Source organism: Saimiri boliviensis, chromosome 7 (genome assembly GCF_048565385.1).
Source record: "Saimiri boliviensis isolate mSaiBol1 chromosome 7, mSaiBol1.pri, whole genome shotgun sequence".
Lineage (NCBI taxonomy): Eukaryota > Metazoa > Chordata > Mammalia > Primates > Cebidae > Saimiri > Saimiri boliviensis.
In genome coordinates, this window is record NC_133455.1 from 91,890,415 (window position 1) to 91,952,545 (window position 62,131).

Genomic DNA, 62,131 nt, shown 5'->3' on the forward strand with positions numbered 1-62,131 from the left:
TCTCTTACCTTCTCGTTGAAACAAAAGTAGTTACCAATCGACAGGCAAATGCTATACGGCATGTAGGCACATAACCTCAACCTACATAAGCACTAAGAAAACTGTAACACTTTGAGTTGGTCTAGCGGAATTATCTCCAGCCTGCTCCCCGGGTTGCAGCATAAATTCCCTTCCTTCCTAGTTTGTCTGCTTCTCCTTATTGGGCCTTGAGAAAACGCAGCTGGACCGGCTTGATTCTGGGAACAACCTCAGTTTGAACAGCTGGCCGTCTTTAACTGGCACAGGAGTACGCTATTACCTGTTTACACGACCAGTCAGGTTACAGTTCGCTAGGTCCTGAGAAACCTTTAGGTTGGACTTAAAATATGTAAGGAAGCAGTTTTAGGCTAAACTTAATTTAGCAAAAGTTACAACTGGAAAGGAAGAATCTGTTGTGATGTCCCATTACACACTAGGTTGACCAGTGCCAACAATAAACTATTGTATATCTCAAGACGGCTAGAAGAGAGGATTCAAATGTTCCTACCACAAAGAAAGGATACATTTTTGAGGTGACAGATATGGTAACTACCCTGATTTGATCACTGCACAATGTATACATGTATTGAAACATCATACTACATATTTATTCTCCATAAATATGTAGAATAATTATGTCAATTAAAAATGAATACAATTTTTTCAAAAATGGAAGGGCATACTTTGTACAGAGTGATGCTCAGTAGATGATTGCTGACTGTAAATAGCAAGCCCAGGTTGGCTGCTCTCCATAGTTCAGAGGGCTTCACTCCTCACTCCACTACATTCCAAAAACTGAGGAGGGGTCAGGCAGCGTTTGTGAAGTTCAGTTAGTAGCACAGTGGATCAATACCTGAACGCTTTGGCTATAAAGACATTAACGCCTGGATGGTGACCCGATGGCTCCATGTGGGTCCAGTAAGAGAATCTTCACCGAGAAAGTAATAACTTTGAGGCCCTGGGGTCCTTCTGAGCCAGCAGTCAAAGACAAAACCAGCTTTTTCAGGTACAAATACAATATTAGAATAGCTGATCTTTCTTTTCTGCTGAAGTTGCCCATGGCTCACAGTTTCATAAGCAGTGCATGAAATTCCTCTGTCTTTGATACATGGCCAGGCCTATCACTGGAGATGCTTGAGCCACCCTGGAGCACAGCCTGCAGTGGTGTAACTAGTACCTTAGAGTCCCAATCTTCCTCCAGATCATTGTGAAACCAGTTCCTGAGGCTCCCAGGCCACTGGTATTGCCCTGGAAGATGCTCTGCTGAAGATCAAGTGAAGGTCTTGTGAACAACTTGTAAAGTACTAAATAAATTCCCAAGCAGGAATGCAGTAGAAAAAAAATGACAGAATGACGGGCAGCCCCACTTAAATCTTAACATCCCTTTCCACTGAGGATTCAGAGGCAGCTCATCTGTCAGCACCTTGAGAAAGTCTGGTTTCATCAACTTTCAGTGAAAATCCATAGGAAATCTGTGCTAAAAAGCAAATGAGATTTTTTTAAGTTTGTTGTTCTCTCTAAATTGATATATACTTTTATTGATAGATAGATATAAACAAACAACAGATTCTTTGTGATGCGTATGCCACATAGAATGTCTTTAGAATCAAATCTACCACCTTCGCAACTGCCCTACAGCTTAAATCTAATGATATCTATCTAATGAATCAATTAGCCTATATCTAATGAATAATTTTATACAGCAGGTCAGTGACCTAACGGTACAATGTGCACTTAATTAATCATGGACAATTCATCAGGAAGTAAACAGATATTTCAGCGAGTTTTTCCACAGCTATGATGAATTAATCTAATGCACGTTAAAATAAATACTTAAATTAAAATAATACTGATTATGCTTTAAGATATAGACTATCGGTTTTCACCCACCTACTTGTCTTGTGTGCTGAAACAGACACTGGTTTTCTGAAGAAAATCTGGGCTCTATCCATCTATATCCCTTAGCCCACCCAGTCCTGAGCACTTTATTTTCATGAAAGGGTCCACCTGTTGACTTGTCCACCTGGTTGTCATGCACATTAAACTCCTGTTAACTTCCAACCAAGCATAGACCTCCTACCCATTCTCACCAGAGAATTTAAACCTAGAACTCTCTGCTGCCCCATTCTCACATGCTACTCTTTTAAGAGATAAAGAATATGAAAAATAGGTTATCCACCATTCCTACCTGTGTTCTAAATTTTACTCTTTTCTTTTCAAGACAGATCATTAGAGAACTGGACACAGAATCCTCTCTGCTTTGGCTATAATAGAGGAGCTTTTACTGGGCACAGGCCTTTATTGATTTTTTAGGTTTTCAGACTTATCTCCTAGCTAGGACTGAGTTTCCTTAAGAAAAGTGTTGTGGCCAGGTGCAGTGGCTCACACCTGTAATCCCAGCACTTTGGTAGTCCAACGTGGGTGGATCACAAGGTCAAGATATCGAGACCATCCTGGCCAACATGGTGAAACCCCATCTCTACTAAAAAAAATACAAAAATTAGCTGGGTGTGGTGGCATGTGCCTGTAGTCCCAGCTATTTGGGAGGCTGAGGCAGGAGAATTACTTGAACCGAGGAGGCGGAGATTGCAGTGAGCTGAGATTGCAGCACTGCACTCCAGCCTGGTGCCTGGTGACAAAGCAAGACTCTGTCTCAAAAACAAAGAAAAGTGTTGTGTCCTCTTTGTATACTCAGTCCTCTTACCAGGACTTAGTACAGTACCTTGTATAAACCAGGCACTCAGTGCAATATTCTTTGACTTAATTTACTGTGGCTTTCTGTTGTCCAGTGGCATCTGACCATGAACTAGGAGACCTGAGTTCTAGACCCCACCGTACAGCGACCCGCAGCACTGGCTTAGGCAAGAACTTGCCTGTCCTCTCATTGGCATGTTTCCAATTTTGAAAAATAAAACTAAATGATATTTAATGTTTCTTTTTGTTTAATATTTTTTAGTATCTCCAACATCAACTAACCACCAACCACTACTTTAAATCAATAAAGTTCCTAAGCGAGGCACACAGAGACAAATAAAATGTTTGTACGCCCCTGTGTGGACTAAACAAATTGATCTCGTGGAGGTGGTGAATAGAATGGTGATTACCAGAGGCTGGCAAGGGAAGAAGAGAAGGTGGTTAATTGGTACAAACACACAGCTAGATAGAAGGATTGGTTCTAGTGTTCACTAACATAATAGGGTGACTACAGTTAAACATAACTTATTGTGTATTTGAAAATAGCTAGAAGGGAACATTTGAGATGTTCCCAACAAAAAGAAATGATGAATGTTTGGGGTGAAAGATATCCCAACTACCCAGTTTTGATCATTATACATTATATGATTGGATCAAAATATGTGCACCTCATGTATATGTACAACTACTATGTATCCATAAATTCAAACTTCTGTTGAAATTAGTATTAGAAATTAGTACTAATACATTAATACTTTTTGAAAAAGCAGTTTATCTTTTTAATAATACTCTGAAGTTTTAACTTTTATTTGAAAGGGGTCAAAGCTGAATTTTAGCCTTGATATGATCAACAATTCAAAAGTAATGAGTTTCAAGTATATGAGAAGTCACTATTTGAAAAAAGGATTGAGATGTGTAATAACCTTGAAATTGAGTTTAGTCCATCTCTGTTGTGTTTTTACATTCATTCTTACTCTTGACATTTTTCAATTGGAGATGGAAGTTAAAATGGACTAAAAAATAGGTTTTCTACCTCATTTATCTTTGAGAAATGGCAGATGCCATATTTTTGAATCAATAATAAGATAGGTTTCAGCTAAATAAATCACAAGGGTAAATTGACAAGCAGTTTTGCATTTCACATAGCTGACATTATGAACAGTTTTTAAGAAAAACAGCACATTAGTAAGACTAAACCTTTTCCTAAATCCAAAGGTCACACATCCTTTCCCAATCTTTCATACCTTAAATTTGACTCTAAAATGCCATGAGATCTATGAATACAGTTGTAATATTGAAAAGTTCTTACTTTACTTCCTTGGGCTATTTATTTCAGGATGAACTGCACAGAGCGGCCTTCCCCTTCCCTGACTTCATGATCATGTCCTTTGCAGGGACATGGATGAAGCTGGAAGCAATCGTTCTCAGAAAACTAACACAGGAAAGAAAACAAACACTGCATGTTTCCACTCATAAGTGGGAGTTGAACAATGAGGACACATGGACACAGGGAGGGGAACATCATACACGGGGGTGGGGAGTAAAGGGAGGGAGAGCATTAGCACAAATACCTAATGTGCATGTGGGGCTTAAAACTTAGATGACGGGTTGATAGGTACAGCAAACCACCATGGCACATGCATAACTATGTAACAAACCTGCATGTTCTGCACGTTTCTCCCAGAACTTAAAGTAAAAAAAAATTTTTTAAAGCCCTCTTTATGTGTTAATTTCTGCAGAATCCTTTAGACACACATATCAGGCACAGAGAGGCTAGTAAGGAAAAGTTAATTTGACTCATTCACTGGCAGCAGAGAAATTCATTTCACGGTGACTCCACTTTGTGCAGCAGCTCAGCATTGCCGGCACGACAGCACAGGAAAGCATTGTTTGCAAACGCTGACTCCTCTGTTAGGCCTCCGTCCTCTTTCACGTGTGAGCCCGCTATGTATATGACCCCAGCTGTCACAACACATCTTGTAGGATCCCATTTTAAGCTAAACACCCCATTTTTTAACCTCTTCCTCATTTGTCCTGGTGTGCTTGTATTTTTCTTTCTGGTCGTATTGTTTGCATTACCTTTGTATTGACCATTTCCCTCATTAAAATAAGACACCTGGAATCAAACAGGTTTCCCAAGCTCTGGTTCAAGAAGTTGAGAGTAAGGTAAGGATATTTACTTCCTTTGCTCTGGACTCTATCATACTACCCCCAAATGACTTTTTCTGGTTTTTGCCTCCATATAACTGTATAACTCATATCGGAGATACAATCAATGAAAACCTCTGGCAATCTTTTTTGTTTACATTAACTGTGGTTAAACAAAGTCTCACCCACCCAAGAGTTGAGCAGCCAGTTTTTTAAATATGGGTTGAAGGAGTCCTATTTACCTGTACTTTATTTCATCGTCTTGATATTAGTCTAAAATTTTAGGCTTTGAAGGACTTTTTCTTCTTTTTCTGATATTCACTGTAAAAAAAAAAAATCCTTTCTAGCTATTTTAATTGGACACATTTGACAAGAATACCTTCTGATTATTTATTTAAGTGATTGACAAAAAATGCTAAAGAGATCAGCACCAGATAGATCATCAGTAGCCAGTGGTATGTCTGCAGAACCTTCTTTTCAAGTTGATCTATGTCTTAATCAAGATTCTTTGTGTTTTTCAACCAGCTATGAATTTACGCAAGTTATTATTATCCAGCTCACATTTCACGGTCTCATCTGCAAGGCTGTCAAAAATGCTTTGACAAATACTGTGCTCAAACCATTCCCCTGATCAAAGCTAACGAATTCTAGGAAATGACTCTGGAATGTCTTGGTCTCATTGCTTCTATTAACCACTGTTTCTTGCCTTCAGTGACAACAAATCCATGATTGTCATAATCCTTTCTAGTATTTTTTCTGAGACTGAGAGTCTGTTATTTCTAAATTCCATTTTCCAAATATTAAAAAATAATTTGAATGTTAGCCATTAACCATAACCTTTAAGGATTATGCCATAACATACAACCTAATGTTTCTGTAATACTTTCAAATACTTTATCACCTTTGACTTTCACTAGGATGCTGAGAACGTCTATGCGATAAGTATTGAGGATACATGAGGTGAAGCATCCCCAAACATGGATATGATAGTACAGAGAGGACCCAGGAAGATTAATGAGTACCAAGCATGGAACTGAAACCCAGCAGAGCCTTCTGGCAAGGGTAGAGGATCTGAGATGGAGATGTTTGTAAAAGGAGGTAAGAAGTTAACGAGATTATGCAGAAGATGCTAGCAGCCCAACACTGGAGTCCAAATTTAAAATTGGCAGATAATAGAGAGCAAAGGCAGGTATGCGTGAGAAGAGGAAACATGTAGGCTGTTTAGGGGATAGTAAGTATATGCTGTGTGGTGGCTGAAAGCTCAGATTTGGGCAGAGTGTGGTCACGAACAGAATCTGTTGTAGATGATTCCACTGCATTCTGGGATAGTTTGCAGCTGAGAGGTAAAAAGAGAAGAGAAATTAAAAATGACAAACTTTAGGGCACAGCACCTGGGACTGAAAAGAACTGTGGCCACTTCCAACCGTCAGGGCCAGGGAGAGGCAAAGCTTCCCCAAAAAAAAGGAAATGAGATCAGCTTTTGGCATTGACTCTTCTTCAGTTACGCAAGAGGTATAAAAAATACAAATGAGCCGGGCGCGGTGGCTCAAGCCTGTAATCCCAGCACTTTGGGAGGCCGAGGCGGGTGGATCACGAGGTCGAGAGATCGTAGACCATCCTGGTCAACATGATGAAACCCCGTCTCTACTAAAAACACAAAAAAGTAGCTGGGCATGGTGGTGCGTGCCTGTAATCCCAGCTACTCAGGAGGCTGAGGCAGGAGAATTGCCTGAACCCAGGAGGCGGAGGTTGCGGTGAGCCGAGATCGCGCCATTGCACTCCAGCCTGGGTAACAAGAGCGAAACTCCGTCTCAAAAAAAAAAAAAAAAAAAATACAAATGAGGAAGGTGGGAAGAGATAGCATGGGGAGAAATGACAGATACAGGCGAGAGGACGGAAGGCAGCAAACCACACTGCCACGTGTGTACCTGTGCAACAATCTTGCATGTTCTTCACATGTACCCCAAAACCGAAAATGCAATAAAAAAAATACAAATGAAAGCTTGGATAGAGAGAAAACAAAATAAAAACTAATGTATGATCTGACACCTGAACACACAATTATGGTGATTTTAGTATATTTTCTGCAAGAACTTTGTAGGAACTATAGTTAGTTCCCTCACATGCCATTATATTACATCATATTATATATAATATTGCACATATTTCCACATAGTCACATGGAGCTAAACCATTTTAAGAATGTTTTAGTATTTATTAAGTTAATATATCATACATTACCTAACTCTCTTTCTATTGGTCATTTATATTCCCTTCCACTTGCGGAAGGGGGCAATGAACATATTTATGCTTATGGTTTTCCAAAAATCTATTTTTTAATTATTATGACAGAGTCAAAGAAGCAGAATTCAAGTCGGAATACATTTCATGATTCTTAAGACATATTATTAACTTACTTCCAAAAGACAGTACCCATTTCTATCTACTCTCATTGGCAGTAGTCAACATCTAAGTCTTGAATATTAATGGAACATGTATATTGGAATGGCATCTGGATGGTTTAGAGTGAGAGAAATTGGGACTAGAAATAAAGTGTTAGGACTTTTTAATATATAGATCATAAACAAAACTAACAGGTGAATTCTCCAAGAGAATGGATAAAAATAGAGGATCATGTCGAAAGATGAACCTTAATGAAATCTTTTTAACTTTCTTATTTTACAGACCAAGTGTACAGTTTAGAGGGTTGTCCAAGGGCTTATAAGTAATAGGTAATGAGGCTGAGTGGAAAATAGGGAAGGGAAAGGAAAGTGGGTCATAAAGAAAACAATGGGAATGCAGTGCCGCAGAAGTTAAAGATAAAAACCTTGTCCAACAGAAGGTAACAGCCTCACTGTGTCAAGCAGCAAAGCCTTTTTTTTTTTTTTTTTTAACTGAGAAACAAAGAGAAATTCTTGGATTTGGAAAGGGGGTGGTCTCTGGCTTCTTGATTCCCTGATACTCTGGCACTGAGAACTGGCCATTACCCAGCTTTACAGATAGACTTTTAAACATTTACAAGCCCACAAACGTTATAAGCTGCCTAGTTCTGCCCCAGGTTATAGTCACAGGCAGTAAAAGAGATTTTAAAAATCAATATTCTTTTATGATTCTGACTGCCTATAAGTTATCACTAGCCTCCGGTTTGTGAACTATTGAAAAATATACACTAATTAATTTAACAGCACAACCAATAAAATATTTTCTTTTTAGGCATTTTGGTCTATGTCTTCACCCAGCACAAGAATAAAAAGAAAATTGGGTCAATAAAAGGTAAGTTCGCAGTACAGACCAAGACGGAAGAATCCAGGGTCAGTTTTTTTCTTTTTTCACAAGTACAATCTTTTGGGTATTTTCACTCATGCCACTACGTGAGTGGGCAGGTCAAAGTAAACTGTACCTTACCTTAAAGATTCTAGGAACAGAAAGGTCAGTTCCTGGAAGTGCAGAGAAGGAAAGCAAACATAGCTGAGAGCGAGTGTGGGGCAGAAAGACAGGAGCTACTATCGCCTCCCCTGAGGCCATTTTTATGTTCCCCTGGCAGTGCTATACCTGTCTCTGTAGCTCATGGTTCACATTATATTTTTCTTTAACTTTTACAATTCTTTGTATTTCCTCTTTCACTCTTCCATAAACTGTTACCACGTTATGTTGATCACACCCTGCTGGGTGCTGAGAAAACTCCAGATTAGAAAAACAAAACAAAATATTGGTTGGGTGCGTGGGTAGACAGAATGCCAGATGAAACTACACAAGCAGGAGGAATGAGAGAGCACAGGCTAAAAAGTGTTTCTTATAAATATCCACAAGGATGATGGGATGGATGAGTGGGAGAACTGTTTCATAGAGAGTGTAAAGGAAGAAGTATCTCTGCTCCGTTTTTTGAATTCGTGTGTTTTAGATTGCATGTTTCTTAGGAAAACAATTAGTGTAAGCCTACACTCCCATTGGTCCTCAACTTTCTAGAGGTGTCTGTCAGGAAGAAAACTCAAGACATGTCCTTACATGAGGGACAAGCGTGAAGGGACTTCCAGAAAGCAGCTCAGGCCCATGACAGTGACGTAAGAGCACTAGGCAAGTTCCCAGAGGTAGCAGGTCCGGGTCCACCTCCCCTTCCACATCTGCTTCACCTCTTAGTGTACCCCACCCCCTATCTCTTCTAGACAGTCAGGGTATACAGTATTACAGACCATCCATTAAGTTTGTGCCCATTTCTCCTCCAAGCCATTGCTACCCAAGTCACAAGGACAGTTTTCTAAATGTATTAGTCATGCCAAGAGAAACATATTCTTCAAGTGTCCTTCACGTTCCTCAGAAATCAACTTTTCACGTTTTCTTTCTCAAGATAAAAAGCATGCAAAAGCAGGTAATTCCCTTACGTAAGAAGGGGGTGTTTTGTGTGTTCTGTTCTCCCACTGTGACTCACTTGCATTTTCACGCCACTGCAAATGTTTGTAATCTGCAGAGAATACCCCACCATGAAAATGCTGCCCCTCAACTTGCTGCCTACAAGGCTGATGCATGGTAAGCTAGCGACTGGTTGGGAACTTGGGTATACAGCAGACAGTGTGGCAGGCAGCGCTGACCACCAGGAAGCGTGCTTTTTAAATGAAAGATTTCCTCTGTATGCTTTGTCTTCTTTTCCTCCTGAACTCATGAAGTCGATAGAGACCACGAATGATCAGGCTTAGTTCAGAACCTTATAACTTGATGAATTTGGTGAAAGATGAACTGCTTGAAACTGAGCTTCAATAATTAGACCACTTAAAAATAATGCACTGTCTTCCCAGAGAATACGAAAATAAGATTTTGCAAATTTGCCTTCTACAAGTGCTTCCCTTTCATATATTTTATAAGTAGAGCCGTAATCACTTGTCAAGCCATAAAGTAAAATAAAATTCTAAGCCCCCCACCAACTGAAGAGACCCCCCTCTTGGCCGAGAGGACCTCAGAAAAACCTTAAAAACATGACAGGAGGTCAGATGTGCCTTATTATACCCCTTTCTTTTGGAGTTGAGACACAGCTGACCAGCATTGATGTGAAAATAGAGATCATAAGGCTGACAGAACAGACTCTTTGTAGCAATAAGATGTGAAATTATAAACAGGACAGATGTGAAATTATAAAAAGGCCATGCCAGGCAAGGGTTAAGTCATCCACCCCTATACATAGAGAATAAACTATGTTCTAATGGCCACAAACTTTTTCTTTTTCTCTAGCACCTAAACAAGAACTGGCCTCAAGGAATATTAAAACAGTTACAACACATCCAGTTCCCAGACATTAACTAATGCCCTGTTTCATTAGCCAAAGCTACAGCTCTGATTTCAGTACAAGAGACTGATTTCAGTCACTTTCTCCTGATGAGAAGACCACCAACCACAGACTGCTGTTGGCCCGTTTACAGAGACTGTGCACTGGCCTGCCTTCACGTCCTGAAAAGACTTCTGATACGTAAGGCCTAACTATAACACATCTAAATGCTCAGTCACCACCCTAAAGTGAACATAGGTCATATGTTACATGCATGTTTTTTCAATATGCATGTGCCAAGATCACCTTCACGAATATTCATACCTCCTCCTGTAAACTGTGGAATATGTATATTTTGCCAACCAGTTCAACATAAAGCTCATATCCCTCCCCTCCTCCTTCGAAGTGCTTGTTTCTGGTCTTGGCCTGAGGCATATGCTTTCCAGCCCTCAGGATGACCACCTTGAAGGCTGAAACCCTTTATAAAAAATCATCTCTTTCTCTCCTTTCCAAACTTATAATTGTGTGATTTTTTTTTTTTTTTTAAGATGGAGTCTCACTCTGTTGCCAGGCTGAAGTGCAGTGGTGCAATCTTGGTTCACTGCAACCACCGCCTCCCAGGTTCAAGTGATTCTGCCTCAACCTCCCGAGTAGCTGGGACTATAGGCATACGTCACCAGACCCAGCTAATTTTTGCATTTTTTTTTGGAGAGATGAGTTTCACCATGTTGGCCAGGATGGTCTCAACCTCTCGACCTTGTGATCTGCCTGCTTTGACTTCCCAAAGTGCTGGGATTGCAGGCGTGACCCACTGCACCTGGCTGTGTGATTTTTTTTTTTAAGTTAGCAAAACCTAGAATCATTAGAGAAAGGGAAGGCCAGTTACTGAGAACGCTTTCCATTAAGCCAGATTTGTAAGGCTATTCTTGAGGCTGAAGTTGTTAAAGAGATGATTAGCTCTTGAAACACATGGTCATTTGGGATACCTTTTTGGACTTGGAATTGAAATCCAGCTCAGAAATGCAGAAATGGGAGTAAAATATTTTAGGCTAAAAAAAAAGATGTCTCATACTTACAAAAAAAAAAAAAAAAAAAAAAAAAAAAAAAAAAAAGATGTCTTTATTCATTGTAGGTGGCAAAAAAAGGGGGGGGGGGAGTTAAAAAGTTAGTAATTCCACTTTGGGAAAACTGTTTACAGTCGTATTTTACTTCTGAAACTTACAATGTGAGGGAATGGATTTTAATATATCTTTTCAGGAAAAATACTTTCAACCCACAGAGTCTGGTTAAAATGATGCTTTTGAAATCTATGGTATTCACAGACGGCTTTTTTTAAGCAACTCGTTAAGCAACAACGTGCTGCTGGAGCCAATGATAGCAGGTGTAGGATAGGATGACATTTGGATCTTGACAGCACCTGACGCCAATTTCTAACATTTTTATTCACAGGCTAAAGGTCTCTGAGAAATTGTTAATTACCACTACGTTTCTTTTTCATTTTTCTGGTTGAATACTCAGTAGTAGCAAGTTGGCAGACAGTTATGAAAAATGTCTATAGTCAGAACATCTTAAAGGATTGCTGTGAGATTTATGCTGGGTCACTTACTTGATCTTCATAGCTATGTTATGAAGTGAAAATATTTTATCAGGGCTGAATCTCTGTAGTTTACATTTATTAATTCAGTTCCAGCAGCTATAATGTAAAGGTAAAAATCTGATGAGATGATTTTAGTTGTGAAAATGTGTAGTTTGAAATCTAAAAGCTTATAAAGTAAGTGTTCTTATGGTGTATTCACCTAGTAGCTATGGGTACGGTCTGAATTACTGTGAGGAGTGGCACTCAACTTCTATAGGGCATAATTTTCTACTGAGGAATAATTCAAGCGGACTTCTCCAGGGCACCTGGCTTAATCCTGACTTCAGGTGTAGGTGCAAGTGGTGGTCTCAGGTGGCTTCAGGACAAGGCATGGAGCTGTGGCCTATTGACCCTGGTCTGTCTGTGAGCAGGTAACATGATCCTGCCACAAGTTAAGATGACAAGAGCACAGCAGCATAGACAAGCTCACCAGGCACATGTCTAAATCAGAGCTACTTAATTAAAATGCCTCATGTGAATGGACTCAAAACTTCCCCTCAAGAGTGAATTAATGAACAGAGACAGAAACCCTAAAAATGTTAAAAACAACTATGAAAGTTAATAGGCTGCTCTTGATCCCTGCTGGACCATGACCAGAAATGAAATAGGGGCAGGGGCAGGGGCAGGCTCTCAGTTTAACATGAGAGAATATGACATGCTACGCAAATGAATCAGATTAGGAGTGAAAGACACAATGTTGTCAACTGATTATTCAGGCTGTACCAAAGCCCTTAAGAATGGGAAGGTACCAGAAACAAGATAACTTGGTAAGTGAGAAGACACGCTTGCTTTGTTGGTTGTGTGGTTCATTCCACAATGAGTTTGGGCATCTTGTGCCAAGCACGGCCTAAAACTAGCAGTAGCACATTCAAATGCCTGCAGATGGGAATTCAAGTGAAATGAAGTGGGTGAGTCCTCATTCAATGAGGAGTAGGTTTCTGCTCATTTTATCTCTTAAACGAGTGTGAGTCTTGAGACGCCAGATCTTCCCATTTTCCAAGAGAAGCCAAAAGACTAGAGAGGTTTTTTTTGTAAAATTTCCCAATGTTTGCAACTGATTAAATAATCTTATTTTGTGGGGCAGGCTAAACAGAATCTGCTTAGTGGTATGCATTCTCTGGTTTTGGTAGTGTAAGCCTGATTGTGCTCTTCGTGCAGAAACACATCATCAGTATCTGTTATCCAAGGTAGAAAGCAACAATGCCTAGAGTCATGCAAATGCCAAAGACCTGAGGCAGAGGCGAAGAGAGGAGCAATGCACACAGGAAGTGGCATTGATCTAGACCCTGGAACACCAGTAGGATTTAGAGGTGGATCAGCGCCTCCTGCCCAGAGTGGAAAAATATAGGTTGGTTATTTTTATTTATTTATTTATTTACTTTTTGAGCTGGAGTCTCATTCTGTTGCCAGGCTGGAGTGCAGTTGTGTGATCTCGGCTCACTGCAACCTCTGTCTCCTGAGTTCAGGTGATTCTCCTGCCTCAGCTTCCTGTAGCTGGGACTACGGGCATGCACTACCACGCCCAGTTAATTTTTGTATTTTTCAGTAGAAAAAGAGTTTCACCATGTTGGCCAGGATGGTCTCGAACTCTTGAACTTGTGATCCGCCTGCCGCAGCCTCCCAAAGTGCTGGGATTACAGGCCTCAGCCACTGCGCCTGGCCCAGGTTGGTTATTTTGAGTAGCAAATAGTTCAGTGTGTTAGCAGCTGCAGGCTGTGGAGATCTTTCAAAGATGGAAAAAAATAAACAAAAGTCCTCCCCATAATCTGCATGAGCTCCCAGAAACACACAAAACCTTCCCAAATGAATTATGCAGGGTAGGTTTAAAAGAGAATATAAAAAAAAAATTTTCGCCGGGCGCGGTGGCTCAAGCCTGTAATCCCAGCACTTTGGGAGGCCGAGGCGGGTGGATCACGAGGTTGAGAGATCGAGACCATCCTGGTCAACGTGGTGAAACCCCGTCTCTACTAAAAATACAAAAAATTAGCTGGGCATGGTGGCACGTGCCTGTAATCCCAGCTACTCAGGAGGCTGAGGCAGGAGAATTGCCTGAACCCAGGAGGCGGAGGTTGTGGTGAGCCGAGATCGCGCCATTGCACTCCAGCCTGGGTAACAGGAGCAAAAACTCCGTCTCAAAAAAAAAAAAAAAAATTTCCAGTTTTAGTGAGATATGACTGACAAATAAAAAAACATACATTTAAGGTGTACTACGTGATGATTTAATACACATACATATCATGAAATGATTACAATCAAGCTAATTGACATATCCATTACCTCACATAGTTACCTTTTTCTGTGTGGTAAGAATACTTAACATCTACCCTCTTAGCAAATGTCAAGTATGTAATACATTTACACATTGCTTAATGATGGGAATATGCTGTGAGAAATGCATCACTAAGAGATTTCATTGTAATAGGAACACTTTTACACTGTTGGTGGGAATGTAAATTAATTCAACCATTGTGGAAGACAGTGTGGCGATTCCTCAAGGACCTAAAAATAGAAATCCCATTTGATCCAGCACTCCCATTACTGGGTATATATCCAGAGGTTTCTAAATCATTCTACTATACGGACACGTGCACACGAATGTTCACTGCAGCACTGTTTACAATAGCAAAGACCTGGAACCAACCCAAATGCCCAACGATGATAGACTGGATAGGGAAAATGTGGTACATATACACCATGGAATATTATGCAGCCATCAAAAAAGATGAGTTCGCGTCCTTTGTAGGGACATGGATGAACCTGGAAATCATCATTCTCAGCAAACTGACACAAGAGCAGAAAATCAAACACCGCATGTTCTCACTCATAGGCGGGTGTTGAACAATGAGAACACATGGACACAGGGAGGGGAGCACTACACACTGGGGTCTGTTGGGGGGAAATGGGGGAGGGGCGGGGGGTGGGGAGGTGGGAAGAGATAGCATGGGGAGAAATGACAGATACAGGTGAGGGGACGGAAGGCAGCAAAGCACACTGCCATGTGTGTACCTATGCAACAATCTTGCATGTTCTTCACATGTACCCCAAAACCTAAAATGCAATAAATATATATATATATATTTTAAAAAAAAATGATTTCATTGTTGTGCAAACATCATGGAGTGCACTTACACAAAGCAAGGTGGTTGAATCTATAAATTACTTTGGGCAGTATGGCCATTTTCATGACATTGATTCTTCCTGACCATGAGCATGGGATGTTTCTCCATCTGGTTGTGCCCTCTCTTATTTCCTTGAGCAGTGGTTTGTAGTTCTCCTTGAAGGGGTCCTTTACATTCTTCGTTAGTTGTATTCCTAGGTATTTTATTCTCTTTATACCAAGTGTGAATGGCAGTTTGCTCATGATTTGGCTCTTCTTAAGTATGTTATTGGTGTATAGGAATGCTTGTGATTTTTGCACATTGATTTTGTATCCTGAGACTTTGCTGAAGTTGCTTATCAGTTTAAGGAGATTTGGGGCTGAGATGATGAGGTCTTCTAAATACACAATCATGTCATCTGCAAAAAGAAACAGTTTGACTTCCTCCTTTCCTAATTGAATACGCTTTATTTCTTTTTCTTGCCTGATTGCTCTTGCCAGAACTTCCAATGCTATATTGAATAGGAGTGGTGAGAGAGGGCATCCTTGTCTCGTGCCTGATTTCAAAGGGAATGCTTCCAGCTTTTGCCCGTTCGGTATGATATTGGCTGTAGGTTTGTCATAAATAGCTTTTATTTTATGATACGTTCCATTGATACCTAGTTTATTGAGAGTTTTTAGCATGAAGAGCTGTTGAATTTTATCAAGGGCCTTCTCTGCATCTATTGAGATAATCATGTGGTTTTTGTCTTTGGTTCTGTTTATGTGACAGATTACATTCACGGACTTGCGTATGTTGAACCAGCCTTGCATCCCTGGGATGAAGCCTACTTGATCATGATGAATAAGCTTTTTGATGTGCTGTTGCATTCAGTTTGCCAGTATTTTATTGAAGATTTTTGTGCTGATGTTCATTATGGATGTAGGCCTGAAGTTTTCTTTTCTTGTTGAGTCTCTGCAGAGTTTTGGTATCAGGATTATGTTATTTCCTTTCTTCTGCTGGGTTTGGGTTTGACTTGTTCTTGTTTCTCTAGTTCCTTGAAGTGTGACCTTAGTATGTCAGTTTGCACTCTTTCAGTCTTTTTGGGTAGGTGTTTAGGACTATGAACTTTTCCTTTTAGCACCACCTTTGATGTGTCCCAGAGATTTTAGTAGGCTGTGTCATTACTGTCATTCAATAATTTTTTAAATTTTTATCTTGATTTCCTTTTTGACCCAATGCTCATTCATCAGCAGGTTATTTAATTTCTGTATATTTGCATGGTTTTGAAGGTTCCTTTTGGAATCTTCCAGTTGGAAGTTGGAGTTTATTTCCAGCTTTATTCCACTGTGGTCTGACAGAATGCTTGATATAATTTCAATTTTCTTAAATTTACAGAGGTTCATTTTATGGCCTATCATATAGTCTGTCTTGGAGAAAGTTCCATGCACCGTTGAATAGAATGTGTATTCTGTGGTTGTTGGGTGAAATGTTCTGTATATATCTGGTAAGTCCATTTGCTCCAAGGTATAGTTTAAATCCATTGTTTCTTTGTTGACCTTCTGTCTCGATGACTCGTCTGGTGCTGTCAGTGGAGTATTGTATCCCCTACGATTATTGTGTTGCTGACTATCTCATTTCTTAGGTATATCAGTAATTGTTTTATAAATTTGGGAGCTCCAGTGTTAGGTGCATATATGTTTAGGATTGTGATATTTTAATCTGCTGTGAATCTTATATGTTACCTAGTGCTTCTGTCTCACAGCTCTTAAGATTCTTTCCTTCATCTTGACTTTGGATACCTGATGACAACGTGCCTAAGTGAGGATCTTTTTGCAGTGTGTTTTCCAGGTGTTCTTTGTGCTTTTGTTATTTGGATGTCTAGGTCTCTAGCAAGGCTGGGGAAGTTTTCCTTGATTGTTTCCCCAAATATGTTTTCCAAGCTTTAGAATTCTCTTCTTCCTCAGGAATACTGATTGTTCTTGGGTTTTGTCATTTAACATAATCCCAGACTTCTTAGAGGCTTTGTTCATTTTTCTTAATTTTTCTTTGTCTTTGTTGGATTGGGTTAATTCAAAGACCTTATCTTTGAGCTCTGAATTTCTTTCTTCTACTTGAGAACCTGCCCCAGGGTACCCACCTCCCAGCTGCAAAAGGTAAGGGCTTGGTTCTTCCCCGACCTGTGGAGTCTGCACACCGGATTTGTGCCCTCCCCCAAGTTCTGGCCAGGAGGCTTCTTGCCCAGTTCAAATTGTTACAAAGTTCAGCTGGAGGCTTCCTTCTCCCAGTGGCATTTTCCCCTGTGCCTCTGGCTGCCAAGAACAAACTCAGAGGTCCGGAAGGACCTCTGTGGTGCCAGGCAGGAATAGCTGCTCAGGGACCCAGAGAGCTCCTAGGGCCTTTCCCGCTGCTTCTTCTACCCCTGTATTTCAGTCTGCTCTCTAAATTGACTCAGCTATAGGTAAGTTCAAAAACTTCTCCCACAAAGAGACCCTCAGTTTCCCCAGTGCGGGTATGTAGAGAATCTTTTTCCCACTTCTGCAGTTGGGGCACTTACAGTATTTGAGGTGTCTCTCCAGGTCCTGAAGGAGCAGTCTGTTTCTTTCAGAGGGTCTGTGGGTCCTCTCAGGATTCCTGGTTTCAACAACATGATAACATTCTCATTGACTAACAGACTGGCTGCCTGCAATGAAATTCAGTTTGAATTATTTTTTCAATATGACAAATTCAAAGAAGTTTATATTTTCTGAAACATTTAGAGTTTTTCTGTTTTCTAGAACAAAAATTACATTACGAATTTATTTAAATCTGAGCAGCCTAAGAAATCTGCTTTTATTCTTATATGTAAAATTAGGATATTACTTATGATGTTTAAATAGGATGGCCTATTAGTGATGGGCCACACCTTCTCTGGATCCCCTCTAATCATTTATAGGCTGGTAAGAAAAAAACACTCCTTATTTATAAAACACTTAAGTTCTTCAACACTCTTCTGACATATGGAGCTTCTTTATTATTACAGACTCATATTATCACTTATTGTTTGTACATTAGCATGCTTTAAAAATTTTTCTTTCTTCTTGCCATTGCCTAATTTTGGACCATTTCATTATTTACTTCTATTTGCAAAAAGAATAATAGTAGGCAACAACAATAATGTTGTTAATTTTTAAGTACAATAAAACTATACCTAGTTATACATTATTATACATATGTATATTAGTATTTAATTAATAATATTAAAACCTATCTCTTTTGCTTTTTGAGATGTCTTAGTAAAACATTTTTGTGGCCCAATATACTAGCTAATGTGACATTTTGGGGTGATCAGGAACACTTACTTATTCAAACATCTCTGTATCTTATAAGAGAAATAAAATAATTGACTGTTGCACAAAGAAAATCATCCTGTAGCAATTTCTCAAGGTCTTTTTAATTACTACACTTTGAAGATATTGCTTTGAATAAATATATCAGTTAGAGCTTGAACATTTCTTTAAAGATTCAGTTTTATTTTAATGATATTCACTTGAACAGAACTTTAACATATACTAATAACATTATATTTGTCTAGTGCAGTACATGGATTAAGATTCTTGCTTACATGATCTCATGTGATCCTGGAAAGGGTTTTAATTAGCTACCTAAAGCCCCTTTAATGTATAAGAGATAAAAACAAAAAGACAAAATGACCACTTTACAGACTCAGAAGCTAAAGCACAAAGAGGTTAAATACCTTGGCAAAGATCCCAGGGCAAGAGTGCATCAGAACAAGAGGTAGAATCAGGTCTCTTTACTTTGGATAACTTCAAGTAGTTTCCAAGTAAGATTTCTGAACTTGAGTAACTGGATCAGGTAAACATTTTTCCTAATGGAATGATTATTCTTTGCACAGTAATTATTTTAGGAAGTCTGCTTTAGAATACAAGTTTGATTGGCTGGAGACAAGAGATACTGTATAGACAAATCTATAGATAGCAGGTGTCGGGAGGAACTGGAGGGGCTTCATAAGCATGAAAAAAAAACAGAGGCAAAGAGAAAGTATATTGCTGACAAGATGAATTGAGTGGATAGTGGGTTGATGTGAACATTTGTTTTTGAGGTAGAAGGAAGATTAGACTAATCATTCTCTTAAGGTCTATTATAGTTTTTAATTACTTAATGTATATAACTTTTAACTTGTATTATGTTTTATAAATAGGAACTGTTTTATAATATAATATAAAGTGTTTTATAAATAAGGACTGTTATTTTTTCTTACCAGCGTATCAATGGTTAGAGGGGATCCAGATGGCCATCACTAGTAGGCCATCCAGCTAAGCCCAAGTCATCACGTGGCCCTGGAGAAGTTGGGGAAACTACATGTCATTGGAAGAGAGAAGTGTGGCTGAAAAATGGTACAAATGGTAAAATCCCTTTTCCTTACTTTGCAGGTTGCTCTGAGACTTGAGCAATAATGGTCCGTCGACTTTTCAATTAATTGGAAGGGATGTGTTCTTAGGATAGCCACCAGTTTCATCAATTTGGATGATACTGATTTTCTTTCTCAAAGAAAATAATATTTTAAACATCACTAATGATATTCTAATTAAGCACTGGTTAGAACATGGGGTTAATGAGCCAAATGTGGAATTAATTCCCATGGAAACTAGTAACTTTAGCAACGAGAGTGGATGAAGGACTGTGCAGAGGACAGAGCAAGTCTATTTCCTTGGAGAGGATGAATCTTGGGCTCTGGCCCCATGATAGTGTCTTGGTAGAAGGAGGCATTTCTTTATACACTAGGAGATGTATAAAGATGTACACTATCTGACCTTTTTTAAAAAGTATATATTTCTTGATATAATCTCAAAGACCATTTGGCACAAGATCCAATCCTTCCAACTTCTAAATTTAGATACTTTGGAACTGTATCTTTTTAAAAAATAAGGTGTGATGCTTTCTTCCTAAAACTTAGCAAGTGGCCCACAAAGGGGGATACTATCACCCTTCAGACCACTATATAACAACACCAATGGCGTGAAGAAACTAAGCACATTTACCGGGAACAAAACTCTTCAGCCTTCCCACAGGGAGTTCTGCCTGTCACTAGTAAGTAGAATACGGAAAAAAAAAACAAAAACAAAAAACACAAAGAAAACGAGCATGGCATGTAACATAAGAAGGCTTTGATAATCCTCAAAATGGAACCAGAATATCTATAGTACATCCATATTACAGGTACAGTTGACCCTTGAACAACATAGGTTTGAATTGTAGGGCTCACTTACATGTAGATTTTCTCCTGCCACTGAGACAGCAAGATGAACCCCTCCTCTTCCTCCTCCTCTTCAGCCTGAGATGAAGACAAAAACCTTTATGATAATCCACTTCCACTTAATGAATAGTAAACGTATTTCTCTTCTTTATGCTTTTCTTAATATTTCTTCTTCTCTAGTTTATTTCTAGAAAATACATTGCATAATACATGTACAAAATATGTGTTGATCAACTATGTTATTGGTAAGGCTTCCTGTCAACAGTAGGCTATTAGTAAAATTTTGGAGGAGACAAAATTTATACACAAATTTTCAACTGTATGGGGGTGGGCACCCCTAACTTCTGTGTTGTTCAATGATCAACTGTATCAATATGATACCCAAGTCAGATCTATTTACCAAAGTCATAGTTACCAAAAAAATTTAAAGAGCTTTATCTCACAAAAAGTCTCTTAAAATAAGCTCTTCTCATTAGAAATGTAATTCATGAAATTTTTCTTACAAACACATTGTTGAGTTAAAAACATAAGGAATCATTCAACAATAGGGCTCTGGATCGTGATTTGATATACTTAATCAACTTTTTATTTAAAGGAACAGGCCTGGCGCAGTGGCTCACACCTGTAATTCCAGCACTTTGGGAGGCCGAGGCAGGTGGATCACGTGGTCAAGAGATCAAGACCATCCTGGCCAATATGGTGAAACCCCACCTCTACTAAAAACACGAAAATTAGTTGGGTGTGGTGGTGCGCCCCTGTAGCCCCCCCACTCACGAGGCTGAGGCAGGAGACTCACTGGAACCCGGAAGGCAGAGGTTGCAGTGAGCCAAGATCACATCACTGCACTCCAGCCTGGTGACTGAGCAAGACTCCATCTCAAAAAAAAACAAAAAAAAAATCATTTCTGTGGTTTCTTTTAGCCATCTGTGCTAGTCACATATGCATACACATACATACACACACACACACTCAACTATAAACTATGATACATGGAGCCCTAGCTATGTGTCACTAAATAAATGCTGAAACTTTTTGCCAAAAGAATACAATGTATTATATATACATATATAGGTACACATACATATATATATTATATTTACTACTTTACATACATACTATAATATAATATAGTGCTCTAAGGCATTTTCCCAATGCTTCTATTCAGGGATGCTTTATTTGATAAGGCAATTATAAAGTCTTCTAAGCCAAAGTCTGTGAGATTTTACAGGCTCAGGTCTTGACTATGATGAGTCAGACAAAGCAGCATAAAAGACAGTGAATCACATAGTCTTCAGAGAAGATGAGATGCTTCCAATGCTACTGCCTCTTGTCAGCAATCTACAGCAAGCAAGCAACACCACAGCAAGAAAGCCACTCTATGGTGTTGTGTTTGGACTCGAAGACAAAGATGTGAGCATAAATAATTCATAAATGTGCACCTTGAAAAGGCTGAGTAATCTTGAATATTGTTGACTGGCATATTATTCTGTCTTGTATGAGCTTTTCACTGATATACTATCAAACTAAGAGTTCCCTCTGAAATAATAAGGCTTTTTAGCTCACCTATGGGCTAAAGACTTTATGTGGTATTAGCTTGTTCTCAGCAATCTCTCTAATAGAGACTGACATTCATGCACAGCATGCTTTGCCATCTCATGTTGATGCATTTAATCTTGGTAACACTCCTGTGAAGTAGGTGAACAGCCTTCTGTAGATGCTGTTACTATTTGTCTCTGCTTTAAAAGCCACACAACTGGTAGATTTGTGAATAAACTCAACAAATATTGTTGAATGTCTTACATTCAGTTTTTATTATTCAGGGTACCCCTGGACATTCTGTTCACACCAGGAATTATTTAGTAAGAAGAAAAAAAGACACTGCCTTTGTCCTCATGGAGCCTACAGTCCAGAGGATCCAGACATTACAGAACTAATCACAAAACAAATGCAGAATTATAGCTGTGCTCATTGGTGTCATAAAGGGTGACATGATTCCTGGGAAACATATAATCAAGGGACCTAAATGGTCTAGGAGGTCTGCTTTTCCTGTGGAGTGATGTGGAGGTGAGGGCTGCATATGAGTCAGAGTTTTGGGGTAAGGAGGTGGCAAAACAGCATATGCAAAGGCCCTGTGGCAGCTGCAAGTGTTCTGTGTGAGAGATGGGCATGAGGGAGCAGAGGCATGGTCGGAGATGCAAGTGTGGGGGTGGATGGGGACTAGATCCACAGAACTTGTGAGCCAGGCCAAGGGTTTTGTACCTTTACTAGGACAAGGTTTGGGGTTCTAAAGAGAAGAGCAATGTGGTAAGGTTTGTTTTTGAAGCAATATCTTTTTATAATGTGGGCAATGGGTGCTGGGGACAGGGCAGGCACCAGGAACCTGACAGCGCTGCTGGAGAGGTCCAGAGGGGACAAAGCTAACCCCAAATGCATTTTCTTTCAAATATTTCTTTCACACAACCTTGCTGCACAGTGATCAGGGACATTTCACTGTTATTAATCTATAAATAGGAAACCTAGAGTACAGGAGCATTATTTTATTAGGGCTACATCAGTTCTCAATGAGAAAGTCAACAAGAATAAAGAATGCGAGTGTTTTGATGCTCACCCCATTATATTATTTCACAGACTGTGCCAGTTAAAACATAAGAATAAGAATTAGAGATGTTATTGTTTTAGCAGGCTTTCCTTTAGTCTGATTTTATTCTCTTAATCTGCAACCTCTGCAGGCATTCTGGCTGAAATCAAAGGACCCTGAAGTCATATCTGAGCTTTGGTTCACAAAAAGAAACTAAGAAAGCAAAATCTTGACAAAACTCTTGAAGCATGAACATTTAATTGAGTCAAGGCATTACATTTATGAATTAATATTCTTTCAATCTTTAAACATATATAGTAAAATCTAACATCATTGACATGTTTAATGTATCTTTTGGTTAACTGACATGATGCTTCAAATTTGGTTTCAGTTTTTTATTATTCAGGGACCCACAATATTGCAGGATTATCATTTTCAGTTTTCTTTTGCTCTTTGCCTACAAAATCCCTGTCTCAGCAGCGCCTGAATATGCTTTGGGCATTGCTACCTCTGTGCCTGTTCACGACCTTGGGACAGCCCACCCCACCCTGGTTTGACCACTGCTTATTCATGAAGATGCGCCTTGTTTCGTCCTTTCTTGGGAAGCTTTCCCTGACTGCCCCAGCCACTTTAAGCTTGCTTCTGCAGAACTCTGCAAACACTGTCTATATCCATTATTTGAAAGTCACAATCTGTTGAATTGTGGTGTTAGGCCTCTCTCTAGCTATGTTTTTACATCTTCTACTGCACTGGAAGTTCTTTAAGAAGAAAGACTGATTATTTCTGTTTAAAACACTATGTCTTGCATCCAGTAGGTGTTTAATATCTACAACATTAAAATATAAAGTATATACAGTTTGCTCATTCATAAACATTTACAAATAGAGGCACCATATGTTTTCCTTTTATGGGGCAAAGCCACTCCTTGGACTCTGTGATGTCTTCAAGTCATGCCAATTATATTTTGGACAAAATTCCAAGTGACAAAATTTTGTCTGAAAATGAACAAGTGACTTTTTAAAATCAAATGCAAAGACCTTTGGAGAAAGTAAATTGATGTTGAACCCTCAATAGAGACCACAGTGCCAAATTTCAGATTGAAGTTATCTGGATGTTCTCTCATCTGGTAAAAATTTTCAACATTGACTTTCATAAGTTGTTTTTACTAACATTATAATTTTATAATCTATTCATAAATATATGTACTATATGCATATATACATGTGTACATGTTACTAAAATTATAAGGACTTTTAAAAAAAGGCATTTGCCTTTTTTTTTAACTGTTATCGTTAACTCAATGTCCTATATATTTACCCTCTACATAATGACTGTTTGATCCAATGGATCCAATAAATCAAACAGTCATTATGTGGAGGGTAAATATATAGGGCATTGAGTTAACAATAACAGTTAAAATGGGTACTCACAGGCTCTATTCTAAAAGCTTTATATGTATTAACTAATTAAATGTTGATAATTTAATAATGATGTGAAAATGTGGCACACATACACCATGGAATACTAAGCAGCCATAAAAAAGGATGAGTTCATGTCCTTTGCAGGAACATGGATGAAACTGGAAACCATCATTCTCAGCAAGCTGACACAAGAACAGAAAACCAAACACTGCATATTCTCACTCATAAGTGGGTGTTGAACAATGAGAACACACAGACACAGGGAGAGGAACATCACAAACCAGAGCCTGGAGGGTGGGGAACTAGGGAAGGAATAGCAAGGGGTGGGGAGACTGGGGAGGGATAACATTAGGAGAAATACCTAATGTAGATGAATGGGGTGATGGATGCAGCAAACCACCACCATGGCACATGTATACCTATGTAACAACCCTGCACAATCTGGATGTGTACCCCAGAACCTAAAGTATAATAAATAAATAAAAATAAAAGAAAATTCCTTTGATGCAAAACAAAAAACATCTTTTAAATTCTTCACAAATATGATACTCAGTGGGATACTTTTTTGACCAAAAAAAAAAAAAAAAAAAAAAAAAAACCCTTGGGAGAGGTGGATAATGCTCTTCAAATATTTGAAGACATTTACTGTGGCAACAGAAATTCATTTTGTTTTGTTCTAAATAGACTGGGTATAAAACTAAAGCTGATAGTGGATAGAGGAGGAATAAACATTTCAGCTTAAAATAGATTTCCAGTCTTTATAGACTTTCTTTCATTAATGATCCAATCTTAAGAACATTCAGCATCTTGTCATGGAGATATTTAAGCATAAGCCAGATGACCACATTAATGATTAAACAAAAGATGTTACTAAATTGATGTTGAACTGGATTAGACTTTTTTTTTGAAGATAAGATCTCACTTTGTCACCCAGGTTGGAGTGGAGTGCAGTGGCACAATTTCCACTCACTGCAACATCCACCTCCCAGGTTCGAGAGATTTTCCTACTCCACCTTTCCAAATAGCTGAGACTACAGGTGTGTGCCACCATGCCTAGCTAATTTTTTTTTTTTTTTAGTGTAACAGGGTTTCACTACGTTGACCAGGCTGGTCTCAAACTCTTGACCTCAAATGATCTGCCTGCCTCAGCCTCCCAAAGTGATGGAATTACAGGCATGAGCTACCACGCCCAGCAATCTTAAGATTCCTACTCAGGAGTCAATAATGATGTAAATTTTTTCCAGGATCAAAATCGTTTTTCAGGACAAAAGCTCCACGGCATTGGATTTGGCAATAATTTCTTGGATATGATAACAAAGGCACAGGTAACAAAAGAAAAACATATAAACAAAAAATATGAACAGATAACCAACAGAATGGGAGGAAAATTTTGCGAACTATGCATTTGGAAAAGTTCTAGTATCTGGCATCTATAAGAAACTTAAACAAATTTATAAGAAAAAAATAAACCCATTTTTTAGTGGGTGAAGAACATGAACAGATACTTTTCAAAAAAAAAGGCATACATGTAGCCAACAAGCATATGAAAAAGAAGTTCAGCATCACTGTCATTAGAGAAAGCAAATTGAAACCATAATGAGATACCATCTGACAATCATCAAAATGGCTATTACTAAAAAGTCAAAAAACAGGGCCGGGCATGGTGGGTTATACCTGTAATCCCAGCACTTTTGGAGGCCAAGGCAGGTGGATCACAAGGTCAGGAGATCTAGACCATCCTGACCAACATGGTGAAACCCCATCTCTATTAAAAATACAAAAATTAGCTGGGCATGGTGGCCATGCCTGTAGTCCCAGCTACTCAGGAGGTTGAGGCAGGAGAATTGCTTGAACCCGGAAGTGGAGGTTGCAGTGAGCTGAGATCGCACCACTGCACTCCAGCGGGGTAACAGAGTGAGACCAAAAAAGAAAGTCAAAAAATAACAAATACTGGTGAGGTTGTGGAGAAAAAGGAATGCTTATACACTGTTGGTGGGCATATGAATTCTTTCAACCATTGTGGAAAACAGTGTGGAGATTCCTTAAAGGCCTAAAGACAGAAATATCATTTGACCCAGCAATCCCATTACTGGGTATATGCCCAAAGGAATGTAAATCATTTCATAAAAAAGAAACATGAACATGCATGCTCATTGCAGCACTATTCACAATAGCAAAGACATGAAATCAACCAAAAAAAAAAAACCATCACTGATGGACTGGATAAGGAAAATGTGGGACATATACAGGATGGAATATTACACAACCATAAAAATGAGACCATGTTCTTTGCAGGGACATAGATGGAGCTGGAGTCCATTATCCTTAGCAAACTAATGCAGAAACAGAAAACCAAATACATATATTCTCCTAAGTGGGAGCTAAATGATGAGAATACATGGAAACATAGAGAGGGACAACACATACTGGGGCTTATCAGAGGGTGGACAGTAAGAGGAGCGAGAAGATCAGGAAAAATAACTGATGGGTACTCAGCTTAATACCTGGGTGATGAAATAATCTATGCAACAAACCTTTAAGACACGTTTACATATGTAATAAATTTGTACATGTACCTCTGAACCTAAAAGTTTTTCAAAAACAAAAGAAAAAAATAGAAAAAACATCAAAACTTTTGTACATCAAAAGATACTAGTAGCAGAATTAGAAGGCAACCCACAGAATTAAAGAAAAGTTTGTCAATAATATATGTGATAAAAGATTCATATCAAAAATATATACATAATGAACTTCTAAAACTCAACAACAAAGCAAATAACCTGATCCAAAAATGGGCAAAGAACTTGAACAGATCTTTCTCCAGAAAATATATTAATGGCCAATAAGCATATGAAGATGCCCAGTTTCACTAATCATTGAGGAAATGCAAGTCAAAACTACAATGAGATACCACCACACACCCTTTAGGATGACCACTAACAATGACAATCAAAAAAAAAAAAAACAGAAAATAACAAGTGTTGGCAAAGATGTGGAGAAATGAATTCTTGTGAACTCTTGGTGAGATTCTAAGATGATGTAGCCTCTACGAAAAACAGAGTAGAAATTCCTCAAATAGAATTATCATATGAAGAAGCAATTCCACTTCTAGGTACATATTCAAAAGAATTGAAAACAGGGTCTAGAAGAGATTTTTGTATACACACATTTATGGAAGCATTGTTCACAGTAACTTAAACCTGAAAGTAACCCAGTGTCCACTAACAGATGAGTGGATAAGCAAAATGTGGTATACATTATAACAATGGAATATTATTTGGCCTTTCAAAGGAAGGAAATTCTGACACATGCTACAACACGGATGAACCTTGATGACATTATACAAAGTAAAATAAGCCAGTCACAAAAAGACAGATACTGCATGATTCAACTTAGATGAGGTACCTAGAATAGTCAAAATCATAATGACAAAATGTAAAATGTTGGTTGCCAAGGACAGAGGGGAAGGGAAAATAAAGAGTTATTATTTAATGAGTACAAAGTTTCAGTTTTGCAAGATGAAAATATTTCATGCAAAGAAATCATCCATAAGAGATGGATTGGGTGATAGTTGCGCAACATTATAAATATACATAATACCATTGAACTATGTACTTAAAAACAGTTAAGATGGTAAATTATATGTTATCTGTATTTTACCACAATTTAAAAATGGGAAGAAACAATGTTTTCCTTACCATCTCCATTATAATCAGTTTTTATAAGAGCTGAACAACAGTTTTCTTCCAGTCAGGGCCAGCAGAAAATGATGCAGTTTAATAGAAATCCCCTGGACGTTCTGCAGATGTCTTCAGTCTCTTCAAGTCTACAAGATTAGCTCTGCAGGGAAATTATAGTTTCCTTTACTTTCAAATCAACAACTTGTGCTTCGCATGGCATTTTGGAAAATTACAGTAACTGATTTTCTGTTATTTGGGAAATAATGGAAAATAACAGTGATAATTACTGGATCAACCGTTTATATGTGTGGGTGTGAAAAGAGTGATTTCCACAACCCTGTAGTGTTAAAGACAGATTCTTGTTTCTTAACCTGAAGATATTTCTTCTTTTTTTTTTTTTTTTTTTTTTTTTTTTTTTAGAGCTATAAAGCAGCCATGGAACTAAATCCAGACGAAGTACAGGCCTGGATGAATACGGTAGCATCCAAAACACCAGGATATAAAACACAATTCATTTCCATGTGGATGGAGTTGTCCCTTTGTGTTTTCTCATTCTATATTTCTTCACTCTTAAATGATTAAAAACCTATATCCTCATTGAATTTTTTTTTCCTTTGAGACAGTGTCTTGCTCTGCTGCCCAGGCTGGAGTGCAGTTGTGCAATCACGGCTCACTGCAACCTCTGCCTCTGAGGCTTAAGCTACTCTCCCACCACAGCCTCCCAAGTAGCTGGGACTACAAGTTGCTGACACACTCAACTTATCTTTGTATTTGTTGTAGAGGTAGGGTTTCACCATCTTGCCCACGCCAGTCTGGAACTCCTGGGCTCAAGCAATACACTTGCCTTGACCTCCAAAAGTGCTGGGATTACAGGCATGAGCCACCATGCCTAGCTACTCATTACATTATTTGAAGACCAAAAACATAGATGTTTAAAAGTGAAATTAGCAGTTTTTACTCTGCCTTGTGCCATCTGGATGTTAAATATCATAAATCCCTCCGTTATTTTTTTTTAAAGTATAATAAAGAGGCACCATAATTTTACTGATCACAAATAGAATCATATGGACTTTCAGGAAGTATCATTATACAGCAATAATGAAATAATTTGCATTAACTAAACTCCTGTTAGAGTTTACTTGGCTCATTTTTCTCAGTTTACACATATGTCAAAACTAAAGTACTATTTTAAGTACTATTGTCCTATTTCTTATATTAATACATTTCTTCCTGACCTTCTACTGGTAAATAAACTTGCTCTTTTTTCTCCTTTTCTTTAAGAGAAAAACTACCCTTGATGAGGTTTTCAGCCAAGAAGGACTAAGAATTATTTTACTTTATCTAATAAAAGCAAAGATTAATCACTTTTCATTCATTTTCCTTTTCTCTGACTCAGTACTCAATACTTTCCCACTCCTAGCACTTCCCCTATCCTCTATCCCAGCATCTCTTCTCCACTAAAGCACAGATGCTTTTGTTCATGGCCCACTCATCAATAAAATCTATGTTTATCCACTTCACTCTCAACCAGCACGCCTTCTATGGGGACAACTAGAACTGGGGCTGGTGGATGGAGGTTGAGGGAAGGCCATGCTTTCTCCAGCTTAGCATCTTGATTATACTACAGCAATAAACAATTAAAGACTTGACTAGTACTTTTATGATCAGCTACTCCAAAACCTGGCAGCTCAGCTCTCTCCAGCTCAGCTAAGCTGTTGAAAATTAAATAAATCAGAGGAAGCCAAAGGACTCTGGGAAGATGGTGGAATAGGAAGTACAAGGAATCTATTTCTCACCTAGACAACAAACACACCAGAAGTATCTACCTGATGAATTTTGGATCTCTACCGCAAACGGAAGGCTTGCAACTTCCACATGGGCAGTAAATGGCAGTTAATTTTGGTCAATTTCAGCTCTTAGTTCAGCAGAAGCTACCCACCCCGACTCCCAGCCCTGCGGCAGGCAGCCATGCATAGGTTCCTACAACAGCTTGCATGCAGCTTATAGGACGGAAGGCAGGGTGGGCAATAAGGACCCTGTCCTTCAAATATCAGAATCTATGATCAGATCACACATGGTTGCTTCTAATCAGAGTGCAAGACACAGAGGTGGCCAGCCATTTCTGTACTCCTCCCTCACCCCCTATTATTGCAAGCCCCTATTTCTCTAGCTGAAGTGATTTTCTGGGGTTTTAAAGGGCCTGTGCCCTTGCCCCACTTCATTTTGCTTTTTCCCCTTTAGAGAGCCAGGCATTAAGGACTAGGACATTTAATAGCAACTACATACCTTAGAAGACCTAAATTTTCACCTCAGCTTATCCTCAGCACAGACGATCTACAACAACTGAAACAAAACAAAAAACAGCAAATGCTGGAGAAAACAGAGAATATGATTTCCATAGATACCACATTATTAGATTCAAATGTCTAGTTTTCAATCATAGAAAACAATTACAAAGTATACAAAGAAACAAAATTATGGTTTAAGGAAAAAAAGAAACCAACAGTAACTGTCTCTGAGAAAGACGAAATAGAATGACTAGACAGAAACTTTTAGACAACTGTCTTAAAGATACTCGAGGAACTAAGGAAAGATGCAGAGAAAATGAAATGAACAATATGTGAACAACATGGAAATATCAATAAAGAAAGATAGAAAACCTGAAAGGAAGCCAGAAGGGTATTCTAGAGCTGAAAAGTACAATAACTGAAATGAAAAATGCAGTCGAGAAAAGGCAGATTTGATCAGGAAGAAGAAAAAGTGAACTGGAAGATTAAACATTTGAAATAATTAATTCTGAACAATAGAAGGAAAAAAAGATTAAAGAAAAGTGAACAGAACCTAAGGAACCTGTGGGATGCCATCAAGACAACCAACATATGCACTGTGGGAGTCCCAGAAGGAGAAGAGAAATAAAGATTAGTTGAAGGAATAATGGCCAAAACCTTCCCAAATTTGATTAAAGACACTAATAAAAATAGTTAAGAAACTCAACAAACCCCAAGTAGGATGAATTCAAAGACACCTAAATTGAGACCTATTGCATTAAACTGTTGAAAGCAGAAGACAAAGAGAGAATCTTGAAAGCAGCAAGAGTGGAAGAAGTAACTCATCATATATAAGTGATCTTCAATATGGTTATCAACAGATTTCCCTTCAGAAAATTCAGAGATCAGAAAGCAGTTGGCTGATATATTCAAAGTGCTAAAGCAAAAGGGCTAACTACCAAAAAGCCTACATCTAGCAAAAACTGTTCTTCAAAAGTGAGACATAAATTGAGACATTCCCAAATAAACAAAAGCTGAGGGAGTTTGTTACCAATATACTGCCCTGAAAAAATCCCAACTGGTGTTCTCTTAGTTGACATAAAAGGACAATACACAGTAACTCAAAGCCATATGAAGAAATAAAGATCTCAGTAAAGGAAAACATAGGCAATTATAACAGCTGGTATTATTGTAACAATGATTTATAACTCCACTTTTTGTTTCCTATATAATCTAAGAAATTAACATTTTTAAAAAAATTAATCTGAAATCTAGATTACTGTAATGTTGATTTGTAACTGCACTACATAATTTAGAAGAAAATGCATTTTACAAAAACAATTACTAGTTTAGGTTTTTGTAAACCTAATGTACGTAGATGAAATCTTGTGACATCAGTAACTAAAAGGGGAGGGGACAGAGCTGCAAATGCATACAGTAGATACTCAATGTAATCCCTATGGTAACCACAAAGAAAATCAACTAAGACAAGAGACAGTAATGCAGGAAATAAGGCACAAAAAGCTGTAAGGAAGATTGAAAATAAACAGCAAAACGAGAGAAGTCCCTTCTTATCAATTACTTTATATATAAATGAATTATATTTTCTAATTAAAAGGCAGAGATTAACAGAATAAATAGGCAAACATGATCTAATTTTACACTGTCTATGGAAGACTCACTTGAGAACCAATGACATGTACTTGGGAAGCAAGGTTCTCACTGTAGTTGCCAATAACATCAATCTATTTATTCATTTGTTTTGTACTCCAAATATATAAATTTAGAAAGATGAAAGCTAACAAATTTTCCAGTAGGTCTTTTTGAATTATGGGTACCAATTTACACTCAAATTTTTAGAAGTGTTCTCCTTGCCAAATTAATTCACTGGATTTTTCTTAAAAGGTACTCAAGAGTCTACAAGGAGAATGGAGTGAGATGAAGTGCAGTTTGAACTTCATTGCAGAATAACACCTTTCACATTCCTGGAAAAGGAATGAAAGAATTCAAACATCACAATTTTTCAGTCTCCAGTGTAAGCACTGATTTAGGCAAGGATGATGACTGGATACTAAAACCATCTGTCAGAACAAGATATTCACCAATATTTTCCAAGTGTTATTTCACAGGTAATTATGTGTTAATTTATTAGTACTATTAATTTCAAAGATGAAATGTTACCTTTACTATGAAGAGATCTTTCCAGCCTCACCCCAAAAAAGAAATCTAATGCAGAATAGATTCATAGTCTACAACAGTAGCACATACCACCAATAATGGGACACACTGACATTTTATATCTCTTGATGTAATAGAATAAAAAACACACAATCTCACCTAGGTATTATCATCAAAAATGTTTAAGTTGAATTCTAAACACAAGAAAACGATCAGAAAATTCAAATTGTGGGACATTCTATAAAAGAAGTCACCCAAGGCCGGGTGCGGTGGCTCAAGCCTGTAATCCCAGCACTTTGGGAGGCCGAGGCGGGTGGATCACGAGGTCAAGAGATCGAGACCATCCCGGTCAACATAGTGAAACTCCGTCTCTACTAAAAATACAAAAAATTAGCTGGGCATGGTGGCACGTGCCTGTAATCCCAGCGACTCAGGAGGCTGAGGCAGGAGAATTGCCTGAACCCAGGAGGCAGAGGTTGCGGTGAGCCGAGATCGTGCCATTGCACTCCAGCCAGGGTAACAAGAGCGAAACTCTGTTTCAGAAAAAAAAAAAAAGAAAGAAAAAAAAAGAAGTCACCCGAATTTGTCAAAATGTCAATCTCATGAAAGATTATTTATTTTAAAAAAGAAAGATTGGAGGAATGTTCAAGATCAGCATTTTTTTTTTCAATTGTACTTGAGGTCCTGGGGTACATGTACAGATCATGCAGGACTGCTGCATAGGTACACACATGGCAATGTGGTGTGCTGTCTCCATCTCCCCGCCACCCACATCTGGCATTTCTCCCCATGTTATCCCTCCCCGACCTTCCCAGCCCCCTGCTGTCCCTTTCTTGCCCCCCCGCAACAGACCCCAATGTGTGATGCTCCCTGTGTCCTTGTGTTCTCATTGTTCAACACCTGCCTCTGAGTAAGAACATGTGCTGTTTGATTTTCTGTTCTTGTGTCAGTTTACTGAGAATGATGGTTTCCAGATTCACCCATGTCCCTACAAAGGACACGAACTCATCATTTTTCATGGCTACATAGTATTCCATGGTGTCTATGTGCCACGTTTTCCCTGTCCAGTCTGTCATCGATGGGCATTTGGGTTGGTTCCAGGTCTTTGCTATTGTAAACAGTGCTGCAATGAACATGCGTGTGCATGTGTCTTTATAGTAGAATGATTTATAATCTTTTAGATATATACACAGTAATGGGATTGCTGGGTCAAATGGAATTTCTATTTCTAGGTACTTGAGGAATCGCCACACTATCTTCCACATTGGTTGAACTAGTTTGCACTCCCACCAACAGTGTAAAAGTGTCCCTATTTCTCCACATCCTCTCCAGCATCTGTTGTCTCCAGATGTTTTAATGATCGCCATTCTAACTGGTGTGAGGTGGTATCTCAATGTGGTTTTGATTTGCATTTCTCTAATGACCAGTGATGATGAGCATTTTTTCATATTTCTTGGCCTCATGTATGTCTTCTTTTGAAAAATGTCTGTTTATATCCTTTGCCCACTTTTGCATGGGTTTGTTTTTTTCTTGTATACCTGTTTTAGCTATTTGTAGATTCTGGATATTAGCCCTTTGTCAGATTGGTGGATTGCAAAAATTTTTTCCCATTCTGTTGGTTGCCAGTTCACTCTAACGACTGTTTCTTTGGCTGTACAGAAGCCCTGGAGTTTAATTAGGTCCCATTTGTCTATTTTGGCTTTTGTTGCCATTGCTTTTGGTGTTTTGGTCATGAAGTCCTTGCCTACACCTATGTCCTGAATGGTTTTGCCTAGGTTTTCTTCTAGGGTTTTTATGGTGTTAGGTCTTATGTTTAAATCTTTAATCCATCTGGAGTTAATTTTAGCATAAGATATCAGGAAGGGGTCCTGTTTCTGCTTTCTGCACATGGCTAGCCAGTTTTCCCAATACCATTTATTAAACAGGGAATCTTTTCCCCATTGCTTGTTTTTGTCAGGTTCGTCAAAATGAGCAGTTCTTAAAGTGTGATCTGTAAATCCTGGGGGTACATGAGACTAAAAAAAAACCATAAGGTTAAAGCTATTTGTAGAAAAAGGTTAATAGATTATTTGCCTTTTTCACCATGTGGACATTTGCAGTGCAGAAGCAAGGGGAGTAAACTGCTGGTACCTTAGCATGAACCAACCCAAGGCCGTGGTACACACTCTACCGTAGTCATTGTGTTCTTTACCACCAGGCACTCATAACTTACAAAATTTTATATGTATATTTACTTGGGAATTTCCTTGAAGCAATCAAAATTGTTAATTTTATGAATTCTGTTTTCCCTTTTAATTTCTGTGAATACATAGTAGGTTTATGTGTTTATGGGGTACATGAGATGTTTTGATACAGGCACGCAATGTGTAACAATCACTTTATGGAAAATGTAGTCTCCATCCCTTCAAGCATTTGTTCTTTGTGCTACAAACAATCCAATTACAGTCTTTTCATTATTTTAAAGTGTACAATTAAATTACCACTGTCGATAGTCACTCTGTTATGCTATCAAATACTAGGTCTTACTCTTTCTAACTAAATTGTTAGTACCTACTAAACACCCACATTTCCCCTTGCCTCCACCAGCCGCACAACTACCCTTCCCAGCGTCTGGTAGCCATCCTTCTACTCTCTCCATGAGTTCAATCATTATGATTTTTAGATCCCACAAATAAGTGAGAGTATGTGATACTTGTCTTTCTACGCCTGGTTTATTTCACTTAACATCAAAGTGTGGTCCGTGGATCCCTGAGGTCCCTGAAACTAGGGAGAACACAAGGTCAAAACTATTTAAATACTAATGTTAAGGTTCTAACTCAAGTATACATATTTTTAACATTCAGTGTGGTAAAGCGAGAAGTGCACATAAAGCACTTTTGTAAAGCAAAGACCAATGGTTGTGCTAAGGGAAAATCCTTGCATAACTGAACTGCTGGCTGAGCCAGCCACTTGTATTCATGGAACACAATTTTTTTTTTTGAGACGGAGTTTTCACTCTTGTTACCCAGGCTGGAGTGCAATGGCGCGATCTCGGCTCACCGCAACCTCCGCCTCCTGGGCTCAGGCAATTCTCCTGCCTCAGCCTCCTGAGTAGCTGGGATTACAGGCACGTGCCACCACGCCCAGCTAGTTTTTTGTATTTTTAGTAGAGACGGGGTTTCACCATGTTGACCAGGATGGTCTCGATCTCTCGACCTCATGATCCACCCGCCTCGGCCTCCCAAAGTGCTGGGATTACAGGCTTGAGCCACCGCGCCCGGCCATGGAACACAATTTTTATATGAAAGAACTACTGACACACACATGGTTTTCGGACTGAGATATTTGGCAGACATACTCTCAGAAATAAACAAACTGAGCCTGTCACCAAGGAAATCACTGACGGTATTTGTTGCCAATAATAAAATTCTAGTTTTCAAGCAAAAATTAGAATTTTGGAAAAATTACACTCATCCTCATATTTATTTGTATTCATCATCAGCTTTTCATTGCTTAAAGACTTAGTGAGATTGATGGTGATATCAGTGTGTGATTTTTTTTAATCTGGAATAATAAAATGTGCTAACATTACAAAAATCTGCATAATTCAGTGAACTGGTATTTTCCAAATGACCAATGCATGGTGTTTTATCCATGCATGTATGAAAGCTGCACTTACAGTGCAAAATAACTAATGGTTTTTAATGTAACAAAGTATGAAAAGTGTATTTGTATGGTTTCAGATTCCATACTGCTGCTAAGTTTTCAGTAACATCTTTTAACTTTTCAGTAAACTTCACTAACATTTATTGAGTACTCACTACATATCAGACACTGTACAAGGTAGCTTACATACTGTGCCATAACAATTTAGATTTTTAACAAGGCTGTGACAGGGTTCGACCTCAAAAACAACTGGAAAGAGGAGTAACGTGGAGTTTGTTGGGAGAGGAGAGTCTTATGGGTTGAGAACACATGGACACAGGGAGGGGAGCACTACACACTGGGGTCTGTTGGGGGGAAATGGGGGAGGGGCGGGGGGGTGGGGAGGTGGGAAGAGATAGCATGGGGAGAAATGACAGATACAGGTGAGGGGACGGAAGGCAGCAAACCACACTGCCATGTGTGTACCTATGCAACAATCTTGCACGTTCATCACATGTACCCCAAAACCTAAAATGCAATAAAAAAAAAATGTAAAAAAAGAAAAAAAGAACAGGAAAAAAAAATGTTTTAGATGCAAAGCAGACAAAAGGAAAGGGTAAAAGAATATAGTAAGATGTTAAATTGAAATTTTTAACTGAGGCACCAAAATATAATACCAGATTCTAACAGACTGCAGGCAAACCATCAAAATGTGGCAATTTCAGAGTTGAAAGTACACAGATGCAGAGGAGACCATCAGTGTATTTATTTGGGGAAAAAAAAAAAAAAACGGTGCATTGTGGCTCCCACCCTTATGGAGGAGGGATGCATGCTCTTCCCTCAGCTCAAACCTAGGGCTAAAAGCTTCAATAGCATCTCTTCAAGAACTTTCTCTGTTCCTTGCCACGGTGAGGGCACAAGGGACTATGCCTGACTTACGAGAGGGACAGCCAAAGTGGCCTGGCATACCAGAACAGAGGGCTATGTGGAGAGCAGCCTGAGCCTAGAAATTGGTCAGGGCAAGGGACGCGAGAGTGTTTCCCAAGGACCAGATGCAGACCATGAAGAAGAGGGCGACCTGGAGTCACTTTGACTACTGCCTAAGACAGTAATCAGTGGAAATCCAACAGTGAAAATCTGTGCAGAAGAACCTGTCAGAAAAACGAAGGCTAAGAGAGAATTGTGGGAAAGAAAGTGAACACATCACCCATGCCAAAAATGTTTTAATGGAGCAGTTGTAACTCAAAAAAACAGGAAGACAGCCATGAGAATCAGTTTTAGACATCTGCCATGGTCAGACAGTTCAAAGCCATCTTATGATAGCACCATTCAGGTAAGAGCTTCCTGCCTCCCTTTCACTGCTTCCTCCTCATGTTTTGGCAGGAGGTTACTGGGGGGTAAAGAGGCTAACTGCCTCTCCCTCCCAGGAGCACAGGTGGCTGTGCTAGAAAGGGAAAAAGAAGAGATTCTTATCTTTAAATCAAGATTGAAGTTTGCTTGATACACTGAACTTGACATCCTAATCTATGAATCTTCTGGATTTGTGAAGCTTTCTAGGATGTGAGCTTCAGGAAGAAATGCACAATGAAGTCCTGGGAGTTTCCAAATGACACCAAACTTTGCCATGAAGAGCTAGAAAGAAAAATGGGGATAGATCATAGAACAAGTCTGTAGGAAAAGACGATACATTATGCTCAGGGTGGAAGACTCACTAGCCTAGAATCTCTCTGGGGTTTTTCTTAGAAACCCATGGTTCCTGGAGTACTGGCATATGGCCCAATTTTGAGGAATGTTGCACTATCCACAGACCTTTTCTTGAGGTTTTATAAGTGTTTAGAGGTGGTTTTATCATGTAACCTGATAATATGGACACTACTCACCAAAACACAAACCAACGAACAAAAACACATCTGGCTCTTGACCAAAGATGCTCTAAAAACTGGCCATTCAGAGAATTGCTTGAACCCAGGAGGTGGAGGTTGTGGTAAGCTGAGATTACAAGAGCGAAACTCCATCTAAAAAAAAAAAAAAAAAAAAACCACAACTGGCCATTCAGAACCTCCCTCCTGGGAGTTTAAGGGCCTTCTAAATTAGAAAGCAATTCAACAATCAATTGCATCCTCTCTCCTTGGGTGCTTAAATGGCAGAACTAGAGAGGGTGTGGTATTTATATAGAAGGAGGAAGATGAAAAAATGTAGAGTAAAAGGTAAACAGAAGGCATGACTTGGAGAGCCAGGTTTTGGCAATCCAATAGAAATAAAAAGCAAAGGAAAGAGAATCCAAGTATTGAGTCCAACTAAAGTCACTTCTAAATCTGGGGTTGATTACCAGAATGTCCACCTGACTAATTGATCTGCCAGTGCATTCTGATGGTAGTAAATGATGCTTCTACGTGCAGGAGGTTAGATTTTTTTACCCCCCATGGCTTTCCTTCTCCATCGAGTCCTTCAGTAAACCCCCATTGATTGAGGTCATTGTGCTGCTGTACTGGGAAGAAATTGATACAATGATGGGTCAATTCTGCCAGGTGTAGATGCTAAATGAAAGACACCTGGGGCTAGGCATGGTGGATGACACCTGTAATACCAGCATTTTGGGAGGCTGAGGACAGGAGGATTGCTGGAGTCCAAGAGTTCAAGATCAGCCTGGGCAACGCAATGAGATCTCTGTCTCTAACAACAACAGAAAAACTAGCTGGGCATGTTGGTGCATACCTGTAGTCTCAGCTACTTGGGAGGCTGAGGTGGGAGGATCACCTGAACCTGGGAAGTAGAGGCTGCAGTGAGCCATGATCACACCACTGCAACTCCAGCCTCGGTAAGACTCTGTCTCTGAAAAAACAAACAAACAAAAACAGGCAGACACCTGAGTCAGCCAGCAAAGGTTATTAATACTTTCCCAATAGACTCCCAATAGAATAGGGATGCCCTAATTCAAGGCAAGGGTCAGCAAACTTTTTCTGTAAAGGGTCAAATAGTAAATATTTAGACCCTGTGGGCAGTATCGTCTTTATTGTAACCATTCAATTCTTCCAGTAGCAAGAAAAGAGTAATAGACGATACATAAACAAATAAGCATGGCTATATTTCATTCATTCATTCATTCATTCATTCATTCATTTATGAGACAGAGAGTCTCACTCTGTTGCCCAGGCTGGAGTACAGTGGAATGATCTCAGCTCACTGCAACCTCTGACTCCTGGGTTCAAGCAGTTCTCCTGCCTCGGCCTCCTGAGTAGCTGAGATTGCAGGTGCCTGCCACCATGCTCAGATAATTTTTATACTTTTAGTAGAAATGAGGTTTCACTGTGTTGGCCAGGCTGGTCCCGAACTCCTGACCTCAGGTCATCCGCCCACCTCGGCCTCCCAAAGTGCTGGGATTACAGTTGTAAGCCACCACATCTGGCCAGAGCGTGGCTATATTTCATAAAACTTTCTTTATAACACTGAAAGTTGAATCTTACATACTTTTCACACATCACAGAATATTTTTTTTCAGCCATTTAAAAATGTAAAAGCCATTCTTAACTTTTCAACTGCATAAAAATAGGGAGTCAAATGGCTCTGGTCCTCAGGCCATAGTTTTTCCACCTCTGTCTTAACTCCAGAACCAAAAAGAGAATTTTTAAATTATTGTACAGCAGCACCAAGACTGCTCATTACAAACCTTGGCTTATTAGGGTGAAAATTCTACCTCCCCAAGAACAGATAAGAATTAAGAAAAAAAAAACCAATGAAATAAAATAGGGGAGGGCTTCGTATAAAAAGGATCATTTACACTCATGACTTTAATTAACTGAAAAACTTAAAATCTTTATATGAAGAAATAAATACATATTGTTTTTCTCTGTGCTCCAGAAACCACAGGAGTGTGTTTTCTATAAAATTCTGCCAAAAGAACATTGTAAAAATGATAATTAACTTCAAAAAATAAAGAAAAAAAAATCAAAGGAGTAGTTTAAAACAAAGTAAGCTTTTTTTGTTTTTGTTTTGTTTTGATTTTGGGGGAGGTGGGGGCAGTTTGTTTGCCTCAACTGCTATCACTGCCTTAGTCAGCTACATGTTTACCAGGCTACTGATTATTTTCAGCAAATGTCCTAGTGAAAGGTTATTCTCAGTGAGCATGATCTGAGTTGAGTCCAATAAAGGCAAGTATTTGTTTTTTTATTTTTATTTTATTTTATTTAGAGACAGGGTCTTGCTCTGTCACCCAGGTTGGAGTGCAGTGATATGACTATAGCTCACTGAAGCCTCAAACTCCTAGGCTCAAGCAGTTCTTCTGCCTCAGCCTCCTGAGTAGCTGAGACTATAGCTGTGTGCCACCACGCCTAAGTTTTTTAAATTTGTTGTAGGGACAGTGTCTCACCATGTTGCCCAGGCTGGTCTTGAATTCCTAGCCTCACACAATTCTTCTGCCTCAGACTCCCAAAGTACTGGGATTACAGGCATAAGCCACCATGGCTGGCCAAAGCAAGTCTTGTGAATGAGGGTTTCCAGGGAATTGTCAGGCTAAATAATGACAGTGCTCAAATAATGTTGTTTTGGGAATCTCCAAAAAAACCAAAGTAGTTGATCTTTGTGCACTTAAATGTCATTATCATTGTCGTTGGTGTTCCGCAAGCAGAATCAACAGAGGCTGTGGAAGCAGGGTGGTGGCTCTGGAAGGAGATCAGCAAAATACTCAAACCACCCTGTGAACGCAAAGCAAACTGCAGGTATGGAACTGCTATTTATGATGTTAAGGCCTAAGATTATATGTTATTTATACAGAGAAAAATTGCCACCAGAAATAGTTCTTTTTCACGTATGATTCAGCCTCAAAGGCAGGCTCTGGGATAAGAAAGCGAGGTAAGAATCCATTTCAGGGGCTGGGTGCAGGGGCTCACACCTGTAATCCCAACACTTTGGGAGGCCAAGGTGGGTGGATCACCTGAGGTTAGGAGTTTGAGACCAGCCTGATCAAATAGTGAAACGCTGTCTATTCTAAAATACTAAATTAGCCAGATATGGTGGCACATGCCTGTAATCCCAACTACTCAGGAGTCTGAGGCAGGAGAATCATTTGAACCTGGGAGGCAGAGATTGCAGTGCACAGAGATCACACAATTGCACACTCTGGGCAACAAGAGTGAAACTCCATCTCAAAAAAAAAAAAAACAAAACAAGGAATCCATTTTTTGGGGTTCTCAAGTTGTATTTAACATTGGGTCAATGGAGTTCCACCTCTGCCTTTTTTAATATAATTGCTATCAATGATTTTGATTTGTGGATGTATTTGAATATTTTATAAAAGCTATGAAACTTTCCTCTACAAAATATGCCTATAGACAACATTTTGCATTCAATTTCATGGAGTTCGTGGTACCCCTGCACTACCTGGACTCATGTCTGAAAAAGTGTTCTAAAGCACGAAACGTGAAGGCACTCATCTTAGGGTTACTCAACCAGCTGCCTGATTTCCCAGACACCACTTTCTCTGATGTTTTTCTTTTTACAGTTCACCTTTGCAGAAGTCTAATAATTAAGTTACATTCAAAGTGCTGAGGTGTGAGAGCTCTTCTTCAGCAACCATGTGGAAAAATCATGTGTCATTTAAAGAAGCTTCTAAAAGGATTACAGGGGTCAGCCTCTGGCTTCACCTTGGAGGTGTTCTGGCTGCAAATAATTTAAAGGATGTCTCTTACAGGAGAAGGAAAATGCTGAATGGGAATTGAATCTGCTCTGCCTTCCACATTTTTGTCCTTCTCATCCTAACCTGGGGCCTGCCTCTATCCAGTTCATACTTCCAGATGTCATCATCGAGTCACGGAACATTAGGTCTGGAAGGCCCATCTGAAATTGCCTAGTCCAGTGTTTCTCAAACTTTAGTGTGTGTCAGAATTGCCAAGAGAGCCTCCCACACCCTCCCCGGTTCTGATACAGTAGGTCGGAGTGGTGCCAGATGATTCTAACAAGCTCCCAGGTGATACTTAGGTGGACCTTTTTGGAATCACACTTTTAAAAGCACAGATTTCGTCTTCTTTTATAAAGGAGGGACTGAGACTGTGTTATGCCATTCTTGCTTTGCTATAAAGAAATACCTGAGACTGGGTAACTTATAAAGAGGAGAGGTTTAATTGGCTCACTGTTCTGAAGGCTGTACAGGAAGCATGGTGCTGGCATCTGCTCTGCTTCTGGGAGCTTACAATCCTAGCAGAAGGCAAAGGAGGAACAGGCATGTCACATGGCAAAAGCAGGAGCAAGCAAGAGAGAGAGAGGAAAAAGAGGTGCCACACACTTTCAAATGACCATATTTCATGTGAACTCAGAGGAAAAGCTCATTCATCACCAAAGGGATGGCCCAAACCCTTCATGAGGGATCCACTCCCAAGATCCAAACGCCTCCCACCAGGCCCCACCTCCAACATTGGGAATTACATTTCAACAAGAGATTTAAGTGGGGACAAACATCCAAACTATGTCAGAAACCTTCCCTTCTGTGACAGTTAATACTGAATGTCAACTTGATTGGACTGAAGGATGCAAAGCACTGATCCTGGTTGTGTCTGTGAGGGTGTTGCCAAAGGAGATTAACATCTGAGTCAGTGGGCTGAAAAAGGCAGACCCACCCTTAATCTAGGTGGGTACCATCTAATCAGCTGCCAGTGTGGCCAAAATATAGAGCAGGCAGAAAAATGTGAAAAGGCGAGACTGGCCTAGCCTCCCAGCCTACGTCTTTCTCCTGTGCTGGATGCTTCCTGCTCTTACACATCAGACTCCAAGTTCTTCAGCTTTGGGACTTAGACTGGCTTCCTCACTGCTCAGCTTAAATGTCTGCCCATTGTGGGACCTTGTGATTGTGTGAGTTAATAAACTCACCTTTAAATATACACATCTATCCTATTCGTTCTGCCCTTATAGAGAACCCTGACTAATACACCCTCTTTCCACCCTCCTTCCTTGTCTGTACCCTGAAGATGGTAGCCTAAAACTGTTTTGATCAGCAGATGAGATAACATTTGCCAACACATCAAGCTCATTGCTGTCTCAAAACCTTTGGTGTTCCCTCTGTATAAAAAAAAAAAAAAAAAAAAACAAATCTGCTGCCCATACATCTACGACTGGCTCCCTCCCATTACTAGATCTTTCCTCCAATGTCGCTTCCTCAAGTTTTCCTGACCACCCTGCGTAAAGCAGACAGCCCTTCACACTACCCGCATCGCCTCCATTCTCCTACACTGTTTTCTTTTTCTTCATTTAACTTACCCCATCTGAATTATGTATGTCTTGTATGTATTTCTTTACAAGTTTACTGTCTACGACTGTGGTTTCAGAGATAGCTTCTAGCACTGTGCCTGGAACATAAAGGGCTCACAGCGAATGTTTATTGAAAGGGTGAATGAATACACAAGTGAAAAAAGAAAGTACTTATTTTATGCTTTATGCTATTCTTTAAATTCATAACCTTTTGGGGTTTTTTTTGACCTTCCCAGACACACAAAAAGGGGGAAATATTTTCTGACCTTCCCACACACACACACAAAAAATACAGTGGATGAACATAAATATTTAATTCACAATGTTAACGTTCAATTCACTATATTAATCAATGTGATTGGGAGTGTATGGAAGCCAAGATGGCAGTAAATGAGATAAGCATGCATAGAGAATTATTTAATTGAGAGAGCGTTAAAGGAAATGGTTGTGCCATGTGATTGCTTTTAATTCATTCACTCTCTATATATTTGTTAAAGGCATCCAAGGGGCTGGACTAGGGATAAAGCACAGAACAAAGCCCTCATGGGGCGCACACCCTTGCAGGAGTACGGACCAGCACAGCTACACAATATGAATAAGTACATTATAGAGAAGATTAAAGGTGATTGGTGCTTTGGAGAAAAATTAAGAATGTTAGGGAGATGCAGAGTGTAGAGGGCTGCAATTTTAAACAGAATAGTCCAGAAAGGCCTCAATGAGAAGGTAACATTTGAGCAAAGACTTGACAGTGGTGAAGCAGAGAGCCGCACAGTTTTGAGGTAGGAGACGGGACTAGACTCTGGAGGCAGGGCTCAGACGCCAACCTAAATTGAGGACTAGCTAAAACAGCTGCAGAGTGAAAGCAGCTTTCCACAGCACACGCCCACCAGTGTGCCAGGTCAGCTTATTACTGCCATGGCAACACCCGGAAGTTACCGCCCCTTTCCGTGGCAATGGCCTGACAACCCAGAAGTTACCACCTTATTTCTAGAAATGTTGGCGTAATCTTCCCCTTAATTGACGTATAAGTAAAAGTAGATCTAAAGATGACTGCAAAACTGCCTGAGAGCTGCTCCTCTGGACACACTGCCTGGGAGTTAGCTCCGCTCCACAGGAACGGCACCTCTGCTGTTGCCGTGCACTGTCACTTCAATACGAGTGGCTGCAATACAATACCACCAGCTTGCCCCTAAATTATTTCCTGAGTGAAGCCAAAAGACCTCCTGGACTAAGCCCCAGTTTGGGGGCTCACCTGCCCTGCATCAGTTTCTTGAGGAAGTGTGCTCCAGACACAGGACACAGCAAGTGCAAAGGCCCTGGGGCTGGCCAGTGCAAGTGAATAGGAGGAAGAGTCGGAGATGAGCTCAGAGCCGGTGGGGGACTGTGAATCATGCAGGGCTCTGCAGGCCACTTCAAGAACTCTGGCTCTTCCTCTGAGTGAGCTGAACCTCACTGGAAGATCTGAGCAGAAAAACGACTTGATCTGACTTAGGCTTTAACAGGATCACTCTGCTTGTGTTAAAAAGAGTGCTTGCCTCAGATCGAGCCATGCACTTCCTGCTCAAGAAAGCACACTCCACAGATGTTTTCAAACAAAACACCAATTGTGAGTAACAACCACGAATATATTAAAATGGGCAAAGGACTTAAAGAGTTTAATTTATTCTCCAAAGAATATTCACAAATGGCCAATGAGCACATAAAAAGATGTTCAACGTCACTAATCATTAGGGAACTCTAAAGAAAACCACAGTGAGATTACCACCTCACACCCATTACAATGGCTATCAAAAAAAATGGAAAATAATGGCAAGAACATGGAAGTTAGAACCCTCACGCATTGCTGTTGGAAATGTACAGGGATGCAGGCACTATGGAAAACAGTATGCAGGTGCTTCAAAAAGTTAAACATAGACTTATCAGAGGATCTGGCAACTGCACTTCTAGATGACATACCCCCAAAATTGAAATCAGGGACTCAGATACTTGTATACCAATATTCATAGCAGCATTATTCACAATAGCCAAAATACAGAAACAACTCGAATGTCCATCAACAGATGAATGGATAAATAAAATGTATATACGTACAATGGAATAGTGTTTGATCTTAAAATGGAATGAATTCTGACGCCTGCTACATCCTGGTAGAACCTTGGAAACATTGTGCTAAGTGGACCTAAGCCAGACACAAAAGGAGAGCTACTGTCTGATTCCACGTATGGGAGGTACCTAAAATAGGTAGATTACAGAGATGAAAGAGCACAGGTTGCCAGAGGCAGAGGGGAGGGGAAAACGGGAAGTTGTTGTCTAATGAGTATAGAGTTTCAGTTTTGTAAGATGAAAATGTTCTGGAAATGGATGGTTATGATAGTAGCACAATATTGTAATTGCATTTAATGTCATTGAACTGTACACATAAAAATGGTTACAATGGTAAATTATGTATATTTTAATCACAATAAAAAGTTTTCATTTTTCTGAGTTTCTAAATTCTGTCTCAATGCAGCCTTTCATTTAACAAATATTTATTAAGCATCAGCTATGAACCAAGCAATGTGGATAAATTTTTCCAAGTAAAAAAAGAGGCGTGACCATCAAATATTGAGTGCCTACTTGGGACTTGCTGGCTATTTTCTTTTCAGATCTTTTGGCTTCCTTGGGATTTTGAGATGGTAGAAATCAAAAAAATGTGCAAAAATAACATTGAGGTCTTTATAATGCGGGCTCCCAATGGCACAGATTACTGACTTTGGGAAGAAGGTAAAGTCACTTCTGACTGGGAGCTCTGTCAAGTCTTCATGGAATGGCCAGCATGGGAACAGAGGCTGGGGCAGGGCAGATCCCAGGCACCAGCAGGATGTCGACAGTGCTCAGGAACAGAGGAGAGCAAACGTGGTGGGCACATGGGCTATATGAGGAGAAGGGAAACACAGGAAGCCAGGAAGTTGGCAGGATCCAGATCCTAGGGGGGTCTTAATCAGGCTAAAGGAGCCACTGAAGATGTTTAAGAGGAGGATGCCAAGGCAAAGCCATAGACAGCTGCAGGTCGGGAAAGTAAGATGCTGTGAGATGAGAGAACAGCAGGAGAAAGAAGGATGGAGTCACTGCCTACAGGGAACTCTCATCTGAAATGACTTTGTGTTGATACAAAGCATTTCTTGCTAACTTGTTAGCATATGGGAAGTCTCATCTGCACACTCCAACTTCTGCCTGGGGAGGGAGAGCCAAGTGAGAATTGTTTCCATTAAGACTGTGATGAGGGAAAAATTCCTTAGGGCAGACAATTATGTCAACATATTTTTCTAATTTATATTTTTAAATGTGCAAATGTTCCTAGAGGCCTAGTGGCAGACAACTTTTATAAATATAAAAATGTCAATCTGCACACAACTGCTAGCCTGCTGAAGACACCCACCTCCTTCCAGATTTAACCAGTCTGATTTTTTTTTTAAGACAATTGTGTTTGGAAATTGTAAACATGCAGCTAATTAGTCTAAGGAAAAACAGAGTTTATCCAATAACATTGCACAAGGGCATTTCCTCCAAATGTTTTTTCTTCAGCATCAGTCTTTTTTCTTGAAATCAGAGCAGAAAGGACCTGTTTGCATCACCAACTATATGTGGTGAGGATAAAGCAAGATCACGTGCAGGCAGATACAGTGGTATGAAGCCATCAAGGGAGGCTAGAGTCTATAGTCAGAGGGGCCAGGTACAAATTCCAGTCTCATCCCTTCCAAGTGACATTGCCTTTGGCCAGATTACTTACACTCCTTCCCAAGAGGAAGCTCAGTGTGGTGGGAGGGTCTGGACTCTGCAAGCCAGACATCCCAGGCTTGACTCCTCCTCTGCCACCTCCTTGCTGGTAACCTCTCAGTGGGGTGATGAATACAATAGGATCTGCCTCATGGTACGATCATGAGGAGTCAATGAGTTAACATATGTAAAATCCCTAAGAGGGTACCTGTTATGTAAAGTGCTATGTATAAATGCTTGCTCATTTGTTATCAGTTAAAAAGAAAAACTGGATATAAGCCCTCATAATGTCACATAATTGATGACATTAACTGAGATGGGGGTGGAGGCACATAATGTGGGTTCTAAACCTAAATTCCTAGCCCTACCACTCATTAGCCATATATAGTAAGTTCCCTTATCTTCCTGTACTTCATTTTGAGGCTGAGCTTTCCATAGGCCTTTGCGCAGTGAGTAGACAGGGAATCTCATCAGCAAAAATGGTAGTTTCCCCTGTCCTTCTCCTTCTCATTCCAACACGTATTTTTCCCAAGAGGACAAGATCCTCTGGTCTGTTTAAGTCCATTTAGTATTCTCCAGATGAGGGTTGTTGCAAGCTGAATTGTGTTCCCCCAAAATTCATGCACTGAAGACTTAATTCCCAGCACCTCAGAATGTAACCATATTCACAGTAAGAGCTTTAAACAAGTGATTAAGTTAAAATGACACAATTGCAATTGGAATAGGCCCTAATCCAATCTGACTGATGCTCTTCTTACAAGAGAAGGAAATTTGGATGCACAGAGAAACATCAGATGCACACATGCAGAGGAAAGATCAGGTGAGGGAGCAGCAAAAAGCCAGCCATCTGGAAGCCAAGGGGAGAGGCCTCAAGAGAAACCAGCCCTGCCAGCACCTCCATCTTGGACTTTCAGCCTCCAGACTATAGGAAAATCCATTCTGTTGTTTAAGCCATCTATTCTATGGCATTTTGTTATGGCAGCTCTATAAAACTAATACAGGGTATAAATGTTATTCTCCTACATATTTTTAAGAAAAGGATACTTCGTTTTTCAAAGTCCAAAGAGGGTGGCAATTTATTCAGCAAGCATTTGATGGTCCCCTGATATGGAAGAGGATCACCTGATATGGAAGCTGTTCTAGGGCTCCAAGTAACATGATGTAGCACTGTGTGTCCGCAGGGAGCTCACAATCCAAGCGCTGACTCAAGACAGTTAAAGGTGGAATTACAATTTGGGGTGATGGATGGTATAGTAGAGCCACATGAGACATGGTCTGGACTGTGTCCACACCCAAATCTCATGTTACATTGTAAGCCCCAGTGCTGGAGGCAGGGCCTGTGGGAGGCGATTGGATCATGGGAGTGATTTCTCATGGTTTAACAACATACCCCTTGGTGCTGTTGATTTCTTGTGAGATCTGGGTGTTTAAAAGTGTGTGGCACCCCACCCCCTCACACCTGCTCCAGCCATGTAAGACATGCTTTGAAGGATGGCTTTAAGAAAGCAAGGTTGGGGGGAAGATCATTAGGGAGGCTATTGGCATAGTTCCGATGAGGGATGACGAGGGTTTCAAGCAGTACAATCACAGGAGGAACAGAGAAGATGGACATATTGGAGAAGTTTTGGGGACATGGATAAAAGTAGCCAGACTTATAGCTTTACCATGAGGATAAGGAAACAGTATCCAAGAAAGATATCCTGGTATTTGTGTGATGACTAGAAAGATGGCATCAGGTCAGGCACAGCTGCTCACATCTGTAATCCCAGCACTTTGGGAGACTGAGGCAGGAGGATCACTTGAGCCCAACAGTTCAAGAACGACCTAGACAACATAGTGAAACCCAGTCTCTACAAAAAAAAAATAAAAATTATCCAGGTGTGGTGGCATGTACCTGTAGTCCCAGCTACTCGGGAGGCTAAAGTGGATCACTTGAGACCAGGAGGTGGAGGTTGCAGTGAGCCAAGATTGCTCTAGTCCAGCCTGGATGACACGGCAAGACCCTATCTCAAAAAAAAAAAAATATATAGAAAGATGGTGTCATCAATGAAAGAAAAATGCCAAAGAAGATGTAGAGAAAATAGTGAGGAAAACAATAATCTCAGTTTGGGAAATGCTGTTTGAAGAACTTGGGAGACATCAAGTAGCAATGCACACTCAACTGCTTATATAATCCCCAGCTTGGGAAAGAAGTTGGGACAGGGAGTCACAAATATGTAGATGTTCGTTGAATAAGAGGAGAGTTGGAATCCTGTGGAAAACAATTAGAAAAGACCAAGTTCCCAAGAAGAGATAGGAGAAAGTGATGGTAGCATCTAGTGCAGATAGGCCAGTATTAACAATATTACTTGGGTTTTGCCATTAGAAGTCATTGATGACATCCATGGAAACAGCCTCAGTGGAGTGGGAAAGAGTGGGGCAGAGATCAGCCACATTCCAGCGTGAAGACGAATGTAAAATGCTACCACTCTTAAACCTCTGAATAAGGTAGTATTATTATCCCCACTTAATAATGAAGCTGTGATATTGTAAAATACATTTAGTCTTTGTCTGGGTTTCCTGGCATGTAACTCCACTCTCTGAAGTGGTAAGAGTGCTTTGTATATGCTAATGAGATGACTGATGTCCTGCCACCCCTTGGTAGTTTCAGGATGGGGGCCGACCACCAGAAAAACCAAACCATGATTAGAGGTTTGTGACTTTCAGCCTCGCCCCCCAACCTCTATGGGAGGGGAGAGGAACTGAAGGTTAAGTTGATCACCAATGGCCAATGGTTTAATCAATTATGCCTACATAACAAAGCCTCCATAAAAACCCAAAAGACAGTTCAGATGAGCTTCCACATAGCCAAGGCTCCTGGAGGGTGGTAGACCCAAAAAAGGCATGAAAGCTCTATTCTCCTTCCTTCTCCCACACCTTGCCCTATCCATCTCTTCATCTGGCACTCATCTGTATCCCTTGTAATATCCTTTACAATGAACCTATAAAGGTAAATGTGCATATCCCTCAGTTCTGCGAGCTGCTCTAGCAAATTAATCAAACTTCAGGAGGGGGTTGTGGAAACCCTAATCTATAGCTGGTTGGTCAGAAGCATCGGTAAAACCACCTGGAGCCTGCAGTCAGCATCAGTAGTGGGGGCAGTCTTGGAGACTGAGCCCTGAACCAGTGGAATCTGATTCTATCTCCAGGTAGATAGCGTCACAGTGAGTTGATTTAGAGGACACCCAGCTAGTGTCCGCTGCAGAACTGATTGCTTGCTTGGTGTGTGGAAAGAAACCCACACATCATGATGACCTATAACCTCAGCAGCTCAGAGTGGTGACTTATAATATCAAACAGAGGCAGAGAAACCAGACTCTGGAAGGCAGCCATCTGGACTGAGTTCCTTGGAATTAGACTCTGGGGCAGATATTTATATGCAGCTTTTTTGGGGAGCATTTTCAAAACCAAGCAGGGTTGGGCAGAGGTAATGAAGGAGCTACAGGGGATGAATTTGATCTTGCAGAGAGCCCTTGAGTTGGAAAGGGACTTCAGGTTGCCTCAAATATAGGTAAAGTGGTTTTGACCAGGTCTTTAGTCCACACATTGACCAGATAATGGTTATGTGCTAACCCCAATAAAGCATCTAACTCTAGGCAAGCAGCTCCCTTTGGTCAAGAACAATGCCCAAAAAGGACCCATCTGACGGCCCCCAGGAGTCAGCTCTTCCAGAGGCTGTGGGAGTGAGCACTTCAATTCTAAACAGGAAATCTGGGTGGTGCATGAAGCATCCAGGACGCTGTCTGGTACCAATCTCAGTTCAGCTACTTACTTGCTATGAGACCTTGGTTAGTTTCTTAATTATTATTATTATTTTTTTTTGACAGTGGCTGAAGGAAAATTTTTATTATTTTTTACCAAAAAATATTTACAATTTAACCCAATTTTGTGGCCAGTTCTTTGGCCTTTGCCTTTTCAAGCTTGGCGATGCGAGCCACAGACTTGGGACCCAGGACATTGCCTCCCCAGTGATGTCGGATCTCATCATATCTATCATTATAGTTTGTGTGGACAGCTTCCACCAGCTTAGCCAGAGCACCTTTGTCTTCCGAGTTCACGTGTGTGAAGGCGACAGTGGTGCAGGTCTTCCTGTGGACCAGACGTCCCAGTCTTGCCTTCCCCTTGATAATGCAGTAAGGGACTCCCATTTTACGACACAGGGCAGGCAAGAAGACAACAAGCTCAATAGGGTCCACATTGTGGGCTATCACCACCAGCTGGGCTTTCTTCTTTTCCACCAAACTGGTGACGGTGTTAACTCCTGCTCGGAGGACAGGTGGTCTCTTAGTGGGGACGTCCCCTTTGCCAGCCACTTTCTTCTCGGCCCGGGCCAACAGCCTCTGCTTCTTTTCTTTCTTTGTTTCCGTTCTATACTTGTGGGCCAGCTTAAGCAGCTGAGTAGCTGTTTGGCGATCCAGGGCCTGGGTGAACTGGTTAATTGCAGGGGGCACTTTCAGCCGCTTATAGAGGACGGCTCTTTGCCGCTGCAACCTGATATAGCGGGGCCATTTCACAAAGCGGGTGAGGTCTCTTTTGGGCTGGACGTCTTGTCCAATTCCAAAATTTTTCGGCCTTTTCTCAAATAGTGGATTCACCACTTTCTTGGCCTCCTGCTTCTTCACGACAGCAGGGGCCGGAGCCACCTTCTTCCCCTTGGCTTTCTTTCCTTTTGGCATCTTGGCGGTCGGGAAGAGCTCTTAATTATTCTGTGCCTCAATTTCCTTAACCTTAAAGTGGGAATAATAATGGATTTACCTCATAGAATTGTGAGAATTCGATGAATTAAAACTGCTAAAACACACCAGACAGAGAGTTAACACTGCATAATAGGTCAAAACTTCATGAGAACCCATGTCTTCTGATTTCCAGTCCTGTGCTGTTTCTTCAAGCCATTCGTTTCATCAAGGCTCCTCCATTCTCATTCTGTTTCCAGTGTATGGAGGACACGAACATTGTGTGCTGCACTGTGCTACCCATAACTATTTTGCACCTTTACAAAAGTAGGAATTAATTTAGTATGACTAAAACAAGGGTATTTAACAAAACGACCTGGAAATTCCAGTGGCTTGCAGCAATTACTCATGCATATACTCACCTGCGAGTTTGGCCAATCTGGACTAGGCTTGAGTGGGCCTGACTCCTAGCCACATGGCTGGGTCCAGGCCTTTCCACATGTCTCTTCTTTTTCTAAGATTAGCAGTACTCACAGCATATTCTGTTCATAGTGAAAGACAGGAGCTCAAGAGACCACACCTAAATATGCAAGCACATTCCAAGCCTCTGCTCACATCTGTGATCATCCCATTGGCTAAAGCAATCCAGGTGGCTAAGCCCAAATTCAAGCACGTGCACCAAGGAGAGAAGATACCCACAGAAGTTGAGGCAAGAGAAGGTTTGGAAATTTGCTGAACGATAATCTTCCACACAGCCTGATGAGCAAAGATTTTGTAATAGAAAAGAATACTCATGATCAGAATCTTAAGGAAAAGAAGAAGATGCAGCTGAAAGCCTTTACTGAATACTTATTACTAGTATGTCTAGGTGGATCCTTCTAGCCTCTCTCTGACTCAGTCTCCTCATTTGCAAAACAATTATAATACCCCCTTCAATTTAACTCATAGAAATGGGATATAATCATTCTCATCCATATATCATAGTTTTTTGTGGAATACTGCAGCAACTCTTTGTCATAAGTTGGCATTCTCTGCTATCTAGCATGCTTAAATTCTTTATTGTGCATTCCAGCATGGGACTGATCCCCCAGAACTGTCATAAAAAGACATGAGAATTGCAGAAGTACTTCAGTACATAGGAGTGGCTGGAATCTAATGTGCTACAGATTTCTTAAGCACTGGGTCTTCATCTCATACCCGGCGTCCCCAAACTACGGCCCACGGGCCCCCTGAGGCCATTTATCCAGCCCCCTGCTGCACTTCAGGAAGGGGCACCTCTTTCATTGGTGGTCAGTGAGAGAAGCACAGTATGTGGCGGCCCTCCAACGGTCTGAGGGACAGTGAACTGGCCCCCTGTGTAAAAAGTATGGGGACGCCTGTCTCATACACTTCTATCTACCTAACAGCACCTAAGTATATATATAAGCCCTCCATAAAATCTACTTGAATTTCCGTTTTCAAGGTCAGTTATATAAAGAATGGTGCCAACATTGCTGAGACAATGTTCAGCCAATGGTCTCTGCTAAAAGCCTAATGCAAGCTTCTTTGCCTTATTGTAGTTACTAAATACCCAGCTCAGCACTTTTATTCCTTAATTTCAAAACTTTCTATTTGGGTACTATCTAGCAGCAGCAAATTTCTTTAAAATAAAACAAATGAATGATGGCTCAGCAAACTGTAGCTCCTGGTCCAAAAAAATTATATTTCTAATTCATTTAGTTACAGTGAGACAGATGCCAAACTTTTATGGCTTCTTAGTCTAATCAAATTTGTGTACACAAATGAGATCCTCCTTTCTCTACTTGCCTGGATCAAGACATAATCTTTGTTCCAATAAAAGCTTTATTGCTACAAGCATCACATAGTTCTTTAAAGATACTCTGAAATCATTTTGATCTCAGGAACTGTTTCATACCTCTTCCAGATTGATCTTATAAAAGTAGCATAGAACTTCTAGCAAAAAAAAAATAGGAGAAAATCTTAGTAGTTTAGTGACTATTTGCTAAGGCTGCTAGAATGAAGTACCGCAAACTGAAGGACTTAAACAACAAATGTATTCTCTCACAGTTCTGGGGGCTGGAAGTCCAAGATCAAGGTGTCAGCAGGGCTGTTCCCTCTGAGCGCTGTGAAAGAGAATCTGTTCCACGCTTCTCTCCTCCTCTAGCACTCTCCCGGCACTTCTGACATTCCTCAGCTTGTTAATGTATCACCCCAACTCTGCTTTTATGTTCACAGGGCATTCTCCCTGTGTGTGTATCTGTCCTCAGATATACCCTTTACATAGGATACCAGTCCTATTTGATTAGAACTCACCCCCAATGACATCATTTTAACTTGATCATCTCTGAGAATACCCTATTTCCAAATAAGGTCACATTCTAAGGTAGGGTTTACCTTACCTTAGGGTTTATTGGGGGTTAGGGCTTCAACATATTAATTGGGGGACAGGGGGAATACAATTCAACCCATAACACAGTGACTCTGTGTTAGGCAAAGATTTTTCCCACACTATGAAAAACAGAAACTGCAAAAGAAGAAAAATGTTAAACTGGTCATCATCAAAATTAAACACTACTGCTAATTGAAAAACACTCTTAAGAAAATGAAAAGAAACAAATCAGCCACAGACTAGGTAAAAATATTTCCAAACACACAAAAAGAACTTGTATCTAGAATATATTTTTAAAACTATTATCCAAAAATAATGACTCAATAAGAAAAAGACAACTCATATTAAGACAAACAACCTAGTGAAAAATGTGCAAAAGATCTGGACATTTCATCAGAGAAGACACAAATGGCCAACAAGCATGTGAAAAGATGCTCAAAACCATTACTGATCAGGGAAATGCAAACTGAAACTGTAAAGTACGTCTACATACCAATACAATACAAAATCAAAATGACTGACAACATCAAGTGTTGGCAAGAATACGGAGCAATTAAACCTCATACAGGCCTTTGGAAAACAGTCTGTCAGTTTCTAGTAGAAGTAATAATGGATCTACCATACAACACACAAATCCAAATCCTAGATATTTACACAAGAGAAACAAATACCTATGTGTACCCAGAGGCCTCTACATGAATGTTAACAGCAGCTATATTGAGTAGTCCAAAACTGGAAACAACCCAAATACCCAACTGGAGAATGGATGAACAAATAATGCCATATATGTACAATGGAATATTACTCAGCAATAAAAATAATGAATTACCAATACATGTCTGCAAAAGTATACATATTGCACATTCCATCTATATACCATTCTAGAAAAGATAGTACTGTAAAGATAGAAAACAGACCCATGGTTGCAGGAGCTGGTAGTGGTAGAAGGGAATGACTGAAAAGGAGTTTAGAGGATCTCTTTGGGGTTACGGACATTTCTGCATCTTGAGTGTGATGATTGTTAGATGACAATTCATTTGCCAAAACTCACTGAACTATACACTTAAAAAGGAGAATTCATTGTAAGTAAATTATTCTGTAATATTTTTAAAGTGCTACAGTATCCTTCACTCTCTCTAGTATCTACAAGGATTTCTGGAGTAGCCCAGCCTCATATGCTAAGCACTGTGAAAATTCCCCAGCACAAAGTCTTTAAGGGCAGGGATGTAGTTTGCTCCTATCAGCTCATTCCTAGAACCAGCTTCCAGAGAAGAACATAATACATACTTGATGGATTTATTATTCTGCATCCAATCATTCTACAGAATAAGATAAAAATGACAAACATGTAAGTAAGTGTTCCCAACCCTTCTCCCTGCCAGATAAATCAACTTCTGATTCTGCAAACTGTTTAGTTCCTTCCCCTCTTCTCCTTCTGAGTAAGACTGATGTTCTTGGGAGGCAGAATTAGGAAAGGCACCGAGGGATAAATGGCCTACGCTTGTGAAACTGGCAGCGAGGATAGAGGGAGCTTCTCTTCCCAGGAGGCCTTGAGTGAAGAAGGATCCCATACCTGCGGACTATGGAGAGTCCAGGGCAGAGCTGGAAGTCGGTTAGAACTGGGTGAGGAGTGGGTTGGAGAGAGACCAGGGGTGGGCCAGGGAGAGTGAGAGAGAGTCCTTCTGTGGAAGGAGAGTGACAGGCCTCAGGAGTTGCCAGATGCTACAGAATATGAGAATAAAGGAGATCTTAGTAAAACCTGTTTTCGAGTTCTACATTTGATTTGTGTATGGTGTGAATTCCTGTTTGTGCTGTTCCTTGAATATGGTCCCACTGCTGAATGAACCACAGGAGTCTTGACTTCAAGATGATCATAAGTGCAACAAACACATATTAAACACTTTCTGGGGCTCCTACATCTTAGTGGCCACACAGAGGAAACAAAATATGTAAAAGACAATATTAGAGATACTTGATTAGGTAGGAGATGAAACATAATAACATTTCTAAAGTCATTAACTGCTTTTAAAATCTTAGTATGTGTATTAGTCCATTCTTGCTTTGCTACAAAGGAATACCTGAGTAGGGGTAATTTACAAAGAAAAGAGATTTAATTGGCTCACAGTTCTACAGGCTGCATAGGAAGCAGGATGCCAACATCTGCTCAGCTTCTGGGAGGCCTCAGGGAGCTTTTACTCGTGGCAGAAGACAATGCAGAAGCAGGCACATCACATAGCAAGACTGGGAGCAAAAAACAGAGAGTAGGGGTGGGGTACCATATACTTTTACACGCCCAGATCTTACAAAAACTCACTCACTACCACAAGGACAGCACCAAGCCATGAGGGATCTGCCCCCATGACCCAAACGCCTCCCACCAGGCCCTGGCTTCAGCATTGGGGATTACATTTCAACATGAGATTGGGGTGGGGACAAATATCCAGATTATATTGGTGTACTTGATACATTATGATTGCATTGAATCCTCTTAGCAACTCTAGAGTAGACAAGACAGGCCACTTCATTTTTAACTAAATGATCTGACAGTGGCTGACATTCAGCTCAGCAGCAAGACTCTGAATCTGAATCTAAATCTTAAGAACTCCAAAGTTTGCTCTCTTTGTTCCCTCTGCAACTGCTTCTCTCTGGCATGGAAAGAAACATATAACACAAGACAGAAACCCAGAAGTGGAGGCTCAGTTTCTGATGTATAAAACGGCTTTTCAGGATTACCAGACTCATGCCCAGTTACTTTCAGTGCAAGGCTATCTCACAAATATTCAAGAGCATATTAAGTCTCAAGTCATCCATTTTCCTCCTGGCTAGACAGTCACGGATACAGTGTGGCTGTGTCCCCACCAAATCTCAATTTGAATTATGTCTCCCAGAATTCCCATGTGTTGTGGGAGGGACCCAGGGAGAGGTAATTGAATCACGGGGGCTGGTCTTTCCCATGATATTCTCACAATAAGGAGTGTCATGAGATCTGATGGTTTTGTCAAGGGTTTCCACTTTTGCTTCTCTCTCATTTTCTCTTGCCACCACCATGTAAGAAGTGCCTTTTGCCTCCTGCCATGATTCTGAGGCTTCCCCAGCCATGTGGAACTGTAAGCCCAATAAACCTCTTTTCCTTCCCAGTGTTGGGTATGTCTTTATCAGCAGCATGAAAATGGACTAATACAGTCACTCTTGGTCTCAAAGACTTGACTACACCTCAGAGCTCATGGAACATCAGCACATATCTCAGAAAATATTGGAGTGTAACTTCCATTTATGTGTATCTGTCAAAATCCATATTTATTATTAAGGAGTAGGAACAAATGGATCAATTTGTCACTATCCCATGTGGAGTTCCTATGCAGGGCAGTTTTGCCCAATACCCCATGAAGACACCCAGCTTCCCTGGCTTTTTTAGAAGAGGGTTGTAGGCATGACAGGCAGTATGAGTGTGGAAGGGCTGTGACTTCAACGTGGATGATACAAGTAACCCTGCTATCGGGCTGCATTTCCTGAAATAACAAATATTCAGTCTTGTTATTTCCTTTGGCACAATGTAAACCTACTACTTCATGTGCTCTCACATTTTTGTCTTACATCTTTTTAGGCATCATTGGATTTTTAGAGCACTTATTTTTAATTCCCCTCACACACTCACTGTTGTTTACTCCATCCTCTCAGCTTTGAGAGTATGTTGATTTAAATTCAGTCCGGGAAGAAAAACCTTCATGCTGTTATTTTTTAAGTAACACTGAATCCTTTTCAAAGGCAGCATTCATGTGCAGGTATCACTTATCATTAAGGGATTATAAAGGTTCTGAAAAAAATACTTTAAAAATTGACACAAATTACTTGTGGGTTATATTATTTACTATATTTTAAAGTTTCATGATTTTTCATGAAACTATCTAGTTTGTAACTCAAAGGTTGACTGTTATCAAAATTTTAAAATACATAATCTTTAATATAGTACAGACAAATGAAAAGTCATGCCTGCTGTATTCAAAGTAATTTAATATCATTCAATTCTATAACACCATCATAAAGAAGGATTAACAGTTCAACAGCTGCACTGTAAATATAGCAATTATTGTTGTTGGAATTCAGGGTTCTATAAACTACCCCCTCACATTTAACTACATCAAAGCAAACAGAGAGCAGTTGTTGATTCAGTATAGGATTAGGAAAGGATTGTGGCCATTACATCACTTAGAGCACAGATCTTAATCCCTATAATAAAGTCAGCCATTGCAGTGTTTGCAAAAGAAGAATGAGATCATAGGACTGACCTTTTTACCTAAGATGAAAGAACCCATCTGGAGAGATCACCTTACAGCAGCAGCCCTTTTCACTGTCATATCCCATCTCAGCATTTCATGGTAGGCATTTCCATCGACTTTATCAGGGGTTACTAGGACTAGATTTAAGGGCTGAAATTTAGTAGGCAACCGTTTACATTATGATTTGGAGGATTCTGGAAGGATTTCCTTCATGAAACATATCTCCTCTATGGTCTATCAGGATACTTGAAATCTAGGTATTCTAGACTTTCTGACATTTCTATCACTGAACAAGCTAGTTGGTTCTTTTTCCAAAGCCCAAGGCTTGCAGAGCTGGCCCCTGACATGTGATATGGCCCCTAATCCAGTCATATATGCCTTTTCTTTTTTGCTACACAAAAGTGACATAGTTAGAGAAAAAGGGCAAAGGAGTAGGAAAAAAATAATGACTGAAAACTTACCATATTTGATGAAAAACATCAATCTACATATCCAAGAAGCTCAACATTCAAGCAGCTCAACAGTCTCTAAGTAGGATAAACTCAAACAGACCCATACCTAGGCACATCAGAATCAAACTGCCAAAAGATAAAGAGAAAATTTTATAGCAGGAGAAAAACAGTTCTTCAAGCAAGACCCACAGTAAGATTAACAGGCTTTTTTCCCAAAATGGTGGATTACACACTTTTAGCATGCCTCGGCCACTTGGAAATAGCAAGATAGTATATAAAGATCAACTCTGTGAGCATTAATTCAAGAAAGAAAATAGTAATCCACCAGAATCATGAAAGATATCTCAGATCCCAGAGAGGAAAATGTGAGCAAACAGACCCTGTGACAGCAGCTGGCTGATAAAAGTGAGTGAAACCCCAGTATGTGAGAGAGGTAGAGAGCCTCCCTCTGCTCCTCACCTTTCCACTGGGGATTTGAGCAGCCCAGGCCAAGGGAGTGCACCTTGTTTATCCCAAGCCTTGCAGCCAACCTGGGGAGGAGCTTGGAGATGCTATGAGAAAAAGACACTAGAGAACACTGCAGGCACTTTCCCAGACCTGGGACCAAGAGCAGGATGCGTTTTTAACCCAGGGACATAAAGTCAGCCATTCTTCAGCAACCTGACAGTGTAGCCATGTAGGCATTTGGGTCTCAGGCCGGAGACTGGAGTGCCTGCTCTAGAGTAGGGGAGGGGTCTCCAGAGCCGGAACTGTGAAAAGTACCTCAGCAGTAGGCACTGGAATTGTGCTCTTCCCCATTGCAAGACTAGGGTGGGATGGGAGCTGCTACGACTGCAGTTTCTTCTAAGCAGCAAGACTTGCAGCCCGGGCTAGCTTGGTGACTTGGAACCAGTCTGTGCATACCATTTCTGGGTGCCCCATCCTGCTCCCATGAGATCATGGTGCAGTAGGGCCCTCTCCACTCTACCCACAGGCAGAAATCCAGGACTCTGAAATACCTGGTTGCCTGCTGCCCCACCCTTCATACACATAGATCAAGATACAGTGGGGCCCTTTCTCCTTCACGCCCAGGCAGATCTCCAGGCATTTGGAGGACCCATTTGCCTGGTCCAGCAGCCAGAGCCACCCCATCCTTCCTGGGCATAGATTGTGGTGGAACAGGGCTCTCTCTGTTCCACAACAGACAGATCTCCCAGTATTTAAAGTACTTGCTCACCTGGATTGGTATTCTGACCTATGTCACCCTTCCTATATAGAGATGGTGGTGAAACAGAGACCTCTTCACTCCACACCCAGGCACTCCAGGCACCTGGAGTGCCCACTCTCCTGGATAAGGAGTTGAGGCCATCCCCCATCCCTGTGCATTGAACTTGGAGCTGAAGAGGTTTCCCAGCTCCACGCCTAGGTATACCTCTAGGTACTTGATGGCTCCCCACTGGATTCTCCCTCAGCATTTGTGACTGTGCCTGGGGCCTGTAGGCAGACCTGCCTGGTCCAGCTCTATCCGTCATGGACGCCACTCACCAGGGGCTAAACAGGGAGCTCTGACCACTGTGTACTCCATGGATCAGTCCATTTTCCTGAGGCAACAGAGAGCTTCTTCCAGTAAACAAGAATCAAGTATATGCCCAAACTGGCTGCATTCAGCTCTTACCTGTAAGTGCCATCTACAGGCTTATAGTTTGAACTGCACAGTCCAATATAAAATTTGCCATCAGAACTGCATACAGCTACAGAAACAATGCCATACAACCCTACCCAACATTATCTACAGTGATACCTGCTGGAGAGAGAGGAAAAAGAGAAAGAAAAAATAATAATATTATAGGGAAAGAAATAAAAAGAAAAGTTCTAAAGGAAATACAAAAATTATAAGTGCCAGCAACGCAGATGAGAAGGAACCAGGGCATGAATTCTGGTACTATGAAAAACCTGAATGTCAGGAGGCTGAGGCAGGAGAACTGCCTGAACCCAGGAGGCGGAGGTTGCGGTAAGCCGAGATCGTGCCATTGCACTCCAGCCTGGGTAACGAGCGAAACTCCGTCTCAAAAAAAAAAAAAAAAGAAAAACCTGAATGTAGTGATACCATCCAAGGATTGCACTAGCACCCCAGCAATGGTCTCTAACAGAAATTGAACCTAAGAAATGACAGATAAAGAATTCGAAGCACAGACTCGGAGAAAAAAAAAAAACTCAATATCCAAGACAAGGTTAAAAATAAACACAAAGAAACTTCTAAAGCAATCTCCAGGAAATGAAGGAAGAGAGAAACATTTTAAAAAGAAATTAATCAGGGCTGGGTGCTGTGGCTCATGCCTGCAATCCCAACATTTTGGGAAGCTGAAGCCAGGAGATTAGTTGAGGTTGGGAGTTTGAGACCAGCTTGTTCAACATGGTGAAACTCATCTCTACTAAAAACACAAAAATTAGCCAGGCGTGGTGACACACATCTGTAATCCCAGCTACTCAGGAGGCTGAGGCAGGAGAACTGCTTGAACCCAAGAGACAGATGCTGCAGTGAGTCAAGATCACGCCACTGCACTCCAGCCTGGGTGACAGAGTAGTTAAACTGTCTCAAAAAAAAAAAAAAAAAAAAAAAAAAGGAAAGAAAGAAAGAAAGAAAAATCTGTTTTAAGTTTTCAAGTTGTGGCAAACCTGTTTTACAGTGATTGTACCAAATGACACTATTGTCAGCAATAGAGCTTTTGGTCTTATTTTTTTCTAACAGTTAATATTAGAGCTTTTGGTCTTATTTTTTTCTAACAGTTAATATTATCTAATTACTTGGAACATTCGAGAATCCAGAGAATGTCGGTCATGTGAATTATTCTTAAGAAAACTACTAGGGGAAAAACTAACCAATCAAGGAATGACTGGGGAAACGTCAACAAAAGGACTTCTCATGGGCATCAAATATTTCTACCTGTAAGCTACAAGATGAAAACAATAGGGGAAATAGACGTGACAGAAGAGAATGAAAGTGATGTAAAATTTGACAAGATAAAACTTTTTGAAAAGCAAAGAGAGAGAAAAAAAAGGTGGAGAAAACAATAAGCTTGCTAATTGCTTCATCAATAATAGCTGGCAACCAAGAGATAATCAAGTTGAAAGATCAAGTTTTAGAAGTATAGCATACTTAACAACACAACAGTAAACACTAAGAAAGACAGTATTATTCACTAAACTTGTATATTTGAAGGGAGGAATGAAGACGGAAGGAAAAATGTAAGTTAATTTTAATGCTGATTGCATTAATAAAATTGTAGATATAATTCTTTTTTTTTTTGAGACGGAGTGTCACTCTGTCGCTAGGTTGGAGTGCAGTGGCAGGATCTCAGCACACTGCAATCTCCGCCTCCTGGTTTCAAGTGATTCTCCTGCCTCAGCCTCCCAAGTAGCTGGGATAACAAACCTGCACTACCACACCCAGCCATTTTTTGTATTTTTAGTAGAGACAGTGTTTTACCGTGTTGGCCA

The 62,131-nt window shown here is 40.2% G+C and overlaps 1 long non-coding RNA gene and 1 pseudogene across 1 annotated transcript; both read right to left on the reverse strand.

Annotated features, from left to right (window-relative positions):
• Positions 1-17,139: 17,139 nt before the first annotated feature.
• On the reverse strand, positions 17,140-30,154 carry LOC141585008 (uncharacterized). Its single transcript, XR_012518290.1, has 4 exons — positions 30,050-30,154; positions 27,782-27,923; positions 20,098-20,162; positions 17,140-17,510 (listed from the first exon to the last, which is right to left on the reverse strand). It is a non-coding gene; the product is annotated as an uncharacterized LOC141585008 (long non-coding RNA).
• Positions 30,155-50,694: 20,540 nt separating this feature from the next.
• LOC141585158 (large ribosomal subunit protein eL8 pseudogene) lies at positions 50,695-60,531 on the reverse strand (annotated as a pseudogene).
• Between the last annotated feature and the right edge of the window lie 1,600 nt (positions 60,532-62,131).